Below are 72,089 nucleotides of genomic sequence, written 5' to 3'. Positions count from 1 at the left end.
CCTTGGCAATAAAATTAAAGAATTTTTCAAGGGAAATAACATTTGAAGGGGAATAACCATGTCTTGCTTTTGAGGTTTCTTCAAAATTTTACCCAAAAAATTACACATTAGTTTCCAAAAAAATTAATGATATAGAAATGCAAATTATCTTGATTTAATCATTACAACCATGTACATGTGCTGAACTGTCCTTCCGTGCCCCATAAATTTGTCCAATTAAAAAATACAAATAAAATCATAGAATGGCACATAGAATTGACAATATATATAATTTAATTTAAACACTTGATATTTTACCAACTGACTAAAAGCTATAACTGTCATGTTAAATAAATAGAAGCAATATGTACATTAAACGTGTTCTTTCTTTACTGGGATTCTGGAAGTTTTTGTTTGCATCTTTGAAAATCTATTTAACAAAAGATCCAAAATATCTTTGTTGTTTGTAAATTATTCTTCTTAAATTTTTATTACATTTTGTTCAGAGTCACTTAGAAAAGCTTATATCACTCAAAAAGAGAATTATCACGTTTACCATGAGGTCTTAAAGCTGAAGTAGATTAGAATTGTAAACAACTGAAAAACAGAAAGATACAGAGGAACTACAAGATCTAATGATGGGAACTCAATGTACAATTTAACCATCGAACTGCTCTTGTGACCAGGGATATCTCAACTAACAAGCCTTTCTTGATGGATGCCCTATCTTGTGCTAATGAAGACTGTATTTTATATCAGAATGATATGTTTTATAATTTTGAAGCATCTAAATGTAGGGAACTTTCCTAAGAATTGTCACAGACACATTTTGTTTGCCAAGTCTCATTTATATGAAGTTGAGAAATGTGTCAATATATTTGACAAATAATGACTTTGAAAGTAGTAATAACATTGTAGGTTAAAACATTAGCCAGGTGCCAGTGGTTCATGATTGTAATCCTAGCTACTGATGTGGCTGAGATTTGAAGATCATGGTTCAAAACTAGCCTTGGCAGGAAAGCCTAAGACTCTTATCTGCAATTAATAACCAAAATTAAAAATAAAACACAGGAGGTGAGGCTGGGTCTCATGTGGTAGAATGCTGGCCTTAAGCAAAAAAAATTCAAGGACAACACCCAAGCCCTGAGTTCAGGCCTCAGGACTGGCACATACAAACATAACAAACAGAAACATTATATATGCCAACATTTATACATTATGAAACAAAACACGAGAATGGAGAGTACCCCTCATTTTTCAAAATTGTTTTATGCTTATGCATTTTAACACTAGACTGTTGTTCTTAGTTTAAAACGTCATCTACACAGAACTATCAATTGCTAATGTCTATAATATCCAATTAATTAATCAGGAGACCTAACTCTAAAGGTTATAAACAACACTGTAGGCAAGTAAAGCATAATATGGCCACTTAGGCCCAAGTGTCATTATATTCTTGGACCCTCCAAAATCTGAATAGGTCAAACTTGGAAATCAGTAAAGTTTGTCACGCGCGTGTGTGTGTGTGTGTGTGTGTGTGTGTGTGTGTGTATGTGTGTACACTGGAGCTTGAATCAGGGTCCCGCACACTAATTTTGGTTCTTCATTCAAGGTTGGGGCCCTCCACTTTGATCACAGATTCACTTCCATAAAGTTCATCTTTTCTTCCTTTATTCAACTCTCTTCTCTTCCTGGGTCTTTTCAACCTTTTTCAGAAATTCCAGGTGCTATGTTTCTATTTCAAGCTCTCCTTAGGAGAGCTCCACACACAGGAGACCTTTTTTAGATGCCAACTCTTCAGCAAATAGTCGGAGGACAGGTGTCTTCAATTCGGGGAAGCTCCTGGGGGAACCAAGGCTGCAGGTCTCAGGTCCTTGATTAGCAAAGACTGAAAAAAGATGTGATCTAAAACCAGTGCCTGCTGAGCTCCTGGGAACTGAATAACCAATCTCCCTCTCCTGTGGCTGTGTTTTAGGACCTATATCTGGTAGAACACTTTTGAGACTCTATGCACTCAAATTATATCCCTAACATTACATACCAACTCAGAGACCAAAAATAGTAGGTGGGACAGTAGAATAAGAACTCATTTTTGTTCTGTGAGTTTCTTATGCTTTTCAACAAAATGCCAGCCTTGATTTACTGGCACAGTGTGTTTATTTCACAGAAAAAGGAAGGAGGAAAGAAAAGAAGGAGAAGGAAGGAGATGAGGAAAAGAAGCAAGCCAGCAAGAAGTTAGTTTGCCAGGGAACATACAGTCATGGGAATGGCTGGAAGGACTTGCCAAATGGTCAAAGCAACCCATATCAAAAGGGCCTTCTCTGAGGGATGCTTACTTTGGAGTCATGTATATTTTGATGAAGACTGAGCTCACTGGGTAATGATTCCTGGAACCAGGAATAAATAATAAGCTCTCTTCTAGGTGGGACTTCAGAGCCATACACAGAGGTAAGCCAGCCATTTCTTGACAGAGAGAAACATGTTCCAAATTTTAAAGCAGCTACAGAAATGAGGTACAGTGTTTTGGAGTGTTTAGTCATTTGAAGGAACATGGTTCTGGGGGAAGGTGGAAAAAGAGACAATGTATAAGGATTTTTTTCGCATATAAATAATTTGGAATTTTCCTGCTAAAATCATCTCTGAATTTTGTGAAACTGACCCCCACAACAGAGTATTCTCAAACTCCACGCTATCTAATAAAGTCTCTAAGTAACTTTCTAAGTTACTTTTATATATAGTCAACTGAGCTAAGCTATGGTACCTAGTTATTTGTTTCAGTTCTTAGGTATGTTAGTGAGAAGCATTAGCCTTTAAATCCAGAGACTCTGAGTACAGCAGATAACCCTCTGTACGTAGGCAGTGCTCATGTAAGAGAGACGGCCCAAACAGAACAGACTGAACTCTGACCTCCCTGAGGAAGCCTGCAGATTTTTTTTATGGTGGCTTTTTTGGTTGTGTGGGATTTTAATTGTAGTTGCTTTTTTCAGCATTTGAAGTAAAGTATTTGTGCTGACTAGGCAGACACTCTACATTTTTTGAGAAATGCCCCAAGATTTTGGCATTTTTAAAGAATAGATCTTTGTTTTTTCCCCCAGGCCAGTCCAGACTTTAGCCTTACTATTTATATTTCTCACATAGGTGGAATAGCAGCATATACCACCGTGCCAGATGTTGAGTTTGTAAACATTTTGTCTTGGCTGACTACTAATCATAATCCTCCAGTCACTGCCTCCCAATGCTGAGATTATAGAAATGAGTACAAACAGCCTTTTTTCTCCCTATCAGCAGCTCTCAGGGTTTCCAGCCTGTCATCTTCCCCTGTAGCTCCACAATCGTGTGTCAATCCCTTAACATCAACCCGACCCTATGTAATATATGTTTGTATATATATTACATGTGCGTGCATATGCACATGCATATGCATGCACACATCAATTATTGGTCACGTTTCTCTGAGGAACTCTAGTGGCAGTGGCTGAAGTCATTTCACTTGTTAATCTCATGTAAACTAATGTACCAGCCTGACAGGAGAGATGGCATTGCCAACACCCCAAAGATACAAGAGAACTCTAGTTGTTGCTGAATTTAAAGCATTCAATTATTATTCAGTGGACCAGGCCACTTTCTAAAGCCTCAGATGTTCAGCAAAACTGTCATATTTTAACTCCAGACAGTGGTTGTTATGGTACACACGTATGAAAATATTTCCAAATACATTTAAAAATTAGACAACCTGCCTAATAGATCAGTGGACTTTATTAATCAAAAGAGAATGTACTCACCATATTTTCTTAGGAGAAAGGTGATACATTACCCTTTAGGCCAATACACACACACACACACGCACACACACACACACACACACACACATATCTGTATACAGATTCATAATACACAAATCCATGTACACAGAACCAAAGGCAGTCTGCCTGTACCTTGCTGTAACTCCCTACAATGTCAGGGCCTCTGTATCCTAATGCAAGTTCCTGGGGCGTTTGTCAGCTCCTTCCTCAGGTTAGCAGGTGACAGACATTAACGTAGAAATGACACTCTCCTATGTTTTGCCAGGTATGTTATTGTGTCTCTCCCTGTCACAGCCAAACAATGCAGGGATATGAATATAACCAACTGCTCTGTAAGTAAGAAGCAGAGCTAGTGCCATACTTTCCCTCCAGGCACAGACTGTCCACAGGTTTTCTCTGTGTTCTCTCCTATCTTTGCATACCCTGTCCTTGTCAGTATAACTAAGCAGTTACAACCCACACACCACGTTCTCTCAAGCTCACTTCACTTCAGGAAAACAAATAACCCTATTTATTTTCAGTTAGTCAATTATCTACAGATATTTCAGACTGTTATGTTTTCTATGTGAAGAATCTTACATGACTTCCTTATGGTGCTGGTGTTTCATCTGGATTATCTCTGTTTGAATCTTATGGTTAGAGAATTATACATACACTGAGAGGTCTGTGCTTTTTTCCTCTGCTGTGTGCTTGCAGTATATTGGTTTTTCTCTGAATGCATCTGTTATATTAGAAGAGAGCTACCAGCACTGTGATTCCTTCCTTCCTCCTTCCTTCCTTTCTACATTTGCATCTCTAGCTAACCAAGCAACAGTGGGAAGCAGGTACTAGGCCAACAGATCCCCAAGGAATATAAGAAAAGTATTTTGCATCCCAAACACTCATGCTAGCAAATGGTGTCTCTGTCAGAGAAGATGACACAGGAAGATCCTGAGACATTCCCTTCATAAACAAATATGAGCTGGTGGTTCTGGAATTATTCCACCTCAATCCAGAGGAGATTACAACTCTTGGTTACAAAAGTTACGAATTACAAAGTAACTTATCATGTATGAAAAGGTGCAGTCTGCCATGGCTGCTCAGATCAATACTCATGGGTACTTCTCCAGCCTCCCTGGAGTCTTCTGCCAGAGCTTTTGCCAGTTGCTCCAGGCAACCAACCATGTAACTATACTTTTGCCATTTCAGATTCCAGGATGGTTAACTCCCTGCTAAGAGCTAGTGATCTATCACTTGCTAACCCATGATCCTTTCCCTTTTTATTTTAGTCTATACTCCAGAAAGGGTCTGGCAATTTCCCTTAGGCTGGCTTCCCAAAGATATACCCATTAAGTAAGGCAGCAAAACTTAGAACAGAAAATATTTTACAAAATTTGTTGAAGCTGGTGGCTCATGGCTGTAATCCTAGCTACTCAGGAGGCTGAGATCTGAGGATTGCAGTTCAAAGCCAGCCCGGGCAGGAAAAGTCAGTGAAACTCTTATCTTCAATAAACCACCAGAAAACCGGAAGTGTCACTGTAGCTCATGTGGTAGAGCACTAGCCTTGAGCTGAAGAGCTGAGGGACAGTGCTCAGTCCAAGAGTTCAAGCCCCATGACCGACAAAAAAAGAAGACAAAAAGAAACATTTGTTGAGCTTGGTCAAAGTAATTCTGCAAAGTCAGACAATATTTAAGAAAAACAAAAACAATAGCAAAGACACACAAAGTCTGCTTAAAAAATTTTAACCCCACCCCTGTAAGAGGAAAGCAGATTTACTCAAGTTTTAAGTCAGTCTGAAAAAGAAGCTCAGATCAATAGAGATCTTCAAAATGGGACCATCCCTGACAAGTGAGTCCACAGAACATACTCACAGGTAGGAATTGGAGGTGGCAACAAGAAATGCCCTTTCGTAGCGTCTTCACTGGACTTTCACAGCATATATAAACTTAGAAATGTCCCCCTTAAAGTCAGACATCATTGACAGCAGCGGTTTTATCTCCTGCAGGGCAGCAGGCTGTCCTGAGCCGAGAAGTAGCAGAACTGTATTGAGTTGGAGATTCTTCCTGGCACAGGCAAAGGGCAATTGTCCCTAGGCTTCAGGTGCATAAGGCCTATCCATCTCCACTGCACCAAGTGCAGCCCACAGGTGGTGAAATCCTCTCAAAGGAACTCTTCAGCCACCACAGGAAGATAGGGAAAGGTGGCTGGGTCAGAGAAGAGAGAAGATGTCATTTCTCTTCCATAGGAAGAAAGAAACTCTAAAATCAGCGGATCTTGCCTGATTCCTCATCACCAGTACGTGCTGGGCCAAGCCATACCCTCCTGTGATTCATCCCACTTGACTTCCTTGCTGTTGTTGTCACCTTCTGAATAGAGAGAAAATTTCCAGGCAATTTTTCTTTTTTTTTTCTTTTCTTTTCCCCCCAACTCTTCCTAGGCATTGAACTCTGGGCCTAGGCATTGTCCTTACGCTTTTTGCAATCTACCACTTGAGCTACAGTACCACTCTGGCTTTTCTCTGATTAAATGGAGATAAGAGTCTCATGGACTTTTCTGCCCAGGTTGGCTTCAAACCACAGTCCTCAGATCTCAACCTCCTGAGAAACTAGGATTACAGGTGTGAGCCACTAGCATCCCGCTCAAATTTTGACCTTTCACAGGATACTGTTTTTAAGGACTCAGTGTCTGGTACAATACCAGGTTCATAGTAGATACACACACACACACACACACACACACACACACACACACACACACACACGAATTTAAGCAAGGAAATGAATGAATGAATGAACAAAAACAGCAAATGAAACAAGAGTTTCTGGGGGAAGAGAAGAGATACTTTCTTTGTTTATGATTTCGTAGCTGAAGAAAAACATCTTCCACAATTTATGGAGATGATACAGCTGGACAAAAATTACATTAATGTCAAATCTATACAGTTCTTGAAGCCTTCAAGTCCCTTTAGAAGAATATCTCTTATCCCTGATCAACATGTAGAACTTATGAAAAGAAGTATCTCCTAAAGTTGCAGAGTTGGTTTAATTTTCTATCACATTTCTTTTCAATGAACAAATAACCAAATACAAAATCTTTATGCCGTATAGCCAATACACATTTATAAAAATCAGTGCAGGTGGAATTAGCAGTGTCCAGCTAACTTGACAAAAGTTACAATGGCAATATCAGGATGGTACAGGCAGTTTGCAGGTGACTTTCTGGAGCACACTGCCACAGACAAAACCCATTCCTCTCATCACTTTCCTATGGATACCACAGAAAATTCAACCCTTTGTGCTTTTCTCAGTTCATGAGAATACATCAGGCCTGCACCAAATGTTCCTTCCTGTCATCTTTCTTAGCCTGTGACAACACACACAATGCCATGCAAACACAAAGACAAGGTTGGAAACTGTGCATACAAAACTGAAATGCAGGAGTCATAAAGAGAAATCAGGATGTGCTTTTACTATTTTGTCTTAGATTATTATTAGAACAAAAACCCTCCAACACAAAGGTAATCATCCTGAAGTGTCTTTGATGTCACATTTGAGAATAGACAGAGATGTGTTCAAGAGTATCCAAACTGTGGTATGCAAGGAAAGCATCACTGTTCTACTTGTTATTCTGTATCCCAAGTCTTTCAGGTACCAGGGACTCCAAAGTATTTAAAAAGGTTGAGGTCAAGGTTAGTTCTACATTGAGTTCTATGTCAAAGTCAATGTCAATAGTGAATCAGGCTGGGTGCCACTGGCTCATGCCTGTAATCCTAGCTACTCAGGAGGCTGAGATCTGAGGATCAGGGTTCATGATGACCATGGTTTAAAGTCAGCCCCGGCAGGAAAAGCCCTCGAGACTCTTATCTCCAATAAACAACCAGAAAACTGGAAGTGGCACTGTGGCTCAAAAAGGTAGAGCACTCTCCTTGAGCTGAAGAGTATAGGGACAGCACCCAGGCCGTGTTCAAGCCCAACGACTGACCAAAAAATAGTGAACCAGAAAAAGAATTAGAGAACTCTGTTGGTAGTATAGAATCAGCTATCCTGTTTTTATAAGGGGAAATGGACAAGGGTTAAAATTAGATTTTCTCCTTTTATAATCAAGAGATTATAAGAAAATTTCACTTAGAAGATCCTGAATCCTTACAAGATGAAGCAATGAACTTGTTCAAGAAAATGATTCCAAGGAAATGCTAAACATCATAGAGAGATTTCACCACCACAATTTTCCACTGGGAGTTAGTGTTTACTTTCCATTTTGTTACCTGATGCAAAATCAGTACAGTGGAAGAATGCAGTCTGAACTCAGGATAAGTGATTTCATACCATTACTTCATTCCAACTGCATCCTATATTCAAGTGCCACCTATATTGTACACAGTTATGTGTGATGCAGTGATGATGACTTTATCTACCCTCTAATGCTAGAAAGAGTAAGTACATCTCCAACTTTTCAAGCCAGGCACTGGAGGTTCATATCTGTAATCCTAGCTACTCAGGAGGCTGAGATTTGAAGATCACAGTTCAAAGCTAGCCTAGGCAGGAAAGTCCAACTAGTCTTATCTCCAACTAGCCACCAGCAAACTGGAAATGGAGTTGTGGCTCAGAGTGGTAGAGTACTAGCCTTGAGTAAAAAGAGCTTGAGAACAGCACCCAGATTCTGAGTTCAAGCCCACAACTGATAAAAAATACAGTGCACCTTTCATCCATCCACCTGTCTATTCAAAGTAGAACAGCAGGATGGAGGTGATGGAAAAGATGAAGTAATCCAGGCTAAAAGGATGATAATAGTAAAGATGTTAAATGCTTAAAATAAGAAGACTAATAGAACCATGAATTTGAGGTATAATTTGGGAGAAAAGTTTATGTTAAAAGAAAACCTAGGAGGATAGCTGCAGCAAGGGCGGGGGCGGGGCTGGGGCGGGCCTGGCGCAGCAGCCAAGTGAGCTGAGAAGGTTTGTTTATTTTCCCGGTGGGTTTTGAGGCAGCACTGAAGAGAGGTTCAAGGTCCATGGGTGAAGTGAGCATCTGAACCTGGGTGGGAAGAGGGGTTGGGTGGAGGGGTCAGAGGAGTGAAAGGACCAGAACCACCTGCTGGAAAATAGGAGTTATGGAGACCGGGCAGTGTCCAAACATTTCCTGTAAGCAGCTGCGAGGCAGACTTGGGGGTCACAGACAAGACAAGTGTTCTTTTGAAGGTGTGAACAGGGCTGCAAAGCCACCCGCCCCCCTCGCCCCCACAGGCCCCAGGCTGCTCAAGGCAGTCACTTGCCAGTTAGAAGACCATGGAAGTGGAAAGGATTTTGGGACTCTAGCAGCCTGGGTTTCCAGCAACTCAAGCATGACCTCCCTTAGAGAGCACAGGGATGCTCTAAGTTAAGATTGGAGTAGCCAGACTGCAACTGATCTTGCCGAGGAAAATAATGACTCCATTCTCTGTAAGCCGAACTTTCCAGTTCGCTTCCAATCAATCAGATTACTATAAGTCCCTGAGGTGTGGCAGAACCACAGAGAGAAGTTGCCTGTTCCTACATGAGAGGAGTGCTGCCCACTGACCTGGAACAATCAATTCTTGCCTATACCATCCACAACAAGAATAAGAACATGAAGAACAAGATTTGGGCCAGCAGAGAAATAGCCAATGCAGCAGATTCTCAATGGCTGCCAGACTTGCCAATGTGGCTGCTGTGGTCCTCAGCTCCACCACCCCTCACGTCCAGCAAGAATCCAGTCAGTCATTCAGCAGATACTCAGAGCTTCTAACATGCCAGACCTATTGTTAAACAGTGTGCAGTTCCCTGAGCATGTGACTTTATTTCTTACTTCCTAGGTTTTATGGTGGGCTCTTATGGCCCAAAGTAATGCAACTCTTACCTATAGACCTTCCTAAGGTCAACTTTTCCATTAAGACACAAAGAGAAGTTGGGCTCCAGTGGCTCACACCTGTAATCCTAGCTCCTGAGGAGGCTGAGATCTGAGGACAGCAATTGGAATACAGGCAGGGAAGAAAAGTCTGAGACTCCCATATCTAATTAATCAGCAAAAAGCTGTTCTGGAGAGGTGGTTCAAGTGGTAGAGTGCCAGCCAAACAAAAAAGCTGATCAAACACAAGGCCCTGATTTTAGGCCCCCATATCAGAAAACAGACACAAGAAGGGAAAGCCTTTTCTCACCCCTAAACTTTGCTGTTCTTCCTCCATAATCCTAATATTCACTTTGTTTAGTAATATCCTTGCTATTATGAGCCTTGTAAAGGTATAAATTTTGTCTCTTTTACTTACTGGTATGTTATAGTGCCAGGCTCATTATTTGCATTCAAATGGAAAAAAAGAAAACCTAGATAAGTGTCTGTAGTTCTTATAGTCTCAAAGACACTTAGTTTAAAGTGTGTTATTTCCTTTTTTTGTTGTTGTTGTTCATGGGGTTTGAACTCTGGGCCTGTTCTCTTCAGCTCAAGGCGAGCACTCTACCACTTGAGCCACAGCACCACTTTTGGTTTTCTATTGGTTCTCATGGACTTCCTTGCCCTAGCTGGCTTTGACCCATGATCCTCAGATCTCAGCATCCTGAGTAGCTAGGGTTACAGGCGTGAGCCACTGGCACCCAGCAGCTTATTTCCTTTTTGACTAAACTGTAAGAGCAAAATAAGCATCTCTCTTCAAATTCTGAGAATAAAGCTCTGGACAGTGAGATCTGAGGGTAAGAGTAGGTCACAATCCAAATACAGCCATAAAAGATTGCACTCAAATATTAGAATGCAAAATGACTACCACCAGCAAGTACAGACTATACAATCTAAACTATGCACATAGTGAAAAAGCCCCAGGAACTCAAAAGGTTAAAAGTAGAGCTGTAGTTTTTAACACACTGCTTCTCTCATTCAGCAGGGCAATGATATACATGATTATAGTAGAATATTTATTAAACAGAGTAAGAACAGCAACAGTTTAAAAGATCAAAGAAATATATATTTCTGCCTGTGTCTATATCTATGTCTATATCTACCTATGTCTATATCTATAGATATCTACATATAGCTATCTATAGATAGCTATAGATACAGATACAGATACCTATAGACAGATATAAACATCAGCAGAAATGTAAAGGAGAGGGCAGAATACTGGTTCATGGTTCAGATCCAGAAAAGGCACAGATACCCCCAGAAATCTGGTGTTAAAACCCATCACCCAAACTACTCTTAAACCAGGACTGGAGTGCAAGGCACCTTTGATATTCAAGTCTGGAATAAGTATCTCCTTGGGAAAGAATTAAATATTACAGTACATGCACATTGAAATATACATTTATCTTTTAACTCTACAACAATACACTGAATTCTGAAATACTCACCTGTGGAGACCAAAGAGAGAAAAGTAGATTTACTTCTATCATCTCAACATGGGTCAAAACCAAAAGCTCACTAGGTGGAAGATGGGGGAAACTGAAGCAAGATGGAATCAATGAGCCTGTCTCTCTTTCTGTCCAACATTCTGCTGATCAGTCTTTGGCTGCTTCTCACTATGCAGCCCCTCCCTCTGTTATTCCTTGCTGGATTTGTGTCTTCTTTTGCCTCCATCACTCTTTTCCATTACCATTTTGCCAAGTCATGTAAATTAAGCAAGCCAAAAAAGAGAAGAGAAGTGACTACACAGAAAGTGATTACAAAGGAAGTGCTCCTTCAGTCCTTTCCCCATTAGAAAGGCCTAACAAGGAAACCAAGAAGAAATACTAACAAACCCTGACCACTAAGGAAACTTAGCTCCTGCTACTTTGTTTTTTCAAATATCACAACTGAGTGGAACTGATTTACAATTGTTAAGCCTTTCACCTTGAGTTTAGTCATCTCTTCTATTGGCAGAGGTAGACTGAGCTAATATATACAGTTTGCACATGCATAATATTGATTCTTCTCAATTAAATTGTTTTGTTGGTTGATTGGTTGGCTGACCTGTTGACTGGCTGGCTGGCTGGCTGATTAGTTGATTAGGTTTATTTTCTCCAGTGCTGAGGATGTAGTTCAGGGTTGGTGGAAATTAGGCAAGTTAGGAGACATAAAGAGGCTATCTAAATATGCCTTCTTTGAGATGATCAAAAGGCTGTGCTCTGAAGTCTTTACAACAGATAAAGAGACAGAAAGAATTAACAGCATGTCCTGACAAAGGGTGTCCTGAAGGTTATACACATTTTGAATAGACCTGACTCATTTTACCCATCTAGAAGCATTTTCTAAAGATTGGGAGTCGCTAGAGATAGTCTTCCAGCTCAGAAAGTATAAAGATCATAGTCAAGGGCCACTATCTTCATGGCCTCCTTTTGTCTACTTCTCCTTGCTTCATTCTTTCACAAAAAATGAATTCTTCATAAAATTCCTGTTTGTGAGATTTCATAAAATGCTTTTTATACATGAATCTCAAGGATATTTGGTTTTTCATATAAACTGGGAAGCCAAAGGAACACTTCATCCAGTAACAGAAGCTAAGAATCCAAGAGTATAGACTATTTGATTCTCTCAGCAAACATCTGCTGAATAATTACTATGCACAAAACTCCCTTTCACCATGATAAAGACCCAAGAGCCAGACATGAGCTAGGCTGCATTGTAAATTTGCTCTCTTGCCTCCCTACATCACCCTCCAGAGCACAATTCCTATTTCCAGAAGTTCGCTTGAACTGGTACCCCTTCCACCTGGCATTCTGTCTCATCTGGCAGACAGAATAAGGAAAATCTGATTCTGGCTCAACAGGAAATGGTAAGCCCAAACTGAACATGTAGACCATCTACACCTGCAAAACATAAGGTGACAGGTCCCATGCCTTCTAGGCCACTTCTCTCACCAGCCTGAAGAAAGCAGTCCCTGACTTCCTAAGAAATCCAAACTGAAAAATGTATTGAGACACATCACAAATGCCATTTTCAACCTCTTACTACATGATTTTATTTCTTCAATAATCTCACAGTTATTGGAGATTAGAGAAATTAATCCAAAGTCATTCAATAATATGATTCAATATTGAATCTTATTTAATGATCTTTGAAGTGGACATCTTGTCAAAATGACCATTCTTTACCTCTTACAAGAAGGAAACAATCAAATCTACCAACCACTCTTCTCAAACTGGACAGGCATGGGTCAGAGAGCTATCTGATAAGAGGTGGGGAACAAAGCCACAAAGTACACTCTCCTAGACAGACTCTTTTTGCCTCAGAAGAAGACACAATGTTTTATGTTAAAGTAAGTACTGCTAGTCATTAAGATTATGCTTATCATCCTTTGCACTCAGGAAGATGAATTCTGGAGGATTTTATTTGAAGCCACCTGGGACAGGATTAAGTCCATGAGATTTATTTCCAATTACAGAGCAATAAGCCAGAAGTGGAGCTGAGGCTCAAGTGGTCGAGCGCCAGCCTTGAGTGAAAAAGCTAAAGAACAGCACCCAGTCCTTGAGTTTAAGCCCCAGTTTTGGCATGCACACACACACACACACACACATACACACACACTCTCTCTCTCTCTCTCTCTCTAACTTTTAATAAAATGAACAAGTAGTTATAGGTAAAAACTTAAGGACCAGTGAAGTGGCTCACATCTGGAATCCTAGCTACATTTAGGTAGAGATAGGCATAATCAAGATTTCCATCTGTCAAATCAAAAAGCTCCCAAGATCCCATCTGAACAACACCACAAAAAAAAAAATCTTGAGACTTCTCCCAATAAAAAGCTAGGTTTAGTGACATGTGCCTGTTTCCCCTGCTAAAGTACAGAACCACCAGGTAATAAATGAAGAAAAAAGAAAAAAAGAACACTGAAGCAGAAGGGGCTGAAGGCATGCTAGAGCACATGCCTAGTTAGCATAGGGTTCTAAAATCAAGTCGCAGTATTGTATACAGAAAAAATAAAACTTCTACTTAAGAGGATCCACAATATCGCAACTTCCTGCAAATAATCCTATTGTCTTTAAATATTCTTTAGTGAAACTTCAGAGAAATGTTGCACCCATACTCTGTACTTTATCTTATCTTTGTTTTTGTCCCCAAGAATATACAACAGTAGCTAAGATAGTATCTGGTATAAATAGGTCACTCAGCAAAGTTTGCAGAACTAATGACATAATGACAACATTATCAGTAACAAAAGACTTGTTAAAATCACTTTTGGTTGAAAGGATAGGTGGATAAATAGCTACAACAGGAAATGGGGCGAAAGCAATCCAATTTACCAAAATAGCCAATGGCTGCCATGGTAAATTCAGGTAAATCAACTCAAGTGGAGTTCTTTTCTACTTTGACAAGTTCAGGAAAGCAAATTTTGTACTTGTTAATCTCACATTGAAAGGTGAGGCTTAGGAGACAAGTCCACCAGGTGAGACTGGTGCTCATTAAATGTAATAACCTATGAAGGTTTGGAAAGGCATAGTGATAGTAATAATTCTACCAATGATATGAAGTCTTGATTGGTGGAATGATCTTTAAAAATAAAAAAGGTCAATAATTAATTAAAGGTTAACCATCTGTTCCTATACTGGATAACTATGAAAGATGCCATGTACACAAATATGGACAGTATGAATACTTCAGTCCTAAAACTACGTTATGATTTTTTTGTTGTTTTTTGTGTGCGAGCACTGTCCTCTTGCTTATTTTGCGCAAAGCCACAATTCTTTCAGATTTTTGTGGATTTAATTAAAGATGAGAATTTCATGGTCTTTTATTCCCAGCCTAGCTTGAAATATGATTATCAGATTTCAGTCTCCTGAGTAGCTAGGGTTATTATAATGAATCCTCAAAGACAGTATTATTATTATGTTATTATTATTATTATTAGTTAGCTGGACAAAGTTATGCTGAAAGATGATTCAAAGAAAGAGCAGAATGTCCAGCCATGTTTACATTTTCCTTACACCCTGGAGGAGACACTGGTTTCATCTCATTTGTAAATAGAAAAGATCAACTGCCACACCCACTTTCTCTACACAAGCCTTCTTATGAGTTACTTGCTCCTTCCCTAGACCCAGTTCCACAGCTCTGTACTCCCCAGACTGGAGGTTGGGAGGGAGGAGGAACTCCTCCCTCCCCCCTCCAACCTCCAATCTGGGAATGAGAACTCCCTGCCTTACAAGTGTGTGGGGTGCAAAGCCAGTAAGTAGTAAGTACCCTGACACACAAGGGAACAAGATGCTCTTTTCTGAGACTCAGGCAAACCATTAGCCAATATACTATCTTTCCAATTTTAGTAATAACAAAAAAAGCTCAATACAATTTTAACTAAAAATCCAAACAGCAAGCAGAAGAACCTGCTCAGCATTAACTGAATCGGGGGTGGGGGTGTGTGTATGGGGATAAATAGTAGAACTAACATCTGGAGACCTGACTCCAAGGCAGGGATTGATACAGATGAAGCTGAAACTTTTCTTCCTCCTTCCTCCCTGGATGTCCTATAGTCTGGCCTGCTTGCATCCCTTCCCTCCTGGGAACTAAATGAGAAATATGGTATTAAATTATTTCTCTCATAGACAGAGATTTGTTATTTTATTCTATTGTGTAATAATCCAGTTGTTCTGTTCCTAAGAACAGAGTGTTGTGGGAACTCATGCACACCTGTATACAACGCTTGGTGTATAGTGGGCACTTGTGAACAATCTGGGCCTAAGCACAACCAACTTTCCTTGCCTACCTGGTCAGGATCCTCTGACCTGGAGTATGCCAAGTGGGATCACTGGGCTGAAGCCTGAGCTGTGAATCACTGAGTCCCAACAGCACTGCCAGGGGTCAGCCTGTTACCTGGCTCTTCGGAGAGCTCAGGAGTTTCTCCTGGGAAAAGCCAAGCAAGAAGGAGAAAGGGACCCAGAGAGGGACCAAGAATGAGCACCCCAAAAGTCACCAACACCACCACCACCCACACCACATGCCACCTTGGAATGAACCTGGCTTTGGCCAGAGTCTTCCCTGGAAGTCCAGCCAAGCATGGCCACCGGGCCTTGCCAGGCTCCCCAGGGCATCATGGCTGCTGCCCAGTCCTGATCCTCATAGTCCTACTCCTTGTCCTCATGGTGGTGGTGGTCGTGGTTCTGGTCGTCGACCCTGTGCCCAGCCCTCGGCCCTCTGCTGCCCTAGCAAGCAGCACACAAACTCCTGGAAGTTGATGGCTCCACTGCGGTCAGAGTCCAGGCGTTGGAACATGGCCTTGGTGTCTGTGGGCTACAGGCTCAGCTCACAGCACAGCGCACTATGTGGCCTGAGCAGTTTACATCGCAGGCAGTGAAGACCGAGCACAGCCATGCCAGGGCCTGCTCCTCGGGGCCCGTGCATATCCTTGCCACCCATGTCAGCCGGGGGCTGTGCAAGGTGCAAGGAGCTTCACCAGGAGCTGCGCCGGGGCATGGGCTGTGCCAGTAGCCTCGCCAGGGGCTTGGCCATGAGCTGGACTGCACAAAAAGTGGCCATGGGGGGTGGGGGTTAGCTGCTGGTGGGGGTGTCCTGGAGGGGCAAGGCATCCAGGCTGATCACTGGGGCCTGGTGAGCTGGGGGGAGGGGGAGGCTTCCACCCTGGGACTCGTTGTGATGTGCCCTGCACAGCCATATATACAGAAAGATATACCTCATTGCACGCAGCACTGGCCGCTCACCCTACAAGACCTGGCTCCTCCCTCCAAGGCGGGGATGGCGGCTCAGACTCACCCTCCACCTCCAGCTGTGAGCTTCTACTTTCCTGGACTTGGTGGGACAGGCTAAGGTAGGCGGGGACAGGCATGGGGGCTGAGCTGGGGGCCAGGGGCGGAGCCAGGCGGGACCTGCCAAGCTTCCCTGGGCAGGATGACTAGCAAGAGCAGAACGGCTCGGCAAAGCCAGAAACTAGGAGGCCTTGCTGTCCTGGAACCCTGCAGGCAGCTCAGGCAGTCCCACTCTCCACATAGTTCAATCAGCTGTGGTCCTGGATGCGCGGCAACTGCCGCATGGCAGGGCTCCATGGCTCTCCTTCCCGCTGGTGGAGTCTGAGCGCTCCCTGGCCTCAGGGCAGGCCCAGCCCCCAGGCTGCCCCAGCCATCACTGTGGAGTCCTGAGTCAGAGGGAGTGTCCTCAGACAGGGGCAGCTCATGAGATGAATTGGATCAGCTCCCAGGGTGAATTGGAACTCCTTCTCGGAGGCTGGTTTAGTCCGTGTCTTCCTGCAGATCCAGAACTGGTCTCTCCACACACTATAAGTGGCTTTTCAATGCACCTGTTAACCCTAGGCCTTTCTAGTTGCCTCAGATTATTACTAAAGACATTCCCCATCTGACATGCACAGTGGAGTCTTTCCAAACAAGTTAATGTTTTAAACTGCATTACGGGCTTGGTTCAGAGTTGGTCTGGCAACCTCCAGTCCAAGTCTCAACTCCACCTTCTGCCCTGGTTTCTGGATTTTTACACCACTTCCCCGGGGCCCTTCCTTGGAGGTCATGGAGAAGCCGGCTTACAAATGTTGTGAGTTATCTCCACCTCTCCACCTGTGTCTGTCTACTCCACCCCTACGTCCATGGCCACTGCAAGCCATCACACACAGTGTGGACACAGCAACTGTGTAATGTCCTCATTACCCTCATCATTATCCAGGCAGGGCTCAGGTAGTAGGTTGGCCATAGCTCAGAGGTTGGCAGTGGCTGGCAGTGGCTGGCAGAGACTGGCAGAGGCTTGGTCCTAAGGTAACAGTATTCCTGGAGTGGGGGGGAAGAGTGCGTTTCAGATCTCAGCTTGTACTTGCTGATACTTCATCGGCCATGGCAAGTCACCTGAGCAAGCTCTGAGCACATGTATGAGGGAACTGCACAGCCATGTATACAGAAAGATATGCCTCATTGGAAGTTCTTGCTACAGCAATAGACCACACCAAATTAACTGGATATTCTACTACAACTTCTTGTGGTCTTAATCTACCATTCTCCTATTCATCCTATACCACCTCAGCTTGAACACAGAGCCTCACACTAGTTCAGCTTTTCTGCTCACAACTGGCACTCTACCACTTGAGCCACACCTCCAGTTCCAACTTTTTTGCTGGTTAATCTAAGGTAAATTCTGGAGGCTTTATCTGTCTAAACTAGCTTCGAACCATGATCCTCAGATCTCAGCTTCCTAAGTAGCTAGGGTTAGAGGCATGAGACACAAGCACTTGCTGGACAGTCCCTTTTAACCACTAATTATCCCATTATTTACCAGTTCAATGAGTCCCAGTCAGATGACAGTTTTGTTCCATAGGACGCACACAATATTTGAAGACATTTTTGGTTTCCTCATTTGAGAAGGTGTTTCCTACTGGTATTTATCAGATAGATGCTAGTAATAATAGTTCATATCATGTACAAGCCAATTCCACCCATATTCCCCTATCCCATTAAAGCAAATTACCTGATAAACAATGCCAGTAGTGATAAAGCTGAGAAAGCCAAAAAGAAAAAAAAAGGCCTTTTATCTCTTACAACTAAGCCATTTCTCAGCTTCAGTAGGATTATGCTTTTCTGACTATGGTTCCACAATTTCATTGTGATTTGACACAACAAATGTGACATTCAGTGTGTTCTTATATCAGCTCAAGTAATAGCTGCAGGAAAGTTTTTGAATATCCCCAAGAGTGCTCTTAGGGAAAAGCCAAGGTATTATGATGTCATATAATGTTGTTTTCAAGCAACAGAGGAAAGAATGAAACAGGAAGCCTTACTTTTCTATTCTGGCATTCAGGAACAACCAGACAGGAATCGGAGCTAACAGAGGAGTCTTTGAGAGCTAGTGAATTGGAAGTAATAAGGACCCATCATGACATTTAGAAAGATCAGCTTGCTCTCTGGCTGCGCAAGAAGTATTAAAATTAGAGATAATCTTGTTAGAACATGTTTCTAAAATAGTGAAAAGATTCCTTGCAAAGAAAGGTTTGTGATCAAATACTTTCGGGAAAAACAAGTCATTTAAGGATACAGATGGACCCGTTGCAACAATGAGAAGTACAAGTTGTCATGTCGAAAACGAACTTTACAACTTTGGTGGGGGGAGGGGAGGGTTGGGTTGGGGGGCGGGGGGAGGCTGGGAAGGGATGTGAAGGGTAAACAAAGGAGGAGGCTGCAATGCTCGATAAGATATGTACTCATTATCTTTCCCATGTAATTGTAACCGCTCTGTACAGAATGTTCACAATAAAAAAAATTAAAAAAAATAAAAATAAAAAAATTGAAAAAGAATCGTATTATTTCCTTCTGGGATGAAATAAAGATATGTATTTCCTAGTTGAATTTTATTATGAAAGCTTTTAGTTTAAAGTTTTGGTTGGAATTCCTATGAATTTTCCAGAGTAACGGCTGTTGAGAACATACTTTTGGAAAACTTCATGGTAGACAATGACTAGGGTGGGCTACTGTAGGAAATGATTCCTTGTTTGCATCATAAATCAACCCAACATCCCAAAGCAGTATTGAGAATCAGCTCTGCAACCTGCTTTTCATCTGATGAGATAAGCTTTTAATGAAAGCCTGTTGCAATGAACCAGGTATAATTTCCTTATTGCATAAGAGCATCCTCAATAAATGTTTTACCCCTGAAGTCACTCTGCCTTAGAAAGATCTGATATTCTATTTAAGATAGACCTAGATAGCCAAGTAGTGGAAGACCACTAAAGGGAGCAATGGGTAGGTTTGAGTATTCTCTGAAACTTATGCACCACTGAAAGAGTTGGAGTGCTGGAGTATTTTCTCATAAGCAACTAACTACATACACATAGCATACTATTTATTTGCAAGAAAATGAAAAGAAAAGTATTAAAGAGTTTCCTAGCACAGATGAGTCAGCATACGTATAGTGATCTACTTACTCTTTATGTAATGCATAAAAAAGAAAGAAAATAAAATAATACTCATATTCTCCTACGGAGTAGCATCCAATGGGAATACTGTAGCACATTTAACTCTGATCTGTTTTATTTTTTCAAACAATGCATTAGAAATTGAGTTGAACTTTTCACTTCATTGTATGTTTCTGGAACTCATCTACAACATTATCTATGTGATATATTAGCAGATATTAGGCTTGGATGAACTTTTTATTATAAAACACCAGACATCTTTATTGTGCTCCAATGTGTAACAAACACTATTTTGCAAGTCAAACCAGACTGTTGTTGGCATTCGTCCCTGGAGCTGAGGGAGGAATGCTAAGTTCAAAACTCCCTTCTGTGATGATGGAACAAGGCACCTGTCATTTTCTCAAATGTACATAATATGGGTCTTGCACATATTGCTCCTCTCAGTTGAAACAAAACTTTATCATTTATATTATGTGTAGGAAAAACACAAATGGCTCTCAGTTTAATTTTGGTTATCCAAAACAGCAAACTGCTTAAAGTATGATTCAACAAGAGCTCCCAAATTCCCTCCCTTTAGTGTTCAAGCTCTGAACACTACAGGGAAAAGGACCCAAGAACATGATGAGAAATCAGGGCTGTGATAACTTTAGATGATATAAAACTCTCTTCACCTGCTGTCTGTGAAGAGAGGAGCTACCATGACATGAGAAGGCTGGGCAGCTAGGTGCTGAGCAACCGTTTAAGAAGCCTAGAAGAGATCTGAGGAAGGCCTCTAGGAGCTGAGTATGACCATACTCACAGCCAGCAAGGAAGGATGCCTTTGTCCTACAACTGAGAAGGATTGAATATGGCCAACAACCAGAATGAACTTGGAAGAGGACTCTGGGTATCAGATTAGAACACAGCCCCAGCTAGAAATAAGGCCTTGATTATAGCATTCTGAGACCCTGATCCAAGCACCCAGTTGTCCTGTTCCTTGACTTATTGGACTGTGAGACAATAAATGTGAGTTATGTGGAGCTGTGAATCTTGTGTGGTGATCTGTTTTCAGTGACTTTATACTGATATCCAAATGAAAATTGCTTTCTTGAAAAAGAGGAAAAGGAAAGGAGACAGGATAAAGTTTAAAAAATGCAGACGAAAGCTGATAGCAAACTATTACATGTAGTACCTCTGAAAACTATTTAACATATAATCTTAAAGTAGCTTTTAAGGAATTTTGGTTTTGAGGTCTTGCAAACATAAGCCATTTCAGATTGCCCAGGTATAATCAACTGCCTATTAATATTGCACAAAAACTGATTAAAAATAAACCTTTAAAACAAATATTAGAAGAAAAATAAGGAAGCTTTTATAACTGTGAGACTACCTAATGAAGATTCATCTGAAATCCTTCAATATATGGAATGCCCTCTGGAGCACATGCTTAGCATGTGTGAGGCCCTGGGTTCAATCCTCAGCAACACAAAAGGAGGAGAAGGAGGTAGAGAGGAAGAGGAGGAGGAAGAGGAAGAAGAGGAGGAAGAGGAGCAGAAGGAGGAGGTAGAAGATTGTACAATTAACATGCAATTATGACATAATAAAGTGTTAAAATTTAAAGAAAAAAACACAGACTGGACACAAAGGTCTTACAGAGCACATAGGGAACTGATTAAAAGAAGTCTTCTGGGCTGGAAAGGTGGCTCAGTGGTAGAGCGCTTGCCTTGCATGCATGAGGCCCTGGGTTCCATTCCTCAGCACCACTTAAGCAAAAAAAAAAAAAAAAAAAACCCAGAAGTGGCGCTGTGGCTCAAGTGGTAGAGCACTAGTCTTGAGCTGAAGAGCTGAGGGACAACACCCAGGCCCACAGTTCAGGCCCCACAACCAGACCCAAAAAGAAAAAAAAATATCTTCCCTTATATTTCCTCCATGGATCCCTTGAACTACATCAGCTTTGAATCTGCCTTAGTTATAAATTGCTGTTTGTTCAAACCATTTCTTGAAAATTTGTGCTCCAGTGCATATTGGAACATAACCTTAGTAACACACTAAATTCACCTGGTACATAATGATTTAAAAATCTACTGCTAAGCCAGTAGTCCTAGCTATTCAGAAGGCTGAGATCAGAGGGTTTTGGTTCAAAGCTAGTCTAAGTCTGAAAATCTATGAGACTCTTCTGTCTTCAATTAGCCACCAAATAACTGTAGTGACCTGTGGCTCAAATGGCAGTGAAAAAGCTGAAGGATAGCCCCAGACCCTAAGTTCAAACCCTAGTATCAGTACAGAAAAGAAAAAGAAGAGAAACCTGATGGCAGAAGATCATCTTCAAAGATGCCACACAACCTTAAAAATCTTTAAAAGATTACACAGAAAATAGTTAAAAGTTAATCTACATTGGACACAAAGTAATAGAAATGACCAGCCCTGTTGACGTGGAGGCATGGGTCAGTGGGTAGAACGATTGCGAGTGAGTGAAAGTGTCCTGTAATGAGTTTAAGTCCCAGTCTCAAAAAAAATTAATCTTCAAGCAGAAAGATTGAAAACTTCTGCAAAATACGGAAATGAAGTACTGCAGTTTGAACTCAGGACCATGTACTCTTAGTTTGCTTTTCCACTCAAACTGGCACCCTACCACCTAAGTTTGCAGCTCCACTTCTTTTGCAGGTTTGCTGGAGGTACAAGTCTCATGAATGTGTTTGCCTGTCCTGACTTTATACTGGGATCAAAGATACCTGTACTGAGTACAGGTATCTTGACGCTTAACCTCTCAATGTCCAGAAATATTCTACAAATATAAAAGTTATTGTGTGATTCCCTCTGATTATATATTAATAATATGGAATTTATAGAGGAGCTATACATTTCACAGTACTCTCCATATGGCTCTATATATACTGAAATCCGGTATGCCATTGTGTTAACTTCAAACTGAGATGCTCAGATCTCAGCCTTCTATGTAGCTTGGATACAGGCATGAGCCACTGGCACTCAGCTTGGTATAACATTGGGTTGCAGTGTTTATTCAACTGAATCAATTTTGAAAATGTCTTCTTCCCTAACAATTTATTAATTATGGAAATTCTGAAATTTTCAAAATAGATTTAAATTCAGATATTTAGATTTAAATCCTGATATTTCTGCTCTCAAAATATTATTGAACAGAGAAGCACTTTTTCTTAAATCAATAACAAGAGTTTGTTGGTAATAACTAATCCTTGGATTAAAGAAGAATTTAATAGAAATATGAGCAAATAAGAAGCCTGAGCAGTGTATTTCTATCTGCTCACCTCCTAAATCCTTTCCTACATTATCCCAGTTTATCCCCTTCCTGGCCTCGGTGTTGACATTTTCCTCTCGTTATTAATGAGGAAACAGAGACCCAGAAGAGTTTAGATAACTTAACCAAGGTCACTCAGCTAATAAAAGAACCGTAGTTTGGACCTGAGAATTGTACTCCAAAGTCCACATCAATTCTTCCTCTCAAATTAAATGAAAGTGATTCCCATGTGTGCATGTAAACATACAATGTCTTCCCCCCACCTTGAGTGCTTTATTAGTTAGAAGTCTTATTGCTTCACACAGAGAATGTCATGTGATTCTCATTTGTAGCAGTCTGTTAGCAAATAAGTAAACAGGACTCCAATTTTTTCTCACTGTATCTATTCAGTTCTGGCTCACTCTAAATCTTGCCTGTGGTTGCACCACAAAATGCAGACACTCATTTCTATTGGGTGGTTTCAGGAGCACCAGGATTACTTTAAGCAAACATATCCACTCATGTGGGGAAATCAGATGAGGGCACGTTTCATGTTTATTTAGTGCCTTTTCTCTCAGAATAAGTTAGACAGCAGTGGAACTTCACATCACTGTTTGAATGAAACCTTTCCTCTCATAATAGAACAGGTCTTGCTAAACTAGGCAGCTCTACTCAGGGGCACTTCTGATTTCAAATGTTGTCATAAAACAATGAGACACCTGAGTGCCTATCAAATATTTACCTACTAAATCACCTCTCCATAAATTGAACTACTGAAGTACTGGCTTGGGTGCCTTAAAAACTGCACTGTAACTGAATTAATTTACATTTGAGTCAACTGAATGTTTTTTCAAGGCAGGAAGGAAAATATAAATGGAAGACTCTGAGGAGGCATCCACTAGATAATCCTATGAGAGTGCCAGGAGGACCAATCAAATGGGGATGTTGCCATGGTAACCAGGAAACAGAGCTGGGACTCTTATTGTCAGGAAGATATTGAAAATGTGCCCCAATAAACTCATAACACTGGAGGCATTCTGTCCTCTGTACCTTAATTATTGTGATCTTGGCTTTAGGAAGGAAGCCTGAATGGAGAAAAGTGTCTTTTTTCTACCAGTTGGCAGTGTTCAATTCTTAGAAAGCTTTGCCAGTTATATGGCACAGCCCATCTTGAAAATGAAGGTAATTTCCTAATTGGAAAATGGAATAAACTTAATCATTCACGGAAGCCCCCTGCCATGGCTACCCAGAGAAAACTCTTGTTCCAAATGAGTAACACGTTTCTGTAGTTCCATGTCAGGCTGGGGAGGTAGCTGCTCTTGTCTCAAAGGACACAAATTAAAGTTCGCATCTCACAGTGGCTTATAATCTGTCACAGCACACTCTGTATTCACTCTCCATTACAGTTCAGCTAGGCTTAAAGGGGAAGCTCAAATACATATAGTAAGCAAATCAAAGAGATCGTAATATTCATCTTTATACAGATTATTAACAGACGAACAGCAGATGTTCCCCAGCAACTCTGGCACTCAAACCCTGTCTAAAATTTAAAAATAGAGAACAGTGAAACTATTAGCAACAAGAAAAACAGGCAATCACTAAGACAGACAAAAACAGAAAGGCAATTGCCATCTGTAATAAGATCTAGCACAAGTTAGACCCAAATTAAAATTAGACTCAGGTAGCAATGCAGTAAACTTACTATATCTTCCTTGCTATTTGTTTTGACTATGTTTCTTATATAAAAATCTATTGGACTGAGGGAAAGGGAAGGGAAGGATGACATTCCCCAAAGAGAAAATGTACTCATTGCTTAACTTATGAAATGGTAGGCCCTTTCTTCCTAACAGTTGTTTTAAAATCTATTGGAATCTGACAAATTACCTTCTATCAACTGCAAATTTACCCGCTATAAACTGCTGCATAAACCATGAAAGGAATAATGGATAGCAGCATAGTTAGAAAGAAGGATGACCTGGGAGCCAGTGGCTTACATCTCTAATTCCAGCTATTCAGGAAGCTGAGATTCAGGGATCCTACTTTGAAGCCAGCCGAAGCAGAAAAGTATATGAGACTCAATTCCTAAAATGTTTAGCAAAATATCAGTCTGGAAGGGTGACAGAAGTAGTAGACTGCTAGCTGAGTGATAGGCTCTGATTTAAAATCCTGACACTTGGTAAAAAGATAAAAGAAAAGGAAGGGTGACATTGTAGTGTAGAAAATGGAAATGGAAATATATCTGATTTACAAATTAAATAGAAATTTGCAGGATCAGTGATCTATAAGTATCAAGGTATATATCTGTAGCAAATGAGTGAAAAGGCTCACGTAGTTTAATTGATCTGCAGGGGATTCATATCCATAATATAAAACAAAATAAAAAATTAAACATCAAAAAATCCCATCAATAAATGGTCGAATGAGACAGTTCTCAAAAGTACCAATGGGGGGCTGGGAATGTGGCTCAGTGGTAGAGTGCTTGCCTACCATGCATGAAGTCCTGGGTTCGATTCCTTAGTACCACAGACACAGAAAAAGCCGGAAGTGGTACTGTGGCTCAAGTGGTAAAGCGCTAGCCATGAGCAAAAGAAGCTCAGGGACAGTCCTCAGGCTCTGAGTTCAAATCTTAGGATTGGCAAATAAAAAAGTACAAATAGCCAACAAATACATTTTAAAGTTCAGCATCTTTACTCCTCAAATCTACATTGAGATTCCATCTCATCTAAGTCAAAACAACTATTATCAGAAGGGAAAAATATCCACAAATAGCAGCAGATTCTAGATGCAAAAAAAAAAAATACCCTCTTAATGTGCGTGGGGTAATGTACAGGAAATGTTTGTATGTATGTGCTGTGTATGTGTTTATGTGTGTGTGTATGTCTCTGTGTGTTTATGTTAAACACAAGGAGAATTATTCACAATAATAAAGAACAAAAATGTTATTTATAGGAAAATAGGTGGACCTGAATATAATTATGATGATAAAAATAAGTCGGACTTGGAAAAAAGCATATTTTCTCTCATAGGAAAAAACTAGATTTTAAGAGAAAAATTGGAAGTAGAAATGGCATGATTTGGGAAGAGAAAAGATCTGTGGGAGAAGGCCAAGAAATGATGATGGTGGTGAATACGGTCAAAGTGCATTACGCACATGCATGAAATGTCATGCAACCCATTATTGTGTACATTAATACATGCTGATAAGAGAAAAATAAAACATCAAGAGCTAAAAATAAAGTATATAATACATTGATATTCACAGAGTTGTGCAACCATCACCACAAATTCCAGACTATTTTGAAAACCCTGCCCTACACACAATAGCAAATTACTTTCCATTCCATCTTCCCCCTCAGCTCCTGAACAAAATGAATTCCTTCGTTTCTCTGTCTTCTATGCATGTCCTATGACTGGAGTCCTACAATAGTGTGATCTTTTCTTAGCATAATCTTAATTTAGCATAATTATTTTCAAGATTCATCCATTGTGTAGTATAGACCTGCACTTCATTCATTTTTATGGTTAAATATTGTATGGATATACTCCATTTTGTTTATTCATAAGTTGAAGGGCTAGTTACTAATGCTTATCACACTGGGAACACATACAGGGAGAACAAAGTTTGGTCAGGAGGCAGTAAGAGACTAGGGAAAACACGGGCAAGAGCCAACAGAGTGAATTTTATGGAAGGAACTACTGAGGCAAAAAAGCATATTTAGAATGGATTAATTTGAGTAATTCTAACAGCTTCTACAGCATAGCCCTGGACTAGTTGTGGTAAGTATTTTATCTGGTCCTCACATTTCAGACCATTCCCCAGCAGATGGGTAGTGGCATAAAGTCTGGTAATCCCTGGAAAGGACATTCTCTCCAGATCAACAAGGTCCCAAGTACCAAAACTTCAGAATAAATTCGTCTTTGAGCCAGGCACCAGTGGCTCACGCCTGTCATCCTAGCTTCTCAGGAAACTGAGATCTGAGGATCACAGTTCAAAGCCAGCCCAGGAAGGAATGTCTGTGAGACTCTTAAACCACCAAAAAACAAGAAGTGGCACTCTGGCTCAAGTGGTAGAGTGCTCTCCTTGAGCTGAAGAGCTGAGGAACAGAATCCAGCCCCAGAGTTCAAGCCCCATGAAAAGTCATCTTTAATATACATCTATAGTGACCACTTCCTTCAGGCCACCTTCAACTTTTTTTAATTGGTTTACAGAGAGGACAAAAACTAAAGAAGAGAGCTTCTTCTAGTAACTAAAGTATAGTACCCAAGGACATAATTTTTCACTTGATATGGTCATACATATAGCATAATGAAGTTGTAGAAATCACTTGCCACTAGAGTATTCGTTGAAAACACAACTTTTTCTTTTAAAAAAATCTGCTCATTCGTGAGCAGATAATTACCAAACTTTATGATAACCTAATAAAATATGATACTTTAGTACTTCAATGTGTTAGTACTTACTCTAGTTCTTTTCATATCACAAGGTTAACTGAAGTGTTTATGGGTAAAATAATATAAATGAGGTTTGCTTTAAATTATCCCAAAAACAAACAGAAAAGCTAAAGGCACTGATGGCATAAGATAGAAATACTCACAATAACTGAGACTTGAAGATGAATCCATTAAAACTCCTCCCTACCCAGGAGGCTGAGATCTGAGGATCAGAGTTCCAAGCAAGCAAGGGCAGGAGATACTGTAAGACTCTTATCTCCAATAAATGACTCAAAAAAAAGAAGGAGGAGGAAGAGGAAGAGGGGGAGATGGAGGAGGAGGAGGTGGAGGAGGAGGAGATGGAAGAGGAGGAGAAAGAGGAGGAGGAGGCAGAGGAGGAAGAAGAGGAAGAGGGAAAGGAGGAGGAGGAGCAGGAGGAGAGGGAAGAGGAGGAGGAAGCCGCCAGAAGCATTGTTATGGTTCAAATTGTAGAGCATTAGCATTGAGCAAAAAGAAGCTTAGGACAGTGGCCAGGACCGGCAAAAACAAACAAACAAACAAATAAAAAACCATTTACAATACTTTTGTCTGTGCATGAATACATTATTCACATAATAAACCCTTTAAAACTAAGGTGAAATGCACAGGAAAAAGAAGTACTAAAATTTGCAATTAGTGTGGGAGAGTAATTACATAGAAACCTAAATTCATATACAATATGTATTTATACCATTATGAATCAAAACTCCATCCCTTTCCCTTAAATTCCAGGATTGCTAAAGTGACTTCATCTTTTCTCTAGTTTCAAATATCTGCAGGCAAATATTGACACAGGTTGATCCAATTCTTGTTGAAGTAGCTTTATGCTAAGCAATGGGATCCTGAGGGTGAGGCAATGCATGTTGTTATGCTTTCCGATGACAGTCTGATCCAATTAGGGAATTTCACTAATCAAAGACTCTTCACTCTCAAGAGACCTTTACTGAACAGCAGTAGAGGTTGCTTAATTAATAAGGTTAAAACACCCTTTGGGGGCTGGGAAGGTGGCTCAGTCGTAGAGCGCTTGTCTTGCATGCATGAGGCCCTGGGTTCCATTCCTCAGCACCACATAAGCAAAAAGAAAAAAGCCAGAAGTGACGCTGTTGCTCAAGTGGTAGAGCGCTAGTCTTGAGCTGAAGAGCTGAGGGCCACACGACTGGACCTAAAAAAAACAAAAAACAAAAAACACCTGGATCTCTGGAGACAGGGGCGAGCACTTGGCTGATAGGGTACTGAATCTGTCAGTCCAATTCCTGGGACTGGGAGTGTCCTGTAACCCTACTCCAAAAGGTACATGCTGAAAGGCATTGAACAGCATAGACACCATTATGTCATGCCATGTGTCTCCATGTTTGTGTCCTGTCTCCTGTGTCTTGGCTGTTCACCATGCATCCCTATTCAGCTCTCCATCAGAGCTGAATTGGTGTCTTGGTATTTTTTTGTTCTTTCTTTCCTCTGTGGCCTGTTTCCTAACCATATTATGTGTATTTGGGATCTGCAGTCCTTTGTAACAACTGGCTGCATGCAGCCTGCTAACTATAATATAGACTCCAAAATTCCATCTACTACAATGTTGCTGCTTAGATAATTCACCTTAAAACAGTCACAGATGAATGAAAAGGAAAGTTCTCTGGTGCAAATACCCAACATGAGGGAAGGGAAGAGTGGGACATGGACAGCAATTGGGCAGAGCTCATTGCTAGGTTGGACGGTGGGGCAGGGCTGTGCTATACCCTCTCCAGATCACCCCTCCCTGACCCCAGAACTCCTCTATGATTTCCAGACTCTGTGATGCAGGCCTGGGGTATTAAGCCAAGCCCTTACCCGCCTCAGAACTCAGTTGCCTCAGGCAGCCTTGTGATTCAGAGTATGGAGAAGATTCTCTCTTTTCTGAATAACAGTACTGAACCATGGATGAATTAACTTAGCTTTATTGGATTTTGACTCCTCCTACACCATTTTGGGTGCTGTGGGGGTCCTGATTTTGTATTTGTGTTACTGGCTGTTCCCACAAGTTTATTCAACTCTTTGGGAAAATGCCTGCATTCAAAGGATAAGGAAGTGTGGGTGAACACCAAGAAATTTTGTTATTTCTGTCCTCATGTTATTAATGACATGGACATCACACGTGGGCAGTCTGAGGATGAGATAAGGCATCATTGTGGTAGGACTGAAAGCTGGCAGGGGAGGTTGAATTCAAAGGGGGCAATAATTGGTTCTTGAGGTTGGAAATGCTGGGGTGATTTATCAGAATGTGTGTGTATGCATATTTGAACAAAGCATGCTTCAGGTTCATTAACTCCATAAAAGATATGTGCTGTGAGCATCCCCTGAATCAAGTGAAATTTTAATTTCACATTCATTTATTTTAAAGTTTTGAATTCATTTATTGAACAATGATATTTTTTAATTTGAGGCAGTTGTGTGGATTGAAGATAGTACAGGCTGAACAGGGAAATTGGGTATAATCTAACAGTCACAAAAGTAAATAAGGGAATAAGAACTTTGTTTTATATCTGAGTTCAAGTAATGAAAAATATTCTGTAGATAGTTTGTTTGAGCACATGAGCCTGAGTGGAAATATCAAATTCCAGGTAATATAGGTTAGACTCCTAAGACAGTAGAGTACCTGGACCCCCAAAATTAAAAAGATCTAAGGTAATAGCTTGTTCACAAATTTCTCTGTGGTAAATACACAACACGAAGAAAGGGAAGAATGGGACATGGACAGCCGTTGGGCAGAGATCAGTGCTGGGATGGCAGGTTGGGCAAGGCTGTGTCATGCCCTCTCCAGACCACCCCTCCCTGACCCCAGAACCCCTCTATGACTCCCAGGCTCTGTGATGCAGGCCTGGGATATAAAGCCAAGCCCTTGTCCCCCTCAGAACTCAATTGCTTAAGGCAGCCTTGAGATTCAGACTATGGAGAAAGTTCTCTCTTTTCTGAATAACAGTACTGAACCATGGATAAATTTTTCTTAGCTTTTTTGGATTTTGACACCTCATATACCTTTTTGGGTGCCATGAGGGTCCTGATTTTGTGTTTGTTACTGGCTGTTCCTACAAGTTTATTCAACTCTTTGGATCAATGCATTCATTCAAAAGGTAAGGAAGTGTTGGGTGAACCCTCAATAGAGATATTGTTATGGTTAACATGGGAAGTTTGAGGACATGAAGAATTGCTATTGTAGGGCATGAGGCCCAGCCTGGGTGGGCTCAGGCTTCCATCTGAATGAGAAATGAATAGTGACTTTTTTCCTAACTGTGGCTTAAGCTACATGGTGTGAACTCTATAAGAACTCGTGGTTTCTGACACGTGATCTTGAGTCCTGTCCTCAAGTCAGGTGTCCTGTCATAGGATTTCCTTCCTGCTGAGATGCACACGAGAGCAGTACTGACCTATGAGGTAATCTGAGCAGAGCCTCAAGTGTAAGCTCTGTCTTCCTCAGAGGGAGCACATATGTGGGCTGGTGGCCGCATGTTTGATGCTCTTCTCTAGCAGAGTCCCTCTGATTAAAAATCTATATGCATTGTCAAAACCCCTCTGTGAGTTTTTCTTTTTTTTTTTTTAATTTAATTTAATTTAATTTGTGAACATACTGTACAGAGGAGTTACAGTTACATGGGCAGGATAATGCGTACATTTCTTACCAAGCATTGCAGCCTCCTCCTTTGTTTACCCTTCACATCCCTTCCCAGCCTCCCCTCTCCCCCCCTAATCCCAATCCTTCTTCTTCCCCCCCTTCCCCCCCCTTCCCCCCCCCCCCGCACTAACGTTGTAAAGCTCGTTTTGGACATGAAAACTTGTACTTCTCATTGTTGCAACAGGTCCACCTGTATCCTTAAACAACTGGTTTTTCCCCATCTCCTCCACAAGTTATACTGACATCAAATATAGTGAAAGCAGGGGTTATACTGTGGGGGAGGGACATACAAAGCAACAAAGAGATAATCTTATAAATGTGTTAGAAACACATGCATGAAAGAAAAAAAACATTAAAATACACATCTAAGGGTTCATTTTCCTGACATCACATTATCTGACCTTTTCTGCTTGACTCATACATATACTAGATATTACAAATAAGGGAAACCATGGGACCTACGTTTCTTTGGGCCTGGCTTACTTCACTTAATATAATTTTTCCAAGTTTTTCCATTTCCTAACAAATGGGGCAATGTCATTCTTTCTGATGGAGGCATAGAATTCCATTGTGTATATATACCACATTTTCTTGATCCATTCATCTACTGAGGGGCATCTGGGTTGGTTCCATATCTTAGCTATGGTAAATAATGCTGCAATAAACATAGTTGTGCTGGTAGCTTTAGTGTGGTCTTGTTTGTAAACATTAGGGTAAATGCCCAAAAGTGGGATTGCTGGGTCATAGGGGAGCTCTATGTGAAGTCTTTTGAGGAACCTCCATACTGCTTTCCAAAGTGGTTGAACAAGTTTACATTCCCACCAACAATGAAGTAAGGTTCCTTTCTGTCCACATCCCCTCCAGCATCTGTTGTTGTTAGAGTTCTTGATTTTTGCCGTTCTAACTGGAGTGAGGTGATATCTCAATGTTGTTTTGATTTGCATTTCTTTTATGGCTAGGGATGTTGAACATTTCTTCATGTGTCTATTGGCCATCCTTCTTTCTTCTTCAGAGAAGTTTCTCTTTAAGTCTTTCGCCCACTTATTTATTGGGCAGTTGTTTCTTTGAGGATTTGTTGTTGGGGGGTTTAATTTTTTGAGTTCCAAGTATATTTTAGATATGAGACCCTTGTCCGTTGTATGGCTAGTAAAGATCTTCTCCCAAACCGTGGGCTTTCTATTGATCTTGCTAGCTATGTCATTTGCCCTGCAGAAGCTCTGCAACTTTATGCAATCCAATTTGTCCAACCTTTCTTTGATTTGTTGTGTTTCCGGGTATCTATTCAGAAAATTTCGGCCTGAGCCAAGAAGACCTAGGGTTTCTCCTATTCCATCCTGTAATGTTTTCAGAGTGTCTGCTTTGAGTTCAAGGTCTTTGATCCATTTGGAGTTGATTCTGGTGCAGGGTGATATATAAGGATCTAGCTTAAGTTTTCTACATGTAGTTAACCAATTTTGCCAGCACCATTTACTGAAGAGGTTGTCTTTCTTCCATTCTAATAATTTAGCTCCCTTATCGAAGATTAGATGGCTATAGGTCTGTAGGTTCATTTCTGGGTTTTCAATTCTATTCCATTGGTCCTGAGGTCTGTTCTTATGCCAATACCAAGCTGTTTTGATTACTATGGCTTTATAGTAGAGTTTGAAGTTTGGTATTGATATTCCTCCAGCAGTGTTCTTTCCATTCAGGAGCGATTTTGCTATTCGGGGTCTTTTATTGTTCCATATGAATTTTTGGATTGCCTCTTCTATTTCCTTGAAGAATGAGGTTGGAATTTGGATAGGTATTGCGTTGAATTTGTAGATAGCCTTGGGAAGTATTGCCATTTTCACGATGTTAATCTTTCCAATCCAGGAGCATGGGAGGTTTTGCCATTTTTTAAGTTCTGCGTTGATTTCCTTTTTCAAGATTTTAAAGTTTTCATCATAGAGGTCCTTCACTTCTTTAGTTAAGTTAATTCCTAGGCATTTTATTTTTTGTGGGGCTATTACAAATGGAGTTGCTTTCCTAATTTCAGCCGCACTTTTCTCAATGTTGGCATACAGAAAAGCCATTGATTTTTGGGGGTTAATTTTATAACCTGCTACTTTGCCAAAGTTTTGAATCAGCTTGAGTAATTTGGGAGTGGAGTCTATGGGATTCTTTAAATACAAGATCATGTCATCTGCAAAGAGGGAGAGTTTTATTTCTTCTTCCCTATTTGGATCCCCTTTATGTCTGCATCTTGTCTTATTACTGTAGCTAGGCATTCTAATACTAGATTAAAGAGAAGTGGAGAGAGTGGGCATCATTGTCTTGTTCCTGAGTTAAGAGGAAATGGCTTTAGTTTTTCACCATTGAGTATAATGCTGGCTGTAGGTTTGTCATATACAGCCTTTATTGTATTGAGGAATGTTCCATGGATTCCTAATTTTTCCAAAACCTTCATCATAAAGGGGTGTTGGATCTTGTCGAATGCTTTTTCTGCATCTATTGAGATAACCATGTGGTTCTTATTCTTGCTCCTGTTGATGTGATGAATAATATTAATTGATTTGCGTATATTGAACCAGCTTTGCATCCCTGAAATGAATCCTGTTTGATCGTGGTGTATGATTTTTTAGATGAATTGTTGAAGTCGATTGGCCAAAATTTTGTTGAGTAGTTTTGCATCAATGTTCATCAAAGAAATGGGTCTATAGTTCTCTTTCTTTGATGAGTCCCTGCCTGGTATTGGGATGAGGGTTATGATGGCTTCATAGAATGTGTTCGGTAGTGAGCTTTCTCTTTCAATTTCATTGAAGAGTTGGAGGAGTATTGGTGTGAGCTCTGCTTTGAAGGCCTTGTAAAATTCCGCTGTAAAACCATCTGGTCCTGGACTTTTCTTAGCTGGGAGGTCTCTTATTGCTGTTTCTATTTCAATGCTTGATATGGGCCTGTTAAGCTGGTTTAACTCATCTTGGTTTAGTTTTGGCATGTCAATATTTGCTAGGAAAAGGTCCATTTCTGTCAAGTTCTCAAACTTATTAGCATAAAGTTTTGAGAAGTATTCCCTTATAATGTTCTGAATCTTGGTTGTTTCCGTGGTGATGTTTCCATTCTCATCTCTGAGTTTATTAATTTGGGTGTGTTCTCTTCTTTTTCTGATAAGATTTGCTAAGGGTCTGTCAATTTTAAGTTTTTCAAAGAACCAACTCTTTGTTTTGTTGATTCTTTCTATAGTTTTTTTGGATTCTAATTCATTTAATTCTGATTTAATTTTGATTATTTCTTTCCGTCTACTGGATTGGGGTTTATCTTGCTGCTCTTTTTCAAGGAGGTTTAGATGTGTCATTAAATTGCTAGTTTCAGATCTCTCCAATTTGTTGATGTAGGAGCTCAGAGCTATAAACTTGCCTCTGAGTACTGCCTTTGCTGTGTCCCAAAGGAGCTGGTAATTTGTGTGTTCATTTTTGTTGAATAGCATGAACATTTGAATTTCCTTTCTAATCTCTTCCATGACCCACTCTTGATTCAGCAGTGTGTTGTTCAGCCTCCATGAATACCGGACTTTCTTTGGTGGCTTTTGGTGTTGAGTTCTAATTTTATACCCTTGTGGTCAGAGAGAATGCAAGGTATAACTTCAATGTTTCTGAATTTAGACAAGTTTGCTTTGTGGCTTAAAATGTGGTCTATTTTAGAAAACGTTCCATGTGCTGCTGAGAAAAACGTGTATTCTGATGCTGCTGGGTGAAATGTTCTGTAGATGTCTGTTAAATCTAGTTGATCTATGCAGCTGTTTAGATCTGCGGTTTCTCTGTTGAGTTTTTGCCGAGTTGATCTATCTAGTGGGGAGAGTGGTGTGTTAAAATCCCCAACAATTAATGTCTTTGGATCTATATGGGATTTGAGGGAAAGTAGTGCTTCTTTGATAAATTTGGGTGCTCCATTGTTTGGCGAATAGATATTTAGAATTGTAACATCCTCCTGAAGGAGAGATCCTTTAATTTGTATATAGCGACCTTCTTTATCTCTTCTCACGAATTTTTATTTGAAGTCTATTTTATCTGATATTAAGATTGCAACTCCCGCCTGCTTATGGGGGCCATTTGCTTGGTAGATTTTGTTCCAGCCTTTAACATTGAAAATGTGTTTGTTTTTACAGGCAAGATGTGACTCCTGCAGGCAGCAGATAGAAGGGTCTTGTTTTTTAATCCAACTAGACAGTCTATGTCGCTTAATTGGAGAGTTCAGTCCGTTAACGTTAAGAGATAGGACTGAGAGGTATTTGGGAGTTCCTGCCATGTTATCCACCTTCTTGGGGGCTGCGAAAACTGGGTTCTTCCTATGGTTCTTGGATTCTCAGTTTGGGTGCAGTTTCTTGGCCTTTGTTGTGGTCTTGTTGGTTTTCTATGTGTAGGACATCTTTAAGAATCTTTTGTAGGGCTGGTTTGGTGGAGATGTATTGTTTCAATTTTTCTTTGCTATGGAAGGTTTTTATTTGGCCTTCAGTTATGAAGGAGAGTTTAGCTGGGTACAGTATTCTTGGTTGATAGTTGTTTGTTTTTAGGGCATGGCATACATCATTCCAGTCTCTTCTTGCTTTGATTGTCTCTGCTGAGAAATCTGAGGTGATTCTAATTGGTTTCCCTTTATAGGTGATTAACCTTTTCTCCTTGACAGCTTTAAGGATCTTTTCCTTGGTCTGAGTTGATCCTGTGTGGATTATAATGTGACGGTGTGATGTCCTATTCTGGTCTGGCCTATTTGGGGTTCTAAAAACTTCTTGTATCTGAATAGGCCTATCTTTTTGTATGTTTGGGAAGTTCTCTGCTAGGATCCTGTTAAACAAATTTCCTAGACCATTAACTTCTGTTTCTAGGTGCTCCTCTACACCCATTATCCTTAGATTAGGCCTTCTGATGGTGTCTTCCAGGTGTTGGATAGATCTATCATACTTCTTGGACTTGTCTTGGATGGTTGTATGTTCTTTCTCTATAATATCTAGGCTGTCTTCAATCCCTGAGATTCGATCTTCTGCATGGTCTAACCTGCTGTCAAGACTCTCTACTTTGTTTTTTATCTCTTTTCCTTCTAATTGGTCAGCTTTGATGGCTTCAAGTTCTTTGTTGAAGCTCTGTTTTAGGTCTTGTATGAATTTCTTTACTTCCTTAATTTGGTGTTCAGTGTTTGTTCTCAAATCACTTAGCTGATTGGTTATGGTTTCTTTGGACTCCCATTCCTTCTGTTGGGTTCCATTCAGCATTCCCTTTGTGGTCTCCCTGACTTCCTTCAGCTCTTTGTTAATGGATTCCATGAATGCCTTTAGTGATCTTTGTGTGTTCTCTACCTGGTCTCTCAATTCCTGAATTACTCTTTGATTAGCTTCCTCCCGTTTGTGGGATTCCTGCAGTTCTCTTTCCTCCCGTTCCTGGGATTCCTGCAGTTCTCTTTGAGTGTTCTCAGCCTGCTCATGCCATTCCTCCCTTTTTCTTTGAGTATTCTCAAGTTGTTCACGCAAATCCTGTATCAGTTTTTGAGTAGCTTCCTCACGCTTATGATATTCCTGTATAAACTTTTGGGATGCCTCCTCTCTCTCCCTATCACGCTCATACAGAGTCCTTTGTAAGTTGTCAAACTTCTCATTTATCATGTTTGCCACCAGTGTTTGTAGAGCTATTTGGGAACTCTCCTCTGGATTGTTCATTATCTGATCTGACCCCTGATTATCAAGATTGGGAATTGAGATACCCGGATTTGCCATTTTTCTCGTGTTTTTCCGGCTTACTCTGCCCATTTGAGATGAAAATAGCACCAGTTTTGTACTAGAACACTATCTTAAGGCAACCATCAACCAACGTTTGCATTTATACAGTCAATAGTCTACAGATACAATCTAGTTCAACAGATACATCTATTCAACATCAAACAACTATATGTTAATGGGCTTCGAACCGCAGAGAAGAATTTGGAAAACCAGAAATTTTTAGGGTTAGGGAGAGATGTGGGTAAAAATTAGGAATAGATTGGTGTGGGGAGGCACAGGGAGAGTTAACTAAGTCCTAATCTCAATGCAGGAAATAGGTTGGGTAGGATGCAAGTAGAGAGGGAGAGAAAAAGAAGAAAGGGAAAGGGAAATGAAAAGAGACCAGAAAAAAAAATAGAAACGTAAAAATTAATATAGTTATGGAGATTGAAAGACCATCTATTTAGAGAGGAATGTGAATATAATGAGAAAACAGGAGGGAGATAGAGGAGATGTGAAAAACTTAAAAAATGCTTAAAATATTATATAGGTATAAAGAAGTAGTACTGCTATTAAGGAATTTAAGTCTCAGAGGTTTTGGATTGAGTAATAAATTTGTGGATTAAGTGTGTACACAATGGGGGAGAGGGTCTACTAGTTAACTATGGGTTTATCTGAGGATGTGCAGGACAAGAGTTAAGTCACATACAGAAGAACAAAAGAAAGGAAAAGGTGAAAAGGATAAGAAAGGGAGAAAAAAAAGATCAGAAGTTCAGTAGAGCTAGACAAAAAACAAAAAGATAATTAAGAAAGAAAGAAAAAGAGAGAGAAGACAAGAAAAGAAAGGAAAATGTACATTCACGTATTCCTAAAATAAAAATTATAAGAGGGAAAAAAAGTTACTGGAAAACAATTATTTTTTCAAAAAAGGCAAAAATTAAAGATTAATAAAAGTTTTAGAAAAGGAAAAAAAAATATTTTTATATATATAAGGTACCAAAAAAAAAAAAAAAAGAAAGAAAGAAAAAAGAAAAGAAGAAAAAAAAAGTTCTTTGATTTTTTTTTTTTTGATTTTTTTGGGAGGGGTGGGAAGAATCCTGTATCTCCCTTTTGTCTGTAACCAGCTTCTTGTTGGAGTCTCTGGTCAGCTTGAGGTCCTGTGGCTTGATTGGTTTCTTAAGTCAGTTTGTTCGAACAGGCAGAAAAATGCTCTGCTTTACCCAAGATTTTGAGATCCCCCTCCCAGGTTAGTTTAATGGGAGTGTGATCTGCTTTGAGAATCACAAAAGAGGGGTGATGAGGCTAGGTTCTGGTAGAGTTGAGGCCTTTCAACAAACAGTAGCTTTTCCCTGGGGCTATTTTGTGAAAAATTCACAGAGCCCACCCTGGAGCCATTCTCAGGGTTTCTGTTTTTCAATTGATTGTGGAGGCTGCTAGAGGGAGGGGCAGCCTCTGGCTCTGGTTACCCCGTGAGGAAAGCCACTCCAATGGCTGGTGCCTGAGCTGGGTGACTTTTCCCTGGATGGAGCTGAGTCTGGCAGGTCACTTCGCCGTTAAGTTCTTGTGACCTGTTAAATGACTCGTTTTATTCCAAGGCCTGAGTTGGAGCTAGCAGCTCCTCTGAGCTTCGTCTTTATCCAAGATGGAGATCACCGGTGCTGGGGGGGGAAGGGTGGCCTTCCCTCCTCTGCTCCCTGAGAAGGAGTGAGGATGTCGGGCTTCTATTCACGCCGAGCCTTGGATCCTGGGTCGTCTCTGGTCTGCAAACTGCAGGATGATGATGTCCGCTCCTTGTCGGTTCTTGCTGGTGTTGAGTAGAATCCTCTCGCCCGCTGCGTCTGGCTCCTTTGTCCCGGACTCTCTGTGTAAGCGCTCAGGTATGGCCACGGCTGCGGTCACCGCTGCGACCCTGCCGCTGCCGCGGCGGCTGCTGGCAGGCGCTCAGATGTGTCTCCTTGTCTTGGCTTCCCCTCTCTTGTCTAACTCTCTGTCCTGTGATGGCACACTTGGTGTGATTCTCTGGCTTAGGACTGTTCACTGGAACTCTAAAACTGCTTTCTATGCGAGAGCTTGTTCAGATTCCAGCTTCTCCTCCGCCATCTTCCCGGAACTCCCTCTGTGAGTTTTTCAAAGGAAAATTGAAAATATTTGACCATTAATATAAGGAAAAATCCCTGTTAACTAAAATGAATCATTTCATTTCCATATCATGTCTGAACTTGCTAGAGAAAAGAGAAATAGATAGTCTCTCATTTTTTCTCAAAATCAAGGCAGACATATAAGGAAAAAGGAGAGGAGCATTTAGAAGTATGTTTTATCGTGGGTGATAGGAATTCATCAATGGTGATCCTTTTTCTTTCATGAGGTGTCAAAGCCCATGGTCTCTGAGGAAATCAGTTGCTATACATTGTCTCTATGAGAAAATGAGCCCTCACAGGTAGACAGTCAGGCCCAAGATGCTTCTCAGAGTCTGTGCTGTGCCAGCTCTGGGCATGAGGAAGTGATAGACCTGGACATGGGTTTCTGCTCACTAGGGGGGCAGTTGAGATGTCAAGCTACAACTTCAGTTGTGTAAGGAAGGAGCTGTACTCCCAGAAGCTCAGACCCATGTACAAGGTAACCACCCTAAGTGTTTCCTGTAAAGAGACTCCTACACAATCTTTATGTTTCCACTTTCATTACACTGTTCTCGTTTTCCAGGTCAGAGAACTTGCCAGAAAGACATTGAAGAGGAGAGGAAACTGCTTTCTATTTTTAAAAGGTAATTAGCCATTCTTCTTTCCTGGTCACAATATTACATTATAAGCACCCATGGAGAGTACAGGTGGCTAGTTTTCAGAGGAGTAGCCATAGCAAAGGGTGTGTAAAAGGAGACGGTATTATCAGATCACAGATGTGTGAGAACAGAAAGGGTATATGGCTGCAGGTGTCCTCCTTTCCCCCTCTCACTTGCAGGCCTTCCATTTCCCATGTTAGTCCTGGCAATAACCTTGCACTTTTTGTCTCCTGCAGCTCACTGAACCAATCTGATGATATCCACCCCTTGAAGAAATTGCTGTGACCAGAACCCCTCTGTCACATATGTAACAGAACCACGGCTAAGGTCAGTCAGCTACTCTCTAGGGCATCCCTGGAAAATGATGCTTTCACCTTGTTCCATTTTGTTTCCACAGCTTCTATGAAAAAGTTATCATTCACTTGTTTGACAAACCCTCCTGGCCATTCAACTCCAGCCACTTCACCCGAACCTTGCCTCTCATCTTCCTCCAATGTCTCTCTTAACAAAGTCATCTCCTTAAAGAACTTATCTTCACCACGGCCACCCAGAGACTCTGTCATCATCATCTATTTTTCCCATGGATTCCCAATTCCGGGAGGACCTATTCCTACTTGGGATTTCCCCTTGCCCATGTAATACTCAGGAAACAGGAAACAGGACAAGATAGGTCCTTGTATATGGTGGACAGTCTTGATGGATTGCCCACTTATTACCCAGCAATCACGTATGACTGAAACAAGAGAGCCATTGACAGTACAAGCCCCTCTATGTCCAAACTCCGCATGCCGCAGCTCCATGCTGCAAACCTGCCTCTGCCCAACTTGGCACAGTATTATAAGGACCAAGAGCTTACTGACCTTGATAGTCTTGCAAGATTTTTTGAGGGAGACACTACAACCTACATTACAAATTCTAAAACTCACTCATTTATCTGCTCTGATGTCCTGACACTGCTGGAGAGACAAATCCAAAAGAGAGGCGATTTCTTGATGTCAGAGGATAAGGAAGATAAAACACAATATTTTCCCAATCAGTCAAAGCCAGAGTGCCAGTTGAATCTTTCAGAAGAATTGTTGCAGTCTATTGCTGATCAGCAAGACTCAGCAGTCTCTCCTCCATTTGCAAGCACCACAGGCAAATTGGAGAATTTTCACATGCACCAACAGCAGCCCCCACATCCGAAGGTCTTTGTGGACCGTTCATCCCAGCTTTTCTGGGGTCCCGCATCCCTACACTGTGAGTCCCTGAGCTCTATGTCCCTGCCTCAGGTGACTGTCCCTCAATCTGCTTCAAGCAAATTAGTCATGCCTACAGTGCCCATAAGCCCACTGTCATTTCTGGTCAAACAACACTGTCCTTGCCCCAGATTCAACATCAAGCATTGTCTGAATCCGTTCTCCAATCTCCATCCCAGCATCTCCCCTCTGACCAATTCCAGGCCCAGCTCGAATCCCCACTTCCAGTCCTGCCACCTTCTGGATCTCAGCTCTGCAACTGCGGAGTATGTTTTCATATGCCTCAGCCTCAGAGGGAGACACAGCTTCTTAAACTGTCTCAAATTGATGGTCTAGAATATAAGGTACTACAGAAAGTTCATAAAAGCATATGAGGTTTACCCCCTGTCATCCAAAAATCCCAAGGAGACTTTTGTCCTCCAGCTCCCCATTTTTCATTTGTTAAACAGACCTGCAAGGCCCATGATTCTTCGGTCTCTATACGTCCTGGAGACTTTCCTCTTGAAGATGAGCTCTGGAAAATAATAGAGCATCACCTTCGAAAGTGGCTCATCCAGCACTGCTGGGACCTGCCCGACGGGATCATTTGATCTTCATCATCAATGAATCTTCAGACACAGATTTCCCACTACACTGAGAAAAAGAGTAGCCATGGACTTGAATGCATTTCTATTTTCACTAGTCCCAGCAGCAAAAATATAAGCAAGGTTGAACTGCAACAGTTAGAAAGGCAGCTCCATGAGAGGAGTTCGGAGATACCTCCTCTAGAGCAGGATATAAAGAAAAAGGGACACGGTTTACAGACCAGAAAATACCACACTAAAGCTACCAGCACAACTATGTTTATTGCAGCATTATTTACCATAGCTAAGATATGGAACCAACCCAGATGCCTTCAGTAGATGAATGGATCAAGAAAATGTGGTATACATACACAATGGAATTCTATGCCTGCATCAGAAAGAATGACATTGCCCCATTTGTTAGGAAATGGAAAAACTTGGAAAAAATTATATTAAGTGAAGTAAGCCAGGCCCAAAGAAACACAGGTCCCATGGTTTCCCTTATTTGCAATATGTAGTATATGTATGAGTCAAGCAGAAAAGGTCAGATAATGTGATGTTAGGAAAATGAACCCTTAGATATGTATTTTAATGTTTTTTCTTTCATGCATGTGTTTCTAACGCATTTATAAGATTATTTCTTTGTTGATTTGTATGTCCCTCCCCCACAGTATAACCCCTGCTTTCACTATATTTGATGTCAGTATAACTTGTGGAGGAGATGGGGACAAACAAGTCGTTTAAGGATTCAGGTGGACCTGTTGCAACAATGAGAAGTACAAATTGTCATGTCAAAAACGAGCTTTACAATGTCGGTGGTAGGGGGGAGGGGGGGAAGGATTGGGTGTGGGGGGGAGCCTGGGAAGGGAGGTGAAGGGTAAACAAAGGAGGAGGCTGCAATGCTTGGTAAGAAATGTATGCATTATCCTGCCCATGTAATTGTAACCCCTCTGTACAGTATGTTCACAAATAAAATAAAATAAATAAAAAAATATTATCAACGACTGAGCCATGCCAAGGTGGCTCCAGATGATCTTCCAGCACCTGACACTCACACAGACCAAGAAAGACCTGTAGATATTCATTCAGGGTATATCACTCAAGCACCTTAGAGGCAAGTCAATACCACAAGGCAGGCCTGGAGGCACATCTGAGCAAGAAATTTGATGAAATCAATAAGGATCAGATCCCAGAAATTGTGCAGAGTTCAACTTATTCTGTCAAAATGAATTTTTCTGAGAATTTCCTAAGCCAAGTGAAAGATTTGGTGCCATTGGAGAGAAAGGACAGCATCTTTAGTTCTTTCCCTTATAGCAAAAGTCAAAAGATTTTTGAGGATCGTAATGAGATTTTTTCACTGAAGAATGGTGAATGGCGTTCCACAGAAGAGTCAAGAATCCATAGAAATCTTCAGTGTAAAAGAGCTCCAAACAAATTCTTACAAATTCCATCCTCAGACATTCTTAATTCTGAGCCGGATTCTAAAATTGAGGTTCCCAGGCCTTTAATAGAACACTCTAACACTTTTCACGAGGACACAATGAGAACAGCAAATGTCCCTGTTGTGGATAATTGCCTCTCTGCCTCTGTACCTGTTGGCCAAAGAGGACAGGAGATTGTAAAGAAATCACCCTTATATACCAGTCTTCAGTTTGCAGTTGAAGATGGCAAACCCACAGCTTTGTCCCACAAAAATGACAGCAGCGATAAACCTGCGCACAGTTCAATGCTGTCCACAAGACAAGTTGGGACTGAACCTGAGATACTAGATAAGAGTGAGGATTCCATCAATAATACCAAAAAGTTTCAGAGAAAAATGAAGAATTTAGCTCATTTTTCTATGACCTACAAGTCAAAGGAGCTACTCAAAGCAGAAAAACATCATGATTTTCAATCACAACCTAATAACCTGATGACCAAGGAATCAGAGTGTTCCCCAGTGACAAAAGTGAATTCTTATAAAGTAGAAACTACCCTGACTACTAAAAAGTCCCCAACAAGAATCTCAGTTCCTGATTCTATATCAATAGAAGAACTAAAAAGCAAAATGATTAATGAGTTGAAGTTAAAATCGGAGAACAGGAAGCAGAAGCAGGTTCAGAAAGCTCCCGTTGACCCACCCCCAACTTCAAATAAGGGAACAATCAAGGGGACAGTCCAGATCTTGCTGACTCACTACCAGGGTGTTCCCAGTACACAGTAGCCATTCAGGTATTTCATGTTAATTCATGCAGCAGAGGGAGCAGCATGCAGCAGCAGCAGCCAGAGCCACAGGCCCCTAGCCACATTACACCCAAGTGCCAGGCCAAGGATTCCCCTCCAACAATGCAGACTAGTCTCTAGGTTATCTCCACTAGGGACACAGCAGCCTCCCAGGTACTTCATGTTCAGTTGCACAACAGATGGACCAGCATGGAAGAGCAACAGGAACCTACTCAAATTATATCCAAATGCCAGGACAAGTATTCTTCAACAATACAGACCTTGCTTGCTTGTGACCAAGGTGCCCTACAGCAGCCTCCCAGGTATTTCATGTTCAATTGTACAACAAATGGAACAGCATAGAGCAGCAGAAGGAGGAGCCATGGGTCCCTAGTCAAATTGTTCCCAAATGCCAGGCCAAGAAACCCCACTCAACTACAAAAAGAACCTTAAGGTATCCAAACTGGATGAACCTGGCAGAAGTGATGCCAGGCTAAAGTAATCCCAACTGAGAAGAAGAGCCACACCCCTCCAAACAAGGCAGAAAAGATACTTGGGAGCAAGCCTTTCCAAGCCCTAACAGAAGAGACAGCCTCCTCCTGAAAATAGTTTCAGAAACCAGATTAAACAATTTTTCCAACGGCTTAGCCCTACTACAAAACTCAAAGGGCAAGAAGGTTCGGTAGGGAAGGGTAGTTCCTCATCGTGTCTGCAGGTGAGAGGTCTAGATAAAGCTGTCTTTTCTAGAAACACAAAATCCCAGGAAGTCACAGAAGATGTTGACCAAGTCCTGTTGGAGAAACAAGGATGCAGTAGGCATGCAGTGGATGTCATCTGCTCCAGAGGGCCCCCTTCTTCCTCTGTGAAGGCTGGAAAGACCCAACAAAAGGTAGAACTAAAGATCCCAACAGAGAGGCTCCAGAGACACTCCTCAAAGTACAAGGCTACCTACTCTACAGTAACCAAAACCCTTCCAGTCAAGAAGCTCCCACTGCGGCTCAGAGTAATTTTACAAGAAACAGATGCATCAAAGACAGGGGCAGACAACCCCAGAAAAATGTGGTATTGCAAGACAAGGCCTTCCATCAAAGGTATCCAGAACCCATGCCCTAAATGGAGCCAGGACCCAAACCAATACAGACTACCTATAAAAGTGAACTTGGTCAAGTACCTCCAGATGCTCCTGTCTTTGTGGAAGGTACAATGTTGGGAGATTTGTCCCTCTTATTCAAACACAAAAAGCTTTTCCAGAATTTTCAGAGAGGATGCTTCCTTCCTCCTAGATAACTGTCTCCTTATTGGGAATATCAATTTCCTTCAACAAATGTTGTTCTGATAAAGTGCTTTTATGTGTACTATGTTGGGCATGTGGCTTTGGGGGTAGCACAGGGCTTGTAGTTTAGGGAGAGAAGTGGGTTCAGTTCTGATTGCCACTTTGTACTTCTAAAGGGCGACTGGTTCCCTGAAGCACAGATTTCACAACGCCCTCAAAATGCTTCACAGCCTACGATGTTCTGATCCCTTAGGTTAGCCTGAATGATACTGGATGGCAGCTAACTTTCTTCTTCACATGGGATGACAGCTTTCCCATATCTGGAGACAAGAATTTTGAAAAAAATGACTTAGTCATTGTTGACACTAAGCAGAAAATCACATGTGCCATGGGGTGGCCAGGTGGTGGGATGGAGTCTGGAAAGTTTGAACCTGGTGTTTGGAGGTTTGATGCATAGGATGGTTGAGAATATTGTCAGACACTTTGTACTCATATACTGTTTTTGTAAAATGGGAACTTCTTTGTACAACTACATAAATATACTTAAAATAAAATAAATAAAACAAAATAAAGAATTAGCTGGTTATGTTGGACATAATTACATCAGTTCACTTAGAAAAATGATAAAGATTGCTTTTTTTGCTTTCAAAGTAACTGCCAGGTAGAATGGCATGAGAAGTAATTTGGTAGTAGAACATGGCTTTGCCCTTCATTTTACTGTATGGAACAGAGTGCACTACCAAGGGAAAGGGAAAATGTGTGCTTAAAGTGAGATACTTTCTGTACTAAGCTGCTGTGACAAGTAACAGATTGCTGTCTGCTCAGAGAGCCCTTTGAACTGGAGCTCTGCATGGGATGCATGGTCTTACAGACTCTGCTGTGTCACAAGTGTGGATTCTATAGCTCATGCTTTTCCTTTGGGGAGAAATTGGGGAGTGAAGGCTTCGGGAAGAGGACCATGCCTGTCACTCCTTTTCTCTGTCCCACTCTCAGGACTCCTGAGCTCCCAGAGTCGATGCAGCCACCCTGAGAGGAAGGGTGAGCTCAGATTGTCCTGTGGACATGCCCAGTGCTTTACTCTCTGTGGCCGAGTGGTCACCATGGACTCTACTCCCTGGCGTCTCAGGTGGCTGAAGTGAGGTCCCCAGTACCTCCCCACCCTGACTTGGTGTGTTTTTCCAAGGTGGGTTTTATTTTGTAGTCTGTGTGATGGACATTTATGTTCTGGCTCCATGTGGCTGTGGCTCTTTGCTCTGTGTAGCTCCTGGTGCACATGGGCTATGTGACAGATGAGGTGACCAATGAGTATGAGGTACCCAGCAGCTATCATACACTGAAGCAGAACTAGCCAGGCATCCAGGCTGAGAAGCCTTGCTCTTGGTAGTGGGATGCATTACTTTGGTCTTGGCCCTAGTGTCTTGGGTTGGCTGTGCTGGTCTTGGGTGGCAGGTCAGTATCACATTCATGGGGCTATGAAACCTGGTCAGGCCAAAGAACTATGTTCCTAGGGATCTTTTCTTTTGTTGGTCATGGGGCTTGAACTCTGGGCCTGGGGGCTGTCCCTATACTCTTCAGCTCAAGGCAAGTGCTCCATCATTTGAGCCACTGTGCCACTTCCAGTTTTCTGGTGAATAATTGGAGATAAGGGTCTCATGGACTTTCTTGCCTGGGTTGGCTTTGAGCCATAATCCTCAGATCTTAGTCTCTTGAGTAGCTAGGATTACAGGCATGAGCCACCACCACCCAGACCTAAGAATCTTATAAAGATATCAGCAGAAATTTGGGTGAAATGGATTAGAGGCCGAATGATAGAATGCAGAGAATGATGTCAGGCTGGCTGGCAGGGAGTGCTGGCAGCTGCAAAGGGTTTTCCCGTGGGCCTCATTTCATAAATGTAGGGACTGGGGGCACTGAAGTGCAGATTATGGTACTATGGCTATGTAGGCCAGCGGCCTGACTCCTGCCACTCGGGTGTCATTTTCTGCTGCGCCTGTTAAGCTGTTGATTTTGTCTTCTCTGTTCATTATTTGTTCATGTCATTGTAGTAGCTTTTAAATAGGCCTCTGCTACTCCTTCTTGACTGCCCTGTAGTGGATTGACATGGCACCTTCTGGCTGTTCCTCTTTTTCCTCTTCAGTATTTTGCTATTTTAATCAGGGCTACAAGAAGATTTGCAGCACAGTCTTAGCATGCTGATTCCTCAACATGAATGAACCCCATAGAGGGGAAGGATGCAGGAGAGGGGAGGGATGCAGGTATCCTGCAGATTTTAGGAAGTTGGTGTTCGTAAGGCAAATGTTGCCCTGCTGTTTGTTGGGCTTGCTAACTCAGTAACTTGATGTCTGTCCCAGATGCAGTGGGTGCGGGTCCTGAAGGGTCTTTTCCCTAGAATTTTTATGGTGCCTGTGTAATCTGGGCTCCCATCTGTCTTTCTGCAGTCAAAGCCCTAGACAATCTAACCTGTGGGTGAACAAGGGAGGGGGAAGTACACCATGCATCCAGTATCAGGCATTGATGGAGCCTCAGCCAAAGGCCATGAAGACTTTAGGAAGAGCAGTTCTTTTACCAGATCATTACCAACAGCCAGAAGTGGCTGCTGTTGAGTTTTCTGTCATCATGATCTCTGAGGCTTGACCTGTGTTACTGATGAAGCACATCTTGAAGTCGGTGTTGACTGAGATGACTGTCTTTCATAATGGTTTTTGGTTCTGTGGAGCTGGAGGCTGGACCTGCTGATGAAGCTTGTGCTGCTTCTGCTTGGGCTGGTGTCCTAGAGACAGCAAACTTGCTGAGTCCTTCTCAATGGCAGGAGAGGGGATGGGCCATATTAATATTCAACTAAATCTCCTTATCTCAGAATGAACAGAATGTTTCCTTTCAGGCTGTTTGGAGGATTGTAGACCTGGAATTTGATAGCCCTTGATCATGATCATGTGTCACAATATAGGGATGGTGTTTGTGTGTGTGAAAAAGGCTGGGGGTTAAACCCAGTGCCTTCTGCATTCTATCTAAGCACTCTACCGTTGAGCCTTGGTGGATGGATAAGAAGGGCTTTTAGCTGGTGGGGCAGCAGGGTAGACTTTTTCCATGATAGGCAAAGAGCTTGCAGAGTGTCAGAAAGAAGTTATTCAGGAGGAGCATGCATTTGCATGCATTTCCCTTATAGGGTCATCAGGGAAGGCTGTTACTCCCAATCTTCTCTATCTTTTAATTCTTTTAAGGTTTTATAGAGGCCGGTTACCATCTATCAGTATTTGTAGATAAATGTCTCCCCATCCTGTTCACTTTTAAGTAGAATTTGATTATAGTGTTCAGAAACTTTGTTCTTTTGCAGCTCTGAGCCTGTGTTTTGGCTATTTGAGTCTGATAACATTACCCCTAGTTCTGTGGCTGAAGAAAAGGCAGTTTTTTGGTGGTGGAAATCTGTAGGCATCCCTGGCTGCTGTCCTGCATGGGGCTCAGAGAGCCTGCCCACAGCCTTTCTGCTCTCAGTTCTCACTAATTTTGGGAGGCACAGACACTAGGCACTGTGCATATCCTGACTTCTGCCTTTACCTCTGCCGTTGGCTGAGCCTTCAGTCACAGTCAGTCATCATACTGACCATGAGGGATGGGCACTGAGCTTATAGGGATTGTGAAGAACCAGGATTAAAAAGCTTGTGCTAGAATTCCAGAGACTCTGCAATTTGTGGTTCCTCCGCTTTTCTGGAAATAGAGGTCTTACTTTACCAAGATGGTGAAGGGATTAGGGCCTCTTATGACAGGTCTGGGTTCTGGGGTTCAACATTGTCACCTTTGTTCAGATTGGCAATGAGCAAATGAGAGCTATCTGGGTCAGTGGACATGTGTTTCCCTTAGCAGTGGGCTTAGTGTGTACCAAGAATCATATGACTCTCCCAAATAGACATGGATATTATCACAGCTTTGTACCAGAAGAATATGAGCTCTGGCTTGATCTGTTACAAAGTGTTAGAAATAGGACATGACCACAGACCTCTATGTCTTCAGAGTTTTTGTGCTTCACCCAATGGGAGAGCCCAGGCTCCTGGGAGCTGAGCCTGTGTTGCTAATTTCTGATCCTCAGCAATGACCTTTGGGCAGTGTAGCCTGAGCATTCGTCCTATGTGCACTGTCAGGTAGTCTCTAGTACCAACTAGTGATAAGGTATTGAGTGATGTGGGCACAGGTTTTCTGAGGTGTGAGTCTGCTTGGCCACTTTATTTAAACCTGATGGGTTCTTCAGAAGACCCATCAAGTCAGCCTCCAATTGCTACTACCCAAGCAAAGAACTGAACTCACTCTGACATCCTAATGGTGGCAGTTGGTCGGGAAAGACCATTGTTGCCACTGAGTCACTTGAAACCTAGCTTTCTCTGGATGCTTACAGAACCTGCTTAGGTCCATACTGGGTCTTTCTTCTGGGGATGCTTTTTGGGAGGAGATGCATTCTTGTTTAGCATAGAGGCCTAAGAAAGTGGATAGGAGGTGGTAGCTCATGACCTTTCCATATTTTGGAGATTGTTCATTTGCTTCCCCTGCTGCCTCGCAAAAGTGAGAAGTAGACACCATATAGTGCTCCTTGTCCAAAGTATTGAATCCAGCGCATAAAATATTTTGTAATATAATGAAATTTTGTCACTGTTAGTAGCCCATTACTGTGTGAGTTAAAGCATTTCTTAGCTGTCCTGAGATCAGCTAGGCCAGTCAGAGATATGCATGATTAATAATGCTAAGAGGTACCTGTGCCTCTGAATGGCTGTCAATCTGTGCCCATGGTGATGATGGTGATGAGCAACTGTTCTCTGTGGTGTCTAAGCACACACTGCCCATGTTTGAAGTTCAGCTTTGTCCTTGAACAGTTTAGACTCTGAGCAACCTTCAGCTTTTCCTGATTTTGTCACCTGGAGCAGTCTGGTAAAATCTAAGAACATGGCTCACCACTCCATGATAAGAACACAGGAAAACAACCTAACTGCAATGTGAGCAAAAGATTTGTAGGGTCAGCTTTGACCACCACCAAATATAGATGACAAGCACATGGCAGGGTTTTGGATGCCATTACCTATTTGAAGTGCACTGGAGGTGTAACCTCAGACCTAACAATAATTTGCACTAAGAATGTGTGTTATTGTGATATTAGTAAGGATGAGAGAGATTCAGACAGTTCTTTCAATGGCAGCGGAGTGCAAATGGTACAGCCACTCTAGAAAAAAATAGCCTATAAGTGCAGCTACTCTTTAGCCCAGTGGTTGTATTTGGAGACATTTTTTTTCGAAGAAAGGAAGTTGATTTTTATACAGACTGTCCAGCCCAAGAGAACTCAGCTGTCTCTGGAAGTGAGTGGTAAGTTGTGAGCAGTACTACCCTTGCTGGGTTAGTACTAGGAAACATGAAGATACAAGATACAGTGAAATCAGCAGTCCCTGTGGTGCTGTCCCTCACAGCCATGTGATTACATGTGTATGGCAGTACTGAGTGAGTTACATTATGGAAAGCAAGTGCACATGGGCAAGAGTTAAAGCAGTAAGAGGGGAGATTTCCTCTCAGCAGCATAGCTTCTCTGTGTCATGACTGTCTGGTTCAGAATGAGATGACAATTGTGCTAACACTTTGTCTGATGTCAACAAGCTGGTAAAGGCTTTATGTGGTCTCTAGTGTCTTCCACAGGGGCATGCAGGGCTGTAATTTCACACTGAATTGTTAAGATTCATACCACCAGCAACCACAGAAAGGAAACCAACATAGTAATGGGACTGCTAATCTTAGAGCAAGGATCACCTGGCCACAAAGATAAGAAAAATAAGACTCCATAAAAAATCATTTTCATAGATCTCAACTATCCCATCACCTGATTTGAATGAATTTCTTATCCAATGGTCACAGATCTGTCTTATCTCAGTAGAATTATTACTATCATTTTTTCAGTTCCAGTTGTAGAGCTTAAACTCAGGGCCAGGAAACTGTCACGGAGGTTTTGTCCTGAAGGGTGACACTGACTACCTCTTGAGCCATGTCATTACTACTGGTTTTTTTTTTATGTTTAATTGGAGATAATACTCTGAAGGAATTTCCTTTCTGGGATGCCTTCATTGCATGTGACAGAGTTAGGTGTTGTGATAAGCGTCAGTATGGGAGTATATATAGGTGTGGAACAGACATTTATAGCTCCTTACTAAACTCACTCTGAATATCCCCCTGTTCTTACTCCTGTGAAATTCCTTCTTTTGTCTCAAAAAAGACTTTGTCTTTGCTTCAGTGCTCTGAAGGAAAGCCACCTGTCTTTCACTGAAAAGAAAGCTGATGATGCAGCAGGTAGACATGGTATGTGATGAACCTTCTTGTAGAAAATCAAGCCCATGGGGAGCACATTGCAGGTTGCGGTCCCTTGGTAAGGAAAACAGAATTTGTACCATAGCAGAGCCGGACAGGTCAGTCAGGTTGGGTCGGGGAGGCCAGGATATGTCTACGTCTGGTGGTGCAAGAGGTGCCTTGCTCTGTTTCTGCTCACAGGTGAACATCTAAGCCAGGTGCAGTGCTTTCCACAATGAGATCTCCATACCTGCTTTGTTGAGGAAAAGTTAAGGTTATGCTAGGGTTCTTGCAGTATCTCTGGCAGAGATTGGGACTGTCCAATCCCTTCCCCATCCTCTCCCTTCCTAAATCTAGTTCCCCCTCATCTCCAAATTATTCGCTACTAACCATGGACTGAGAGTATCCATTGGTGCTGTCTATGGGGATGTTCTAGAGCCTTCTAACCCCTTGCTCTTCCCAGGGCTGTTAGGAGTAAGTAGTCTTGCCAAGGTATCTTGAGTTGTACAAAATTGCCCGTGGCATAAATCCCCAGCATTGGTACTGTTATTAATTCAAGTGATCTATTTCTTCAGAGCTTGGATGGGGTCTCCAAGCTAGCCCAGATTTGTCTAGGGAGAGTTCTCCCAGTGGTCTGCCTACCCCATTCTACACTGTCTTCAGTGCTGGCCAGCAGCTCCTTCCAACCCACCTGCCAAGGTGCTGGCCAGAAATCCTATCTGAAGACCGTATGCATTGGTTTGCACAGAGGCTGGTTGTTTTGTTGGGGTGTATGGGCATTAGTTCCAACTGTTCATGTGGGGTCATCAGGAGAAGATAGGACAGGGGCTGTCCATGTCTTTGGACAGAGAGGCTCTTCCTTCCTCTTTCCCCCTCATGGATCTCTACACGAGATAGGACCTTTGTTAGTGCTTTGCACCCCAGGAATGTCTCCTTAACATGTACCCTCCGGGGTAGTTTTCCCTGCATTAGACTGGGCAGCAGCTGGAGTAGGCCCTTCCCTCTGTGTATGCCTTTGCACTTCTGTCTTCCAAAAGTACATACCACCCTGGGAAGATGAAAACAAGGTTTTCTGGGCTTTCTTTTTGCCCTGTGAGTTCTGTTCTGACTTCCATTCCTTTTGGGACACAGAGGCCTGTGACCTGATTCAAAGGTACTACTCCTACTACTATGTGGGCAGATAACAGGCTACCAGAAAGGAAGGTAAAGAATATAGGATAAGGAAGGTTGGATAGCTTCTTGGCTGCAAAAACAAGGAGTCAAAGAGTGGGAGGTCCTCCAAAGGGCAACTATTCAAGGATTGTGTTCCCTAATAGACAGTGCCAGGGGCTGCAACACTCGAAAATGATTTGGGGCCATCGATCAGAACTTTTTTATTCCATCAGAGAGAAGTCATTGTGTTCCAGGTTACTTTTTCTTGAAATTAACAATAAGAACAGTAGAAACAAAGGAAACAATAGGTCATATGGGAAAGAAGGCAAAGGATTAGTGAGTAACAGGACAGGCAGGTGTGTGGCAGGGACTGGTGCAATGTGGGGTTTAGCTCTGGAGCTGTCAGAAAAGCAATTAGGCAAGGTTCCATGCATGCAGAGGCTTGTGGTCAGTGCAATTGTGGTAATGGCTGTTGCTCTGGTGTCAGTGTAGCTGGAAGATGGTGCAAGTGCCAGTGCCAGTGCAGCAGTGCTAGTGAAGCTAAGAGATCAGTCCCCAAAGGCATCCACACAGTGATTGCTCTCGGTCCTTCAATGATGCTGCATCCCCCCCCCCACATTCTTCTCCTGGTGTCTCCCCCATACACATCACACAGTATTCTGCCCTTGTACAGCCCTCTCCTGTGTGTGTGTATGTGTACCTAAGCCTGGCTATCCCTTCTTTGGAAGGAACAGCACCAAGCCAGTTGCCTTCACTACAGCCCCTGTGGGCTCCAGATGATTCCGCTGAAATGGGAGGGTAGGGGCTGGCAGCTCCATGGGAGAGCCTCATACAGGTAGATGCATCTAGCCCTTCCCAGCATATGTTATGTGACTGCTGTAAGTCTGAAAAGAGAAGGAATGGCATGAGGCCAGAAAGAAGCTTTGGTTGGGAGGGGATGAAGCATGCTGTGTGGTAATGGTTGAGACTATTTGTGATTCCATGGTAGCTTCTGGACCTGGCACTTTCCCAGGCAGCATAAGGTCCCACAAATTTGTAGTGTTGATGGCTGGCTGTTGAGTGAGTAGGCCCACCTGGGGGCTTATAAGAGGAGAGATGACAAAGAGGCCTGTGAAGGGGTGAAGAGGAGTGAAGGCTGGTTCTGCAAGAACCTATCTGCCCCAGAGGGGGAACCCTGAGGGGAACATATACAGGCCTTCCAGTGCTGGCTTGGCCAGGCTGATACTCCACGGGGCTGAGCAGTGGGAGCAGGAGCTCAATAGGAGGGCTCTCACTATGGCCACATGTAGCCAGTTATTTATCCACCTTGACTGGGACTCTGGCACCAATCCAGGGGCATCAATTTAATGTAGTTGTGAGAAGAAAATGTGGGCAAGGTGGCTGCAGCAGTGTAAAAATTCTAGCTATTTTTCCTACATGTCCACTTGGGTGAGACCTGGGTGTGCTCCAGCTGGCCACATCATTGAGAGCCTTGCAGGACCAGGCTCACCTGGTCACTTGCAGGGCTTGTTTGCTGGAGCACAGGGCCTCCATAGATCCAAAAGGGCTGTGGATACCCCTTGGGCATCTGCTACAGCTGCCTTTTGTTACTGTATATATGGTGTACATGTCCCCCACAATCATGAGAATCATCATCCCATTTTCCCTCTAGGTGTGGGCAGAATCTCTTGGCAATGTACAACCCATCCCTCTGGAGGGTTGCTGGAAGGAGACCAGAATAAATTCTGCCACATGTAGATAGGGGAACTGAGGAGGATCATGGGATACACACACACACACACACACACACACACACACACACACACACACACACGTGTGAAAGCCTACAGAAGGGAGCAAGGTGTTAGGCCCCTGACAACCTAGCTGAGAGGCAGTGATGGGCCCAGGACTGGCTAGGAGGGGACATGTCAGAATTCAGCGAAAGCATGCCAAGTGAAATGCAGTTGGGTAGAGGTGGCTCTTAGGATACCTCATTTCACATGTGGACAGTGAGCTGCTTTCAGCTGTGATGAATGTCAAACCTGGAAGAGTTTTGGATACTGACCATGGAGACAGGGCCAGGATTACATTGGCACAGGGCCCTTTTCAGTGGTTTTGCTTTTGAGGATGTCTGGGGAGGGAAGCCCAGGGCATTGTCACAATTGCAGAGAAAGCCCTGTGTGAGTGTCTCCAAGCCAGACACAGTGTTAGTGTGTTGTGTGGGAACCAGTGTGCATACACACTCACCCAAGTGAGTGACCAATGCAGGTGCCTATTGGTCACACTGAGGCAGGTGGAGGGTCAGCTGATGTTTGCCAGCTGGGGCCATCTCCTGTGCACAGGTCTGAAAAGATGGGTGATGGCATGTGGGCAGCAAGAAGAGTGAGGGAGGGAGGGAGTGGCATGGGGTGGCTTCTGTTGGGGCTGTTTGTGGTCCTGTGGAAGCAGATGGGACTGGCACCTCGTCAGATAGCAACAGGGCACTGTATTGTTGATGGTAGGTGAGTGTGGCATGCCTGGGCATTTGGGATGAGAGATGACAGTGAGGCCAGTATTGCCTCCCAGTGTCAAGTGACAAGCCAATCCCCGTGAGGGATCTGTCCTTTGCCTTCTGTCCTTGTGGAGGCCTTCTACCTGCCCCAGAGGAGGAAGGATGATGGGCCTATATGGGACTCACAGTGCTGGACTGGCCAGGGCACACTTCCATGGAGCTGAGCGATGGGAGCAATGACTCACCAGCTAATGCCACAAAGACTCCTGTGCCACGCGACATACACTTGGTTGAAACTTTTGGAATGAAAGGTTCTGGACAGGAGTGGAGCCTGGCATAGACTCAAGCCCCAGGCATCCCCCAGGAGTTGGTGGAGAACTGGATTCCCTAAAAAAGACAATCTGGTCAGACTTAACCCGTTGCTCTCTGGGAAAGAGAAGTTCCAGTGTGACTGCTGCTCACCACAGTGACCCAGGGCCCAGTGGCAGGATGCCTGCCCTGTGCCCTGACAAGTCCCACCTGGGAGAGCGTTTGTCATGCCTCCAGGCCAGTTCAGGCCTGCCATTGTATACAACTCTTGTTTCCTCCTCTAACAAGCAGCTCAGTATCCAACCACCATTAGAACCCAGTCCGAGAGGCACAATGGAGAAGAAGCTGCCGAAGCAAGCGTTTGGAAAGGAGCAGAGATCACAGCAGGCAAAGCAGCCATGAAGATGTGTCTGCAAGGAGTCCTTAGCTGGGTTCAGCAAAGAGAGGCCGGTGCAGGTGGGCGGAGCACTTCCATAAAGCTGCCTGTGGTGGATAGATGGCTTCTGACTTGACATTGACAACAGAATAAGGGACTGCAAGTTCAATGAATAGTCTCTGGCCAGAGAAACAAGGTCAAACGCTTAAGTTTCTGCACTTCCAGTGGTTCCTGGTATTTCCAGCTGAGCGGACATCTTTCTGTGACCAGTGGGTGCCTTGCCACCTTCTGCGGAGACTGCTTGAGAGATTGTGTTGGACAAAGAGCTTCAAGGAAGCATGCCCCCAGGAAGGGGGTGTTGGTTCAAGGCTTCCCATACACTTGGCTGCACCTTTATAGCCTCTACCTTTATTCTTACTATATTCTTCTTGGCTGTACATTTGTTGCCTTTATTCTCATTTTTGCTATTTTTCTATTGATCCGCGAACAGAGCATGTTGTATTTTTCCAGTCCAATAGAGATGGCTTCTCTAAGTAATAAAGACTAAGGCCAAAGATTAAATGTGGGCCATCCCCCAATCAATCTATCATCTGATGTGACGTTGCCTCCAGAAACTCCTACAACTTCACAAGCGGTTTTGCAGCTCACGCATAGTAAATATAGAGACTTAAAATTTCCAGATATGTCCAACAGACAAAATCAATAAATTAAACTAAGTTAGAAAGAGTTATCCCAGTAGTTTAGAGAGTTCTAAAAAAGAAGAGACCTCTGATTATATAAGAAAAAGAAAGATTCTCCCAACAGTTATGACTAAGTTTAGTCCAACTTAAGTTATAGGGAATAGATGGTGTTTTCACACAAAATATAAAGTTAATAACATATTTCCTGAACCAACCAAGAACCATTTCCTTATACAGGAGCTTATAAAGATGAAATTAGTTGGATAAAAATAAAATTAAAAAGAGTATAATGTAAGTACAGCCCTGTCTTAGGTTTGTTAATTATTAAACATAAAAAGGCTGAATAGATGACGTATTCTATTAAACAATATGTTAGACTTGTTTCACACCACTTAGCTTAAACAGTTTGTGAGATAGTCATTAATTTTCATGCAATTCATCAATGCTTTGCCTTTAAAAAAATTGATTACGTGCTTAAATAAACAAAGAATCTATGTCACAATCACACACTGTATAAAAATGTTAATTCTCCTCAATAAAAATACACTCAGATGCAACTCTTTTGAGTCTGTGTCTGTTTGTCACTTCACCGACTCCTTTGTCCACCTATCCCGAGATCCCTGTCCCGTCGGTCCCAGTGCTCCGGCCGAGCTGGTCCATCGCAGGTGGCGCCCAACGTGGGGCTCGAAAGCACAAGCAGCTTGAAGCTGTACATTCAGTTCTCGGGAAGGTAAGCTGTCTCTCCTCTTTCTCTCATTATTTTTCAGGCAAAGGATAGGACCTCATCAGAGCGCTGCAGGCTCCCTGATAAAGGCTGATCAGGATAAGACGACGAGCAGGTATTTAAAATCGTGGGGCATTCCCAGTCAAGAAATAAGGAATTATTTCTGTCTGTGCTAAAACGTATGTTGGAAAGTAGGGGTAATCATGTTTCTAAAAAGGCTCTTGTGGAGTTTTATGAGTTTGTTTTAAGGGTTTCACCCTGGTTTCCTTAGGAGGGAAGCTTGTCTCTGCAAGACTGTAAGAAAGTTGGAGTGGAAATAAAAAGGTACTATAAAAAACATGGCCCTGAAGAAGTCCCCCCACCTGCTTTTTCAATCTGGTTACAGGTAAAAGACATGCTTACAGATGAGACCGAGATGGAACTCTTAGCTGAACAAGCTCTGTCTGAAAATAATGATGAGACTGCCCCTTCATCTGGTAAAAGGAAAAATGACAAAAATTATAATACTATAAACAAGGATGAGGCAGGAAGTGGTGTCAATTTGTTAGAAGCTTTACCTGATGATGATTGCTATGAAGATAACATTACTTGTTGGGAAACATATGAAGGGCAAATTGATTATGATGAAGGAGAGGATTGTTTTAGGAAAAATAAAGTAAAAAGAGGTCCTATGGTGTTTCCCTCTACTCCTTCTGCCCCTCCTCCCTTTAACAAGGAAGTAAGAAATGGAGCTCACCCCAGAGCGTTAGCTCCAGGATTTATGGGAGCAATACAAGAGGCTCGTCAGCAAGGTGATTCCTCTTTTTGCTTTCCAGTAGTTTTGTATGATGATGTTCCTCCTGATTGGGAGCCTATTCCGCTAAAAACTCTTAAGGAGCTTTAAACAGCTGTCAAGACTATGGGACCATCTTCTCCTTATACTCTTCAAATTTTAGACATGGTAGAAAGCATGTGGTTAACGCCTTATGACTGGTTCCAAACCACAAAATCTGTCCTCTGATTTATCTGTGGAGAACTGATTATGAGGATGGAGCTAGAGAAATAGTACAAAAATCAGTTGTTAAAAGGGGATGCACTAAACCAACCATGGGCATGTTGATGGGAAGAGGTGAATATACTACTCTCTCTAGTCAAACAGATATACCTAAAGAAATGCTTATTGAAATATCAAAATTAGCAGTAGCAGCCTGGAAAAGGTTACCACCAGCTGAAGGCAAAACCACAGTTTTAGCTGGTATTCAGCAAAAACTAGATGAGCCATATGAAGAATTTGTGGCTAGACTAGAAGCAGACTTGCAGAGAATGCTTCCCCCCTCTGAAGGAATAGAGATATTGCTCAAACAATTGGCATGGGAAAATGCAAACTCACTACGTAAAGAATTCATAAGACCCATAAGAAAGACGGGATCATTGAAAGATTATGTTAAAGCATGCATAGATGCCTCACCAGCAGTCATTCAAGGAATGGCATATGCTGCAGCAATGAAAGGAGAACCATTCAGTGCCTATGTACAAAAATTACATAAGACACGACCCCAGGACGGAAATGGGGTCTGTTTCTCATGTGGCCAGTCAGGACACATGAGTAAAGATTGTCAACAAAAGCAAAATAAACCTAGTAACAGTAAGAAAGGTAAAGCGCCTGGACTTTGTCCACGATGTAAGAAAGGCAATCATTGGAAAAATGAGTGTAGATCAAAATATCATAAGATTGGAACTCCCCTAACAGCAGAAAAGGAGACAAAAAACGGGAAGAGGGGCGCTCCCTCAGCCCCGTAAATGGAAGAGGGGAAACACCTACTGTTACACAAAATTCCACTAAGGGATCAGTTCCATTAAATCCCTTGGCTCCTCCTTTTACAGTATGGGATTTGCCAAGAGCTACTCCAGGAAGCGCAGGGTTAGACCTGGCAGCAAAGATTACATTATCTCTATCATGGATGGTATTCAGTTAATAGACACTCAAGTTTATGGTTCTGTAATTGAAGGAACTGTGGGCTTGATAATTGGTAGAAGCTCAAATTATAAGAAAAATTTTGAGGTTTTACCAGGAGTAGTTGATGCAGATTATCAAGGGGAAATTAAAGTAATGGTAAGGTCTTTAAAAGAAAAAATACCCAAAAATCAAAGAATAGCTCAAATCTTAATTTTAAATATTCCAAAACAAATCCTAAAACAAGATCGAGGAACAGGAGGTTTCAGTTCCACAGAAACTGTGGCCTGGGTACAATCTATTTCTAAGGATCGACCCATGAAAACTATAAAAGTAGATGGAAAACCTACTAAAGGTCTTTTGGATACCGGGGCAGACCGAACATGTATTGCAGGAAAAGACTGGCCCTCATCTTGGCCAATTATGAAGACAGAATCTACATTAAAGGCATTGTGTATGGCTAACAATGTTGCCCAAAGTTCAAAAATTTTAAAGTGGGAGTGTGAAAATAGATTTGGAAACTTTCAACCTTATATTATATCTTCTTTGCCCTTTACATTATGGGGCAGAGACATTATGCAAAACATGGAATTAAAATTAGTTACTTCAGAGTCTTTTAGTGTACAAAATTTTTCATAGGGGCCACTGATGAAAAGTTTGCTGATACAATATCATGGAAAAATGATCAGCCTGTGTGGGTTGATCAGTGGCCCCTAACACAAGAAAAGATACAGGCTGTAGAACAATTGGTAAATGAGCAATTACAAAAAGGTAGAGGAATCCAATAGTCCTTGGAATACTCCAATTTTTGTAATTACAAAGAAATCTGGGAAATGGAGGTTGTTACAAGACCTCAGAGCCATTAATAACACCATGCATGACATGGGGGCTCTTCAGCGAGGACTTCCATCTCCTGTGGCTGTTCCTAAAGGACATTATATAATAGTCATTGATTTACAGGATTGCTTTTTTACAATGAAATTGTATCCTAATGATTCTCAAAGATTTGCATTTAGTGTGCCCTCATGTAATTTGAAAAGGCCCTGGCAGAGATATCAGTGGAAGGTCTTGCCACAAGGTATGAAAAATTCTCCTACATTGTGTCAAAAATTTGTGGATAAAGCTTTACAAAAAACTAGGGAAGAGTTTTCTAATGCTTATATTATTCATTATATGGATGATATATTAATAGCTGCTGAAAGTAAACATTTAACAGAACAAATTTTAAAACATATGATTGAACAATTAACCAACTTTGGTTTGCTTATTGCTCCAGATAAAATTCAACATAATAAACCTTTAAATTATTTAGGAAAAATAATACATGATGATTACATCATGTCACAAAAAATGAGTATTAGGCTAGATAAATTAAAAACATTAAATAATTTTCAAAAATTAGTAGGAAATATAAATTGGGTTAGACCCTATTTAAAAATTACCACAGGAGAATTACACCCATTGTTTGAAGCCCTAAAAGGAGTTTCTAATCCTAAATCTAAGAGACAATTGACTCCAATAATGTTAGAAAAAATTTAATTGGTGGAAGAAAAGTTACAACAAGCAAAAGTGGTCCAATTGGATTATAACAAAGATTGGGATTTTATAATATTAAAGACATCCTATACTCCTACTGGATGTTTGTGGCAAGATGGAGTTCTGGAATGGCTTCACTTGCCTCACACTCAAACAAAAATGGTAGTTCCTTATGTATACTTGTGCAGTCAACTCATTGTCAAGGCAAGGAGTAGGTCCCGAGAGTTATTTGGAAAAGAAATGCATAATATAATTATACCTTATAATAAACAACAATTAGAAATATTATTACAAAATGATGATAATTGGGGGTTAGCATTATTAAATTATACAGGACAAATAAAATTTCATGTTCCTCAACATCCTTTATTAAAATTTGTGGAAGAAGTAGAAATCATTTTTCCATTAGTGGTAACCACAACACCTTTAGAAGATGCTCTAACAGTTTTTACTGATGGGTCCTCAAATGGAACTTCGGTGGTATACATTCCAAACCACCCCCCTATTATTAAAAGGGCATCTAATATATCAGCGCAACAGGCAGAAATTATTGCTGTAATTTTAGCCTTAACCACATTTCCCCAGCAGCTTAATATTTACACAGATTCTAAGTATGTGGTTAACTTATTTCCAGCTATAGAGACAGCTCTTTTATCAGCTCAATCAAAAATTATAGACTTGTTACAACAGTTACAAAAATTAATTCAACTTAGAAAAGAAAAAATATTTATTGGACATATAAGAGGACATACAAATTTACCAGGTCCACTTGCATTTGGAAATATGATGGCTGATTTATTAACTAAAGAAACCATCATCTGTAATGCATTGGAAGTAGCACAAAAGAGTCATGCAATGCATCATCAAAATGCATTAGCCTTAAGAAGAGTGTTTAACTTAACTAGAGAACAGGCTAGACAAATTGTAAAAAATTGTGATTATTGCCCAGATGTTTACCGTCCATTAAAATTAGGAGTTAATCCTCGAGGGCTTAAACCTTAGGTTCTCTGGCAAATGGACGTTACTCACATCCCAGAATTTGGAAAATTGTCTTATGTACATGTAACAGTAGATACCTTTTCTCACGTAATGCATGCTTCAGCTCGTACAGGAGAAGCAGTAAAAGATGTTATACATCTAATGACTTGCTTTGAAGTTATGGGGCTTCCCAAAAGACTAAAAACTGATAATGCACCTGCTTATACATCACAAGCCTTTAAAAAATTTTGTATAATGTGGAATATAGAACATATTACAGGGATTCCTTATAACCCTCAAGGTCAAGCAATAATTGAAAGAAGTCACCAAACACTAAAAATCCAGTTACAGAGACAAAAAGAAAGCAATCAATATTACTCCCCTCATCAGGCATTACAACATGCTTTATTTGTAATAAATCACCTTAATACTAATGAACAAAATCTTACACCTATGCAAAAACATTGGGGCAAAATTGGATTAAAAGTTCATCCAAAAGTTAAATGGAAAGATTTGCTTACAGGCACATGGAAAGGACCCGATATATTAATCACCTCGGGAAGAGGGTATGCATGTGTGTTTCCACAGGATGCTGAGTCACCTATCTGGATTCCTGACCGACTCGTGCGCCCCTACAATAATAACAGAAACCAAGAAAATGAAGCAGAAGAAGGCGATACAGAAGCTTAAAAGGCTTCACCCTTCTCTTCAACAGGCGAAGACAACAAAAGAAGTCCAACCACCAACCTGGGGACAAATTAAGAAGCTCACCCATTCTTCAGAGGAGATTGTGGTGTCTACAGCAAAGACTATCACTGTTAAAAATATGTTTCTTGCTATGCTTACCATTATGTCTGTGCAGGCAGTGTCTGTTTCAGGAGAACAATACTGGGCATATGTTCCTAATCCTCCTCTTCTACATCCTGTGGGATGGGGGGATGAGGATGTAATAAAAGTAATAACAAATAATAGTGACCTGCTAGGAGGGTTGGAAGACTATTCTGATTTTCATATGACTTCTCAAACAATTAACTATGAAGGAATGACAGATACCACTCCAATTTGTATAACGCTATCAGGAAAAAATCTCCCCGGGTGTTTACCTATAAACTATAGAACATTTTTGACTGATGCCCCTGATCAATCCAATAATAAAAAGTTCAAAAAAGGATTGATGTGTGACATCCCTGATCGATTTCGTGATAAAAAGTTCCAAAAAAGACTGATGTGGGAAATTGGTATGATGACATTATGCTTTCATTCGTATAATGAATCCTTTGTTATTCCTAAGAAAAATATACATTTAGATAACTGTTTACAAAAATATCATGACAAAGATCAATTTTGGGGCATTAATTACCTCACCAAAATGGTTGGGATGTGGATTTCAAAAGGCCTCTTTACTACAACCCTATGGGGCACCAGATAGTATTTTTGATTTTTCTATTGCTAATCCCGATTATGATTATACTACCTACTTAAAACAAAATTCACAAAAGTTTAATGGCTATGTTCCTGATACATACGGGGAACCTTTAAAAAGATGGTTCACTCCAGGGTAGGTGGCTCCCATTTTGGTGAGTCACTCCCCCTCACACAATAAAACGGGCGTTCAGCCGGCTTTGTTCAGACTTTTTACAGTAACAAACATGATTTTATTAAAAAAGCCCAAAGAAACTGAGAGTACTGCAATTGGGGTAAGAGCATGTGTGGGTTATCCTATGGGGATTTTAGCTGGAAAACTAGATAATGTAATTATTATTAATCAAGGAAAATCATACTGTATTAGTTGTAAAAATTGTATTTTTACTAATTGTCTTACTTCTTCTTTGGATAAAACATATTCTGTAATTTTTATCTTAAAAAGACCTTCGTATGTATTGTTACCTGTAGATCTACAAACTTCCACATCCAGCTATTTGCTAGTTATTGAGGATAAGAATTCTGAGGACTTGAGGATTTGTCTGCTGGAGCTGGTTTGTACCCTCATCCTTGGTTCTCATCCTCTTAATAGTCACGATTATAGATGAGAGACACCATGACCTGTCTGCTATTCTTTTTTTTTTTTTCCTGTCGTGGAGCTTGAACTCTGGGCCCAGGCACTGTCCCTCATCTCTTCAGCTCAAAGGGAGCAATCTACCACTGGAGCCACAGTGCCATTACCAGTTTTTTGGTTAATTGCAGATAAGAGTTTCACAGCTTTTCCTGCCCAGGCTGGCTTTGAACAATGATCTTCAGATCTCAGCCTCCGGATTAGCTAGGATTACAGGCATGAGCCACCGGCACCCAGCTAAGCTTGAAGATTTTTATTTGTCCTAGACATGGGCTTGAACTCAGGGCCTGAACCCTGTCCTTGAGCTTCTTTTGCTCCAGGCTAGCATTCTAATACTTGAAGCATAGCTCCATTTCTGGCTTTTTGATAGTATATTGATGATAAGAGTGTCATGGACTCTCTTATCTGGTGTGACTTCAAACCATAATCCTCAGATCTCAGCCTGCTAAGTAGCAAAGGTTATAGGTATGAGCCACCAACACCTGGCTAGATTTAAACTTTTATATTAAGTTATACAGTTTAAAAAATCCTACTACCAAATCCTAGAACATACCTCTTTGAGATTTTGAATAATTTCACCTATTTTGTCCTTTATGCTACATGTGAATTTTTTAATAAAACCTCTCCTTTCATTCAGATGATTTTGTTGATGGCTGAACAACACTGTGTAATAGGGGAAAGAATATTGAAATCATGCAGCTCTTGATTTACCTAGTCTAGCGTACAGTTCTTTTAGTCTAATTTTTATCTATCTCAACTTCCATTCATAAACTCAGTTTTGAAAATGCATATTTTTCATTGCATTAATAGTGAAAATTTTAATTTCGTAACCTGGATATTTTTTTGAAACATCTTTCACAGCTCTGCCAGCTAAATAACTATCTTTGTAAACATGAAACTTCTGACGTGTGAAAGCTGTCTTCAAATTCTGATGTCTGAATAGGTAGTTATACAGCTTAATCTCTGATAAATTTTCTATGTCAGAGGTCAATGTGCCATATCTTATTTTTTATGAAAATTTCTCCTTTCTTTTGAAAACTTTTATGCTATGTTTTAAACTGAGTGAAATTCCATAGCCTATTTTATTAACTACAGAGCTCTTACAGATTGTAGGGGCAACGCTTGAAAATGTAGACAATTAATTACCACTGTCTCCAACTAGAGGTTTTGTTTTATTTGCAAAACCTAGAGTATACTATCATTTCTCCCCATCATTTACATTCTTTCTCATGTATATCATTTGTACACTGAAATGACACCTATGTTGTCACACTTTGTTGCTTACAAGTAAAAATAGATGCCTGAAATATTAGGTGTCAGTTGAACAAAAGTGTAAAGGTAATAATTCTAAGAAAGACAGTCTTATTTTGTAATGAGGCCTAATTCATGAGGATACTTTCAAAGCATGTGTGTTTTGTATAATTACCTCTGAATATTAGGAAATTATGATTTGCTACAGCTGAAAGCATGCATAATGTACATATTCAGAAGTTGGAGAAACAAACATATGTCGTCATGTTGTCAAGATGAATAGAAAAAAACACAAAAACCCACAAAATCAAAATATAGATAACTCACCCAGAAATACTTTTCAAAACAACATTAAAGCCATCAGGGTAGAATTAGGGTTAGAATCTATAAGGATTAATAGTGATATTTCTGCAAATTTGCATAGTAGTTAATTATCAAATATTTATATTTAATAAATATCTTTTTTCATACATACAAAAAGCCAATAGTTATACAACAAAGGACTCAATATCATTGTTACAGCAATATAAATAAATATACACATGAATTTTGCCTCCGATCTGTTAGGGAAAGTATAATTAATAACTCAGATGACAACTGTTGGTAAGGGTATAACAGAATGGAGGTTTTGCACACTCTTCATGTGAATATAAATTGGTATCACCATTTGAAAACATTATGGAGACTTCAAGAAATTATTCATAATTCTAATATACAGCAGTTTTGTCTATGGTTACATTACCAAGAAAATGAAGGCAACACTTTGAAGAGCCATGTGCACCTTCACTTCCATTTTTATATTATTTTTTGAAACCAAGAAATGGAAATAGACTGTCCTGATTGATTGCTGAACCAATAAAAATATATTACATATATGTATACATATATACATTTATGTATAAACACATATGTATATTATATGCATATCACTGGAATATTATTCAGACAAAATGAGAGAAATTCTGTGATATTACAATGTTTGAAATCTAACAAATTTGTTCTCCCAATAAGAGAGATAATTGTGGTTATCATGGTTAAGGGGATGGTGAGGTATTTCTCAATGTAAACTTCAAGTCATAGGATGAATGAGTTTTGGGAATCTGTGTACAGAATGACTAAAGCTATAGATTCTATTTGAATACATTTATCTTTAAGAATACTAGAAAAGTTAGTTTCCTCCTTTATTAAAAGTGTAATATAGTTGATACTTGCTTCCATTATTCTTTGAATTATCTTATGACTTTTTTCTGTGAGCTTGATGATGGATATGATTTTATATGAGACCATCAATTATTCTTCAGAAAAGTAATTCTAGAGTTTTGATACACCAAGTAAACTAGTTTTGCCATATCTAATTCAGAAAAGCATGTACTTTCTCTAAAATAAGTTATAAAATTATAATGAGACATTAAATTTGTTTCAATCTACATTGTAAAATATCAGGAAAGAGAGTAGAAACATATAACTGTAACACTGGATCCTAAATATGTTGGATAAAGTAGAAAGATATTAGTTTAATTTACCTCTCTCTATATATCCCTCATTTTCAAAACCAGATATTTTCAGAAATAATGAATGTGTTTGCTGAATTTTAATATGCTTGGAAGCTAAAATCAGAACCAAAATCACTCAATATTAACTCTTCTCGCCAGAAATACCATTAAAATGTTTAGCTTACAAAAATAATTTAAGGAAACATAAGTCATCAAGCATGTTTCCTATGTTTTCAAAAATGCCTCAATATGAAGAATACAAATTTTACTAGCGGAAACAATCATACATAATTATGACACCTTCTTAAAGGAAAATACATCTTTATGAATCAATGCAACACTCATTTATTGAATATCTGCTGGATGTCACAATGTGCTTTACTAATGAATCATAAGAGAATTAGAAGTTCTTTCAGAGAAATCTGTTTCTTGTTGTTGCTGTTGCTATTTGTTTTTCTTTAATTTTTCCTGTCAGTCCTGGGTCTTGAAGTCAAGGTCTTGGCTTTGGCCCTGAACGAATTTTGTTCAAAGCTATCAAGCTACCATTTAAACCACAGCTTTGCTTCCAGGTTTTGTATTTGTTTTTTTTTTTTTTTTGAGTAATTAGTTGGAGATAAAAGGCCCATGAACTTTCGTCCCCAGTCTGGCTCCAAATCCTGATCCTCAGATCTTAGCCCCAGGGAAAATGAAGAATGCAGGCATGAGTTACTGGCAGCCAGCCGTTATTATTTTTTCACATAACAGTTGTCCATCCTAGTTTGAATGGCTTTTCAGTAATTCATGCTATTAAAACGCTGTGAATTTTTTCCTCTCATATTTGTAATAGTAAACACATGCTTCTTTTGGTATATTGATGAAGTAATGGCTTTAATACAAGTTACGTACAATGGATATACAACACTGTTTCAAGGTGTTTATTGTTTTCATAAATTTCTATCATATCATTTCATGGTGAACTGTATAAATTTTTCTAACTATAAACCATCCTTGTTAATAAAGTGCCTGAATTATTTAACAAGTTGGACAAAGAATTAGCCAAGGAGGGGCCAGCTGATCAACTTTTTAAATTATTAAACATAAGGGTCCTTGTGCAAAAATCAAATTTTATTTTACTCAGTTTAGGCATTAATAATACATAATACAAAAAAGCCACACCCAATTCTTTTCTTCTACATACAGTGTCTGTTTCAATAAATAAGATCTGTGGTTTGATGCCGAGAGCTCTTTTGTTTGGTTATTATGTTACTATTTGATTGTTACTTCTTCTTATTTAAATATTTAATGAAAGGTTTTATGAATCTTGTGTCCTTAGGCTTTGAAGCAAAGGGCATAATTTAAAGCATCTAATAAGTAAATAAATGTCAGAATACTGAAATATCATAGGATATGCAAAATATATTAAAAGTGGTTTTAATAATAGAACAACAGATTGTACTTTTCTCTTGAGATGATGAAGTATACAAAATGAGATTGTACTATATTTTAAAGACAAGACTAAGAAATTCTAATTGCATACTTATGTCCTTAGTTGTTTCTCAAAAATAACCGAAGCATTATAAAAATTGTCCCACTAGATATTTAAATAATTTACTAAATGACTATTTAATAGATACTAATGAGACTGAATACATTGAAAATTTTAGTAATAGTCAAAATTGTTTTATGTTATAAACATGAAGTGTTTGTGCTAATGTTTAGAAATCTGTCAATACTGAGTTAGTTTTTTAATTTAATTTCTGCACACATATTGGTATGAACTCTGAACCTCACATTCTATGCTTTCTTGCTCAAGAATGATACTTTAACCCTTGAGCCATACCTTCAGTCTAGAATTTTGTTGGTTAACTGGAAATAATGTTTCTCATGCTTTTGCTACCTGGACAAAGTTAGGTCACTATCCTCTGTAGCTCAGCCTATTAGTAGCTGTGTTACATTTATTTTAACCCACTAATTAGTTGTAGTATGTCAAATTTTCTCTTTAAATTACCCAAATCTTATCTCCTTTCCTACACTAAAAAGATTATATGGGGGCTGAGAATGTGGCTCAGTGGTAGAGCACTTGCCTTGCATGCCTGAGGCCCTGGGTTCAATTCCTCAGCACCACTAAGCAAAAAAGAAAAAAGACGGAAGTGGCGCTGTAGTTCAAGTGGTAGAGTACGAGCCTTGAGCTGAAGAGCTGAGGGACAGCGCCCAGGCCAAGAGTTCAGGCCCCATGACCGGAACCCCCCCCCCCAAAAAAAAAGATTATAGGAATTTTTAGAATCCAAATTAAGCTTAATTTTACATTTTGTAAATGAAAGGCATAAAAATTTCTGTTTGCTCATTTGTTAGGAAATGGAAAGACTTGGAAAAAATTATATTAAGTGAAGTTAGCCAGCCACAAAGAAACATAGGCCACATGGTTTCCCTTATTTGCAGCTACTTGTATATGTCTGAGTCAAGCAGAAAAGGTCAGATAACTTGATGTTAGGTGAAATGAACCCCAAGATAAATATTCAAATGTTTTTTTCCTTTCATGCGATTGTTTCTAACATATTTATAATATAATTTTTATGTTGCTTTGTATGTCCCTCCCACATGGTATATCCCCTGCTTTCACTGTATTTGATGTTGGTATAATTTGTGGAGGGGAAGAGAAAAGACAAATTCTTTAAATAGGGATACAGATGGACCCATTGCAACAATGAGACATACAAGTTGTTATGTCGAAAAACAAACTTTACAACTTTGGCTGGGGTGGAGGTGGCAGGAGAGGGAGGGGAGACTTGGGGGAGATTTCGGGGAGTGGGGGGGGGAGATGGGAAGGGATAGGAAGGGGAAACAAAGGAAGAGGCAACAATGCTTGATAGGAAATGTACTCATTATCTTGCCCATGTAAATGTAACTCCTCTGTACAGTATTTTCATAATAAAAAAATTGTTTGATTCCATCCTTCTTTCTCACAAAAATTGAGGTAACTCAGTTTTACAAAGGGTTTTAATTGATTGGTTGGCTATGTGGTTATTTATTCTAATTTTTTTCCTTTAGACTTATGTGGCACCACGCACATATTCTAGGTTTTTCAAGATTTGCATTGAGGTTTGAGTGCTCCACTATAGTATCTTGTTTATATTTTTTACTCTAGAGTTGTACAAAGAATAAATATAGCAGCAAAATTGTTCCTTTGTACCTAAGAAGGTTAAGAAAGGTGGGCTTCAGTGACTCAAACTGATTATCCTAGCTACTCAGGAGGCTGAGACCTAAGGATCTCGGTTCAAAGCCAGCCTGGACAGGTAAGACTGTGAGACTCTTATCTCCAATTACCTACCAGAAAACCAGAAGTGCACTGTGGCTCAAGTGGTAGAGCATTAGCCTCGAGCTGAAGAGCTCAGGGACAGTGTCTAGGCCCAGAGTATAAGCCCCATGAAAGACCAAAAAAAAATGGTTACTGTACTGTATGTGTAGCCAGGACCCATCAAATTACAGATGATGCATTAAACTTTTGGAAAACTTTCTCCTTATGCATAATGATAATGAATGTTATTTCTGGTGTGCAAGTCTACCCTTAAGTAATTCTGGCTTGGCCATGAGACGTAAATCTTGGATGAAAATACAGATTTCTCCCAGGCATAGTCCTTGTATGTATGGCTACGTTTATGAGAGTTGAGTATTGTGTAGATAAAGAATGCTTAATACAGTAACTGGTAAGCACTCAGGATATGTAAAATTTTATTATGGAAACTTTGATAGTCAAAATACAGAAATCAAGATGCATTACACATTAGGAATTAAACTACAAAATGTGAATGTTTTATTTTATTTCCCCAATGACACTCAAACTACAGTCAACATGAAAAGACAACATTATAATTGAATGATTATAAAAATATATTATATTATAAACAATAATAAAAATATTAAGAAGACAGAAAATCACAGGTTTTGGTATTCTGCATACCTACCTGTTTTAAGTACAACAACAAAAAATTAAGCCTAACAGATACAACATGTTTTATTATTTTTAGTGGTATAGCAACAATTTCAATATAAATAAAAATATACTCCAAACATAATCTAAATAGATATAGTTAGAATTGGTTTTAAAGCCTAAGAGAAATAAGTATACTATTATAGAATGTAGTAAAGGAGAAAAGATATTGAAGTTGACAGAAAATGTTTGCATAGACTATTAAACATTTTTATTGTCAGGACTTTTGAATCTGGCTGGTATTATATTCTGTGAGAAATCAACTTTGCTTTCTCATGTAAACTAATTTTCAATACAGATATCCATATATCATGTTACTATCACTGTGAAGAAATCAGATTATTTTCTATCAAAAGCTAAACCAAAGCATAAGATGGTGACTTTCTTTTCACTTGGTCCTAAAGATGTGAAGGCTATATAAAACCTAAATATTGAAAATCTATTCAAGTTGAAAAAAGTAGAAGTTACCAGTCCATATTATCTGCTAGCATAATTATATTATTTGTAATAAATACATTACTAATGTCAAAAACTCAATCTCACTCAATTGCGTTTATACTGAAGAATGATAGCTAGCTATCATTGAATATATTTAGGATTGTGAACGACAAATAAGACTATTAACATATCCAAAGAGAAATATGACTTTTGGGCTTGCTACAGCAATGCTTATGTAAATGGAGGAAAGATTTTGGACTTAAATAGGTTGAGAAAGAAGACAATAGTGTCTCATTCTTGACTTCTGAATTAACATACACTTAAGAGAATGAAGGCAAAGAATGTCAAAAAGGTCCTGACTGGATGGTTGGTAGCAATTGGAGTGGGGAAGAGTAACAGGAGAGGGTATAGGAGGGTGAATATGGTTAGAATATTTTAAGTACCTATGTGAAATGGAAAAATAAAGAAGTAAGTTAGGGAAGGGGGAGCAGCACAGAAAGACAATGATGCTTGTGATGAGTCAGATCAAGGTATACTATCTACATATATGGTCTTGTCAAAAGGAAATCCCTTCTATAACTAATTGATATTAACAAAAATTGGGGAACAGAAAACATCTCAATTAGCAAATATCGGCATGCCAATGATAGTGGTTTTATTGTTATCTCTAGTGAATCGTACAAGACTAAAGCTCGGCCAAGTTATTTAACAAAGAGTTTTACAAATACACTGTGGTTAAAGCATAGTCAATTATTTTTTGGCCAGTTCTGGGCTTGATCTCTGCCTGGCACTGTCCTTGATCTTCTTTTGTTCAAGACTAGCACTCTACCATTTAAACCACAACATCACTTCTGAATTTTTCCGTTTATGTGGTACTGAGGAATCAAACCCAGGGCTTCATGCATGCTAGGCAATTCCTCTACCACTAAGCCACATTCACAGCACCAATGACCGCCTTTTTTTAAAACATTTTTTACCACACGTTCTGACAGTTTTATGTGACCTTGTTGCTACACGTGAAGATAGCATGGTAAATCATTTGATTGGGATGAAGGTTCGTGTGCAAAAAATAAAAGAGCTATGTTAGCATGTTGAGGGATAAAATTTAAAAGAGGTACCTACAATAAATATAGTTGTGCTGATAGCTTTAGTGTGGTCTTGTTTGTGATCATGGGGGTAAAAGCCCAAAAGTGTGCTTGCTGGGTCATAGGGGAGCTCTATGTGGAGTCTTTTGAGGGAACTCCATACTGCTTTCCAAAGTGACTGAACAAGATTACACTCCCATCAACAATGCAGTAAGGTTCCCTTCTGTCCACATCCCCTCCAGCATCTGTTGTTATTAGAGTTCTTGATTATAGCCATTCTAACTGGGGTGAAATGGTATCCTAATGTTGTTTTGATTTGCATTGCTTTTATGGCTAGGGAGGTTGAGCATTTCTTCATGTGTCTGTTGTCCATCCTTCTTTCTTCTTCAGAGAAGTTTCTCTTTAAGTCGTTAGCCCACTTATTTATTGGGCAGTTGTTTCTTTGAAAATTTGTTGTTGGGGGATTTAATTTTTTGAGTTCCAAGTATATTTTAGATAAGAGACCCTTGTATGTTGTATGGCTAGTGAAGATCTTCTACCAATCCATGGGCTTTCTATTAATGTTGTTAGCTATGTCCTTTGCCATGCAGAAGCTCTGCGATTTTATGCAATCCCATTTGTCCAACCTTTCTTTGATTTGTTGT

This window comes from Dipodomys spectabilis, unplaced genomic scaffold (genome assembly GCF_019054845.1).
Source record: "Dipodomys spectabilis isolate Male_0828 unplaced genomic scaffold, ASM1905484v1 ptg000304l, whole genome shotgun sequence".
NCBI classification, from domain to species: Eukaryota; Metazoa; Chordata; class Mammalia; order Rodentia; family Heteromyidae; genus Dipodomys; species Dipodomys spectabilis.
The sequence above is the reverse complement of the archived record's forward strand: the minus strand, read 5'-3'. Positions refer to the sequence as shown.